Raw genomic sequence first — 68,773 nt, 5'->3', positions numbered from 1 at the left:
TATAAAAAAAGAGTTTACAAAAAATTAATTATAAGCATAAGGAAATAGGAAAGCTTAAGAAAAAAAATATATTTATAAATAACACTTCTTCCATTTCATTTCAAAAGCAATAAATGAATATTTTATATCTCACAAATATACCTTTTGTTGTATTTAAAGCGAAACGGAGGAGTATAGGTAACAAGTAACAAGTAACAAGTAACAACGGGATGGTTAAGCATTTCCATTTAAAAAAAAAAAAAAAACATGGTTGATCTTAAGCATTGGTGTCCAAATATGGCTAAAGCCAAAAACCATCTATATATCTATATAAAGCTGGGTACATAAATCCTATGTGTCATCCTCACAATTAATTCGCCAAATGTCAAATTCTCATGCCTTCTCACAATCCATATGCCACGTGTAAATTGGAGGAAATCGATCCATTGCTTATGTGTCGTTTGCATATTACTTTAAGGCGTGTGCCATAATATTTAAAGCTAGGAAAGAATATTAAGTAAATCAATTACAATCCTCTTATTAGGAAAGAGTATTATAATCATCCTTAAATCAAGCAAATAAACATATACAAGATTTATGTACAAGAATTAAGGAAATTTGGTTGGAAGATTTATTTGTTACCATCTTTAAATCATTTGCTCCATCAATACAAAAATCATAATACTACACGTGATGAGTTCATGTCCATCAGTCTCAAATGATCATAAAATATTATTATACCATTTAATTTGCTGAGTTCATTGCTCCATCAATACAAAAATCATAATACATTGATCCATTGCATCGATTAATATAACGTCACTTAAACAAAAGGGGGAAAATGGTACATTTTAAGTTATAAATGATTTATTATCTACAAAGTTATATAGTAGATGCAGGTAGAAAGACTTTAATTTTAAACAAAAAATAAGATTAACAACTTAGTTACATAAAATTAGGGTGTAATTTTTTGGACCATGTTTTTTAAAACATTTCATTAGGCAAATATATATAGAGAATTTGACCAATCCAAATTTGTATGATGACCAAGAATGAAATTATGATATCTACACTAAATTTAAGGAAAGTTTAGAAAATATTTTCTCCAAGTATTGAAACAATAAATGAAGTGTCACTATTTCAAGCAAACATTTAAAAGTATGATTAATCTATATATTTATCTAAAAGCAAAATTTATTTTAGCCACGTGAAGAGAATAGAGATTTTTTTTAAAAAATCAGTAACTTGAGCAATGAAAAATGAAACTATTTCCAAAATTAGGGCCTGTTCTCCCTAGCTTATTTTCAGTTCAGTTCAATTCAGTTCAGATCAGTTCAGTTCAGTTCAGCTCTTGAAATTACTTTTACTCTCACATATCACTATTCATTTCAGTTCAGTTCAATTCAATTCAGTTCACATCAGTTCAATTCAGTTCAGATCAGTTCAGTTCAGTTCAGTTCAGATCAGTTCAGTTTAGTTCAATTCAGTTCAGTTCAGATCAGTTCAGTCCAACTGTTTTATGCCGAAGAGAACAGGCCCTTATATTACATCTTTAATTATTAGTTATTACCATGATATATGTTGTACGATATAACAAGGATATAACACTATTATATTACCTTTGCGAGCACTAAAAAGTTTCCATATAACATTGTTAGTAAATGCTCCAGGATCGTTGACATTGTAAAATATAACTGGAATAAACATGAATGTCATAAGTCATAGTTCAACACATGGGTTGCAAGCTAATTTTCGAGTATTCTAAATACAAGATCATAAAGTTTAAATCACTAGCTAATATTTTTATTTTTAGCTGTAATTTTTACATTTTCAAATTCAAAATTGAAATAAGACTTTGAATTTTTTTTCTTTTTTTGGAAATGATCTCAGTTATCTATCTATATTTTTCAGAAAATTGTTAAAAACGAAAATCATATGTCACCATTTATTTATTTTTCACGTTTTTAATAAAACACTATTAAAAAACGCAATCAAATCACTACGATTTCTTGCAAAAATTATCAATTACATCATATTATGCATAAATCTTTTAATAACTAAAATTATATTATATGTTTATATCGGAACAACTTGCAATACTAGATAGTATATTTATATAGTTATGAAAATCGCTAGTTAATATTCATTGTATAATATAATCCATACATCTTTAAACCATGACTGTATAATGTACTGGTCAAGAGGCAATTTTAATTATTCTCAATACAAGAATATTGATTGAACACAAGCTAAGTAATCATTACAACAACAAACACTTCTCCCTAAAATTGTAACTATTCAACGTACCAGGTTTTAATTATTCTTAACACAAGATTATAAAATTTAAATCACAAGTTATTAGTTTTACAATTTAGATAGAATTGTTCTAATGTAGTTCTCAAAGTCAAAAGCACGGACAGTAGAGTCAATAACATTGATGGAAACATGTAAAAAGTATTTTATATTGCCAGTTTAAAAGTATGAGCAAAATTTTCAGATATCAAGGCCATTTTAAAAAAATCATAACTATATAACATACGGGTCATAGCCACATTTAATACTCTCGATACAAGATCATAACATTTAAAACACATGTTATTGTTTTAAAATTTATATGAATTATCTCATGAGTTCTTAAAGTCTAAAAGCATTGACTATAATCATTGAAATTGATAATAATATGTCAAAAGTATTTCATACCAATTCAAAAGTATTGAACAATTTTTTTTCTTTTATGTAAGTAAATAATCATGAATTCAACCATTGATTTCTATAGCTGACCACTCATACTTTAGAAAACCTGTATATGAGAATAGCAAATTAAAATTTACTTTTTAAACTTATATGTATGTTTCATTTTTTATATTCTTAATTTTATATTATCATTTTTATAGATTAACGGATTAAATATTTCCACCATGATTTTAGGTGAGATAATATAAAATCTTAAATTTATTAAAACAAAAACTTCCGTGCAAGTGGCACAAGTCTAAAACCGATTTTAAAATGTATTCTTAATACACGATATTATTATAAAAACTTTAAATCACGAGCTAATATTCAAACTATAATTTTACGAGACCATCCTAAAATATTAAATTTATAAAACAAAAAACTTTATGTGCATGTTGATGTGTATATATTGTTTCATAATTATTTATCACAATTATAAGATTTTCAAACTTTAAAATGCTGTAACAAATATCGTGATATATAATTTTATATTTTATAATCTTTCAACTTTAAATACTTGGATTCTAATAATTATGAATTAGATAAATTGGAATAAAAACACTACTTAATAAACAAAATTCAACACATAGATTATGTACGGGAACAAATCATATCTATATAAAACCTCCCGTGCATTTTGCACCGGTTAAAAGCTAGTTTCATGATAAGCGATGGTGAGTGAATAATTCCACTTTCTAAATAACAAATTAATCACTTCTTCCCTAAATAATCTCTACTAACAAACACACGAATTTTAACTTGGGGATTTGCAGGGATGAAGATGACGATGACGATGAATCTCAAGTTTACTCCTAAAGCTTTTGATGCCTTCTTTAATGGTGGTACTACTCTTATTACTCCTTTTCCTTCTTTTCATTTTCATTCACGCTATTATTATTCCACTGCATCTGATGTTTTTATTCAAGATCGTCAATTGTTTCTCAATTCAGTTAGAGAACACTGTAAATTAGGGTTTTCAAATCTCAATTTCCCCCTTTCTCTCTTCCATCAAATGCTCTCTTTGCGCCCTATCCCTTCTATCATCGTTTTCACTCAACTCTTCACTGCCATGTCCAAATTGAAACACCTTCAACCTCACTCCACCATTATCTCTCTCATCAGAGACCTTGAATTCTCTGGTATTCGACCCAATATGCATTCTATTGGTATTCTTGCCAATTGTTACTGCCATTTGGGCCGTGTTGATTTCGGCTTCTCTCTTCTTGCCAAAAGACTTAAGCTTGGTCACCCCTTTGATGGTGATTGTGTTATCTTTACTACCTTAATCAATGGCTTTATCCACTGTGATAAGCTTCCTCAAGCTCTTCAATTGCTAGATCAAATTGTTAAGCTAGGTTTCCAACCCAACATTGTTACTTATGGTGCTATTTTCAAAGGTCTTTGTCGGATTGGTGACAACGCTGCTGCCCTCCACTTGCTCAGGAAGATGCAATCTAGTCCTTGTGAGCCTGATCTTATCATATATAACACCGTTATTGATAGTCTTGGTAAGGATAGGCTGTTAAAAGAGGCCCTTGACCTGTTCACTGCCATGAAAAGTGAGGGCATTATACCTGACGTTATCACTTATACCTCCTTAATTAGAGGTCTCTACAACTCCGGCTCCAAGGTCGAGGCTAAAGATATGCTAGTGGAGATGTTGGAGTGTGACATAGCGCCAAATGTTACCACCTTCAACATGCTTGTTGACATGTTTTGCAAAGACGGGAATGTTGATGAAGCACAAGCTATTCTAGACTATATGATTGAGAGAGGTGAGGTGCCAGATGTCATTACTTACAATTCTTTACTCGATGGTTATTGTTTGCGTGGTCAGATGGAGGATGCGGAAAAACTACTTGATTTGATGGCCAAGAATGGTTGTGAGCCTGATATTGTAAGTTTTAGCACTATCATTAATGGATATTGCAAGGCTAGAAACATGGACAAGGCCCTCAACTTGTTTCAAGAAATACTTCAGAAAGGGGTGACACCTAATGTTGTTACCTATAACACTCTTATTGATGGACTATGCAAAGTCAATAGACTCCCACTTGCACGTAAACTGTTCAAGGATATGCAAGGCCATGGAGTTACTCCTAATGTTGTCACATATTCTTCATTGCTTGATAGCTTATGCAAAAATGCGCTACTTGATGAGGCAGTGGCGTTACTTGAAGAAATGGAGAATAATGGTGTTAAGCCTACTGTTGTCATATACGGTATCCTAATGGACAGCTTGTGTGAGGCTGGGAAACTTGAAGATGCTACAAAATTCTTCTTGGATCTTGTATTGAAAAGGCTGGAACCTAATGTTAGAATATACACAATTTTGATAAAAGGCTTGTGCAAGAAAGGCCTCATGGATGAAGCTAATCAAGTGTTGAGGAAAATGGAGGATGATGATTGCTCCCCTAATGAATTTACATATAATACAATCATTAGAGGATATATTCTCAAAAATGACTTATCAAATGCATCGTATTATTGTGATCTTATGGTTAGCAAGGGATTCAAAGGTGATGCTGACACTTTCTCATTACTTATTCACCTTTTGTCTTCAAATAACTTAAGTGACTCATCAAAGGACCAAGTGCGGAAGTTCATCAATCGAATAGATGCTAAGTTGTAACCTGTAATTCTCTTATTAATGGCCTAATTAAATCTAGTATTACATTGGAGTAGTATCTTGTTGTACCTTTTAGTTTCCTTGTTTTACTAGGATGCCTTTTGCCCTTTTCTTTATATATTACCACTTTATATGCACGTTTAACAATTGTCTCCCCATAAGAACTTCAAGGAAACTCCATCTTAAGGATTTACTTTGGACATCTTCACTCTCACTTCATTGCTTGGGTCCTATGCAAAAGTGCACAGCTTGGGGAAGCAATGACGGTGTTTTTGGAGATGGAAGTGGCTTCTGATATTGTCCTCTGCTATATGTACAAACTGTTATTAGTGGACCACTTTGTGAAGAAAGTATGGTGATTGCTGTTGATCTTTCTCCTCCAATTTTGTGGCTGGAAATCCGAAAAACTGCTTCTGATTGAATCATGAATTGGCTGCGATGTCGTTGGTTAACTGTGAAGAGATTACTTAACGTGTTTCAGGGTAGTTACTATTATTTACTTACTAGGCTCCACTGTTTGATTTCTCTAATATCCAGCAATGCTTCTGACTGATACAACAAGCATATCCCAAGATTTGTTTCAGAAAGAGAGAACACCCGATGTTGTTATCTATAGCACTCTTAATGTTAAAAATCTGCAAATCCTACAGACTCCTACTTGGAAGCAAGCTATTCTAGGAGATATGCAAGCTCATAGAATTTTTTATGAAGTCGAAATGAATATTGAACAGTGAACACTACATTTAGGTATTTTTATAGTTGATCTGTTGTTCTATATCAGTTCTAGAGAAATAAATTACCTCCTTCATAGTGTTTGATATTTTGGTTTTTCAAACAGATTGTAGTTCTTTCTGCATAATTGTTGTGTTACTATTTTTACCCGAATGCTAGTGTGTTTTTGAATTCGAATTTTCTTAGAAGAGAAACTATGTTGGTGTATTATTGAAAGTTCGTCTAATCAGGAAGGTTAATCTTTCAATCTATTCATACTAGCATTTTTTGCACGCGATGCGTGCTTGAATTCTTTTCAAGACAAAAACTCGATTTTTTTCGACTTATGTAAAAGTCAAAATTTGAACATTAGACATACAAAGTATAATTATTTTTAGTTACAAAATTTAAATGCTTTAGTCTCTGTCACTTAAGTTTCTCACCAATCTCTTTTCTTTTTTTACTTTTCAAGGTCAAAATTCTATGAATAAAATAGAAATTTTATTGAATTTATCTATGATTTCTAATATTATAATTTAGTTGATTTTTAAATTAAGTACACTACTTCATATATTGTGAAGAAAGTGGACACTTGGATTTCAAGTCAAATTTTTGTGAGTATGTATTGACGTGGTAGTGTATTGGTTGTAGTTTGTAAGTTAATTTTTTGGTTTTTGTAAAGTTTCATCATTTGAGTGATTTGTATAATGGAAATTATGCAATTCTATGATTTAAGTTGACTTGTGAGTGATTGTTATAATTTATTTCCAGTATTTTTATTTGAATCTCCCTTTAGTTTGTAAGTGGATTTGTAATTTACAAAGGAAAAGGGGTAAAATAGTCTCTTCATTCGGGGACACCATAGTCCCCCCCCCCCCTTCCCCTATATAATAAAGATATGTTGTACTTTAATTCTTGAATGTTATTTTACATAAACCTTTTTACCTTGATAATTAATCGCTATTATATAATAGAAAGAGATAGGTCCAAATATATGTAAAAGTTTCATTATATATAGGAAACACTATGAAAAAGTAAATAATTTTTTTTCCTTGTCTAACTTCTAAATTATGATTTCACAACAAATACACCTCAGGTTTTTTTCCTTGTCTAACTTCTAAATTATGTTTGCACACATTGATATTTAAAAATTTTCATCGTTTCAATTTTTGTCCTTTTCTAAATTTTAACACTTTGAACTTCAATTATATTTGAAATGAAATTTTGATTTTTTTAATACACAATTTGATATTGGAGTTTTTTTTGTAGAAAAACAAAAATCGTTACTTTTTGCAAATTAATTTAGTTTTTTTTCTGAAAATGGATTTTTGCAAAAATTGTTCGCAAAAAGCTTGATATTGTTTTGTTTTTCAAAATTTATTTCTGAACATGGACTTGATATTGTTTTGTTTTTCAAAATTTATTTCTGAACATGGACTTTTTGCAAAAGTTATGGGCAAAAATTTTTAATATTGACATTTTTTTAGAAAAAACTAAATTTGTTTTATATGAAAATGAATTAAATTTAAGTCTGATTGTATAAAAGCCCTTTTGAACTCATTGTTTTTATCTCCATTTTTTTAACTACATAACAATCAACTAATTTGCTATTGTTTATTTCAACTTATGTGAAATAATTATGAAGGTTAAAAGAATTATGTACCTTTTTCGAAGTTCGCAAATTGCCGATGGATGAATGTTTGATATCGCCGTCAAAATCTTATGCTTTTCTCAAATTTGTGTTTATAGGTAACTTTTGTGAGTATGTAATTCTGAATGGTTCTTGATAACAGTGATTTGTAAGTAAATTTTTATAGTAAATGTTTTTGTATGTATTGACATTCTAGGTTATAAGTTTTACTTTGTATGTTAATTTTAAGTTTTAATAAAGTTTCCTGATTATTTGAGTGATTTGCGTCATTTTTATAACATGATTTTCTTAATTGTGAGTGATTTGTAAAGTTTCTTTTTTTAAGTGATTTGTGAGTTAGTGTTAAATTAATTTTCGTAGTTTTTTTGAGTCCCGATTTTAATTTTGAGATTCCTTTTGTAATTTAGAAAGGGAAGGGGGGCAAAATAGTCAGCTCAAAAAAGGACACCATAGCTCATCCCTTCCCTTATATAATAGAGATAATTTTGAATGATCTTATATGTTATTCCCTTCGTTTTTATTTATAGTTATTCCGTTTTGACTTTTGCACTATTCAAATATCCCTCTGGCCTCTCCCGACCTTTTCTTTTTATTAATTTTTAATAAAAATGTTATGTTTGACATATGTGGTATTGCAAATCTCTATTATATAAGGGAAGGGGGGAGCAATGGTGTCCTCTTTTGAAATGCCTATTTTGCCCCCCCTTCCCATTCTAAATTACAGTTTCACTTACAAATCAAAGGGGGCTTCAAACAAAAATACCAAAAATATAATTATAACAATCACTCACAAGTCAACTAAAATCATAAAATTGTATAATTTACGTTATGCAAATCACTAAAATGAGAAAACTTTATAAAAAACTTAAAAATTCACTTACAAACTACAACCTATATATGAAAAAATTGACTTGAAATCAAAGTGTCCACTTTCTTTACAATTTATGAAGTACTGTACTTAATTCAAAAATCAACTAAAAAATTATAATATTAGAAATCATACACAAATTTAATAAAATTTCTATTTTGTTCTTAGAATTTAACTTTGAAAAGTAAAAAAAAAAAACAAAAAGAATGGTGAGAGACTTAAGTGACAGAAACTAAACCAATCAAATTTTGCAACTAATAAAAACAATTATTCTTTGTATGTCTAATGTTCAAATTTTGACTCTTATGCCGAAGAAAATCGAGTTTCTGTTTCGAAAAAAATTCACGCACGCATCGCGTAAAAAAAATTCTAATATATGTAGTAACTATAGATAGGTATTGTTCCAATTAGTTTGACACGTGGTAATTAGAAAGAATTGGAACACTGCCTCTCTAGTAAAACACAGGATTCTTCAACATTTCGCAGAGGTGGCAACTAATGATAGGTATTAGTGTTCTAATTACCAAGTTTAAGGAACTTAGTTTACAAGACAAATGTTCAGCTTTGTAAGTTTGTAAGTTGCAACTTTCAAGTACAATTTGATTATAGGTCTACTATGACAGATTCTCACTTAGGTGATGATAATTAGTTTTACTCTTCTTTTTGCTTGAGATCCTTTGTTACATTTGGAGATTAGTGTTTAAATTTAGACAAGTCAGTGTTTTCGAATAAGAGTGACTATCTAATCTATCTATATGAATCCAATTTGGGATGTTTTATTTTTCTTTTCTGATCTGGAATATGTTTATGCATCTTCATATTCACCCTTGTGGCTTCCTCGAATCGAAATCTCATGAAGCTATAACTTTCTTGCCAAAATTAGATGTACCATGTATGAACTTGTCCTTGTATGTTAGATAGTCGGGATTAGATTCTTAGCATTGAGTTGAGTCTTTGGGATTGGGAGGTTGCATCATAAATTCTATGGAGTATTCTTTCGTTCTATTCAAAATGATTAATAATATCATTAGTATTAGTTTGAGAAATTTCAAATTAAAATTTCAGAAAATATGAGCTTTTTGAAAAGTGAGTATTTATAAGTTTGGCCATTTATTGCATAAGTCAAAAGTGAGTTTTAAATTTATTTTATTTCTGAGTGTGAATAGTTTATGATATAGGAAGGAGGCCAAATCTTTTGTATGTTTCACATAGGGCTGCTTATCGGTCGAGCCGAGTCCGAACTGTGGTATGCTCGGCTTGTGTTCGTTTAACTTTATTCAAGGTCAAGCCGAGCTTGAAGCTTAACGAGCCGAACTTTGTTGGAGTCGAGCTTTGCCAAATGTTAAACGAGCCGAGCTCGAATTGTTCACGAATAAACATGCCTCTTGATCGCCCCTCGTTTTTTACATGTTTAATTTGTTTCTCCTTTTTAATATTTGATTTTTATAGGTTTTCTTTTAGAGAAAAGAACTATTAAATTATTATTATTGTGTGATATCTAGGATAATATATTTCCGTATATATATAAATATATTATTTTTCTATGTAAAAGTATAATCGAGCCGGTTCACGAGCTCTCAAGCCGAGCTTCCTAAGCTCAGCTCGGCTCGTTAAAGCCTCGAGCCAAGTTCGAATCTGAGCCGAGCTACCATGAGCCGAGCTTTGATCGAGTCGAGCCCGAACTGTTTGCGAACAAAACAAGCTCATTATCACCCCTAGTCACTTTCACGGTCTTCATTAAGGTTATTTATTGATGTTCGACGGACTCCGAAGAATATGCCCACGATTATGTACCATTACATTATTTACATGTGGTCAAAGATAAATGTCAATTCTACACATTGCAGCATCTAAATTCACAAGTCACATGCTCAGACATGCATAGAATGGCTTTTTGTCCACCGGCTACTGATTAGTCACTTAATTTGTTGATAAAGAATTCATTGTGAATCCATGTAAATGCTTGTCTGTAGAATGCCCACCTCAATGTGATGTTTTGAAACTTGGTACCATTGAAGAAAATGTTTGGCTGATGTTCCTATCTACTTAGTTTCAAAAATTCATATTGCCATATCTCCAAGAGTCCTGGTACTCCAAATCAATGTTGCAACCTGGGTAGTGCATAGTGCGTAGTGCTTGTATTTCTGTGAGCTTCTCAAGGGATGAGTTAACTCTAAGTATTTGGTTGCTGGCTACCTATATTTGTATCTTTCTTGATAACATGGTGCACGTCTACAGAGAGTGTGCCTTTAGGAAGAACTTGTCGCAGTGTGTGAGAAAGAGAAGTTTAGTCAGTATACATTGATGCTTATATATTTATAAGGAAGCTAAGACCTAAAAGCTCAGAGTTCGAAGCTAAAACTCTTGGGCATATGTTTCAAGAGCTATGTTTTGCAGAGTTGTGAGCACTTGAAAAAAGTTTCGAGCTACTAATTCCAAATTTTCCATGATTTCTGCCTAAAATGACTGTTAAAGACTTGAAATGTTGATGGTTTGTTACGAGTACTTGAGGTAAAATGTCTAAGCAATGTAGTTAAAAAGGTTGTCTTCTTGATTACCAATTTGCAACCTATTCTATTTTTCCCCAGGTAATATACTTATTATACCTCTGCCAAGATGATGACAAATAAATTGAATTCGAGAAAAGGCTGATGTTGTGATGCAGAGACACTGAAGAAATCTTCAAGAAGAACCTGTATCAGCAGAAAATCTCTTCAATGAAACTGCTTGTTAAAGAAAACTTCATCAATTAAAGCTGGTGCAAACAACTTGAATCGTTTTTATTTTCTTCTATGGTGTATATATATGCCTATTTGGTAGGTGGCATGGAAATTTGATGCACTAAGGGGCATTATCATTTCTCATCTAGAGTTTTTACTAAAGTTTGAAACCTGAGATCATGAATTATTGAATTCAGTATCATCCATATTTTAATTACTAAAGTTTGATCCATGAGACCCATTAGAAAACAACTAATTTTGAATTACAGACTACAAAGCCTTAGAAATATGGAGAATAGAGTATTTTTATTTGCTATTTCTATTGTTGGTGATTTGATCTTTTTCTTGAAAAAGTTAACAAAATAGTAATGATCTTGTGCATGGTTCTAAACCATCTCTCTCATTCCTCACAACCATCGGTAACTCACAACATTTAGTAACTAGTCCTATAATTTATCAATTAAAGAAATGGACAAATACCATCCATCAACCACCATGTAGTAATCACTCATAAATCGTAATAAATCATTATGATGGAGTGATGGTTGGTCCGAATAACTATGAAGACATGTGAATATGTGATGGCCTAAGATAATGTGCTCTTGCTTTAGTTTCTACTTCTATGACACAATAAGCAAAGATAAAAATTAAGACAAGATAGTCTTACTTTAATTTTTATGACACAAAAAATAAACAAAGATGAAATTCAACCATTCATATATTATATGAAAATATTATTTCCATTATTGTTTCTTCTTAAGTGTAGCACTTTGACTGTTGCACTATTCACACATTTCACTTAGACTTTTTTACTATTATATGAAAAATAAAATTGATCATATAAATTATTGTTAGATCTACATTTCAATGAATATTTTCATGATATTAACTTTTTATAACTTATATAAATACATAATTAGAGATTAAAATGATCAAAGTTGTGCGTTGACAGACAGGACAATCAAAATGTAGTGCATATTTAGAAACGGAAGTTAGTATCTTGTAATCCTATTATTTACCATTATATATTTTGTTGCTTTATAACCTTATTTTTCACAAATAAAGTAAAATATTAATATAATGGCTTCATTTTGGAGATTTTATTCAAAGATACTTCTTCCGTTCCATAATAAGTGAAACACTTCTCTCTTTTATGTGAGAGTTTTTTCAGAGAAGTGTTTCACTTATTATGAAACGGAGGAAGTAGTACTTAATGAAGTACGTAGAATAGTAGTAACACCGTTTATTGAACCAGGGACGGATTTACTATGGGTTCACTGGGTTCATGTGAACCCAATGATTTTTGGAAAAATATTGCCTGGTTTTTTTTCAAAATTAAGATATTAGATATATACTATATACGTGCGAAACAAAACATGAGAAAAGCATGTGTCCCAGTGGTTTTGTGTCTCATGGGCCGTGGGATTTGATGTTTGAGGTATGGGGTTCGAAACCTCCAAGGCTCCAACAATTTTTTTTTTAACCCTTCTCATTTCTTTTTCCCCCACCCCAGCCAACATTTTTCATTTTCCTCCCAAACCAAAACCCTAACTACTAACTCCCTAGCATCATTTAAATGTTGATTGTTGTCTTGTTGAATAATGAATACTTGAATGAATGAATGTGGATTGTAGAATGTTGAATGAATCATGAATGAATGTGGACTTTGGAGTTTGGATTGTGAAATTGTTACTTGTTAGTATTACTTATTTACTTAGTTCGCACTTCGCAGGAACTTTTCCGGCCGTTTGAAAGGTAAACCCGAACCCAGTTCTTCTGTTTTTCAATTTTATATTATGAATTTTACTATTTCAGATTTTAGTCTTTTACATATTAGATGATTAAAATTTAAAATATGTAATTGTGTTATGTAATTTTTTTAATCATTTAAATGTTGATTGTTGTCTTGTTGAATAATGAATACTTTAATGAATGAATGTGGATTGTAGAATGTTGAATGAATCATGAATGAATGTGGACTTTGGAGTTTGGATTGTGAAATTGTTACTTGTTAGTATTACTTATTTACTTAGCACTTAGCCACTTACTCAATATTCAATTACTCAATATTCAATTACTTAGCCAAAGTTCCAAATCTTCATTGTTTTTGGGTTGAAATGTTTCTAAGTGTTATTGATTTGCAACTTCAAGAGCTTAACAATAGGTTTGATGAGAAGAATATGGAGTTGCTTATATGTATGTCTTGCTTGAATCCTATCAATTCATTTGAGCATTTGATACACAAAAGTTGCTTAGGCTTGTCGATTTTATCCAAAAGAGTTCCCATGTAATGACATGACAACACTTCGACATGAACTTGAATATTTTTATGATGACATGAAGAAAGATGCAAGGTTTGGAGGAGTGAAGGATATTAATGAACTTTCTATGATGCTTGTTGAAACAAAAAAGCATCATTCTTATAAACTAGTTTACTTGCTCATAAAACTAGTACTCCCTCCATCCCATAATATAGTGCCTATTTCATTTTTGGTGGTCAAACTTTAAAATCTTTGACCGAATATTCTCATTTGTATATATAAAAAAATATATTCATGTAGGATCTTGTTAGTTTCGTCTTAATGTGTAGTTTCATAATATCAACTTTTTATATTTTTTATTAATAAGGAATTGAAGATATTAAAGGTCAAAGTTACGTTTTGGAGATCGTGAAAAAAGAAACAAGCACTATATTATAGGACGGAGGGAGTATTAATTCTTCCGGTGGCAACGACAAGTGTGGAATGAGTCTTCTCTTCAATGACTTATGTGAAGAACAAATTGCGGAATAGTATGGGTGATCAACTATTGAATGATAGCTTAGTCACATTTCTTGAGAGAGATCTTTTTGTTCAAGTTAGTGATGATGATGTATTAAAATGTTTCCAAAGTATGAAAACTCGTAGGATGCTTTTGTAATTTTATTTAGCTATTGTAGTTTGATATTTGAATTAATGTATTGAACTTTGATTGAATGAATGTATTTTTTTTTTACCGGCTCCGAACTCATAGGGTTGGAATCCTGGATACGCCACTGTATTAAACTGAAAGACGCATCAGAAACTGAGATCATGACAAGTTTTACAAAATCATACACTAATTCTATTGTATGTATTGTGTGTTGATTTTACTGAGATCAAGTAGTTGGTTGACTAATTGAATTCATCTTGCAAAAACTTTTAGGTGGGCAGTAGTCAAAACAACAAAAAAAACACACAAATTAAAGATCTATAAACACAAAATAATAAATGTGAGCAGTAAAGAACAACTGCCTCAATTGGGTGTACCACACTACACTCCATGTCTACACCCATCCCCCTCTTTCTCTCATCCTTGATACATTTTCTGAACTACCCCAACCCACTGATATTCTTTCTTCATTGCTGGTTTTCTAAATTATGTCAACTATCTTTTAGCTATTACTAAGAGTTGATCTATGGTAGTGCATGCATGCCTATTAACTTTGCATTCATACACCACTTTGTTTGAACACTACTCCCCCTAACCCATAAGGTCATAACCATTATATTGTTCTAATTCTTTGTAATTAAAATTCAAATGCCGAAAAAGGGCTTAATAGTACGGCCTTCTATCACTCCCAAATCAAATGACTAGTGGTATACTGGTATGTAACAACGACATACTATTATAAGATGCTTTTTTTCCATTAAGGTCGACATAAACTTGTGATTTAAAAGTAGTTGTCCATATATTAAACCATCACCAAGACCCCTTCCCATACAAATCGAACGAGATCCTCCAAAATCCGTTATGTCTCCTATGGCAACCTGCTCCCAAAATAGTCAAATTATCATCTTCCCTGGCCTCGGAACTCGGAAGTGTGGTGTCCCCCACCACCCCTCCTGGTTTTCTAAAATGGAATGTAGACGCTTCGTCTCATCCTATTGCTCTCTCTTTATCAATTGGTGGAGTGTTGTGAAGATTTTTATAGAAATAGGAAAGGTAAGATCATCCTACTGTTATGAACACAGCAGTGTTAATATTTGGGTTTAAGGTTGGCAGCTCAATGACGGCACAACCTGAGGTTTTGTATATATTTCTGTGTATTACAAAACCTTAGAAGCAGCATATATATACTAGGTTACAATCCCTAGGATGATTCTAGTATGTAGTGCTATGAAACAGATAACAGACTATTACAGACTACAGACAAAAATAATTAATGTCCTGCTGAATATTGCTGATATTCTAGTCATGCTGCTGATACTCTAGTCATGTGCACAGCACATGTTCATTACATTGCTGCTAATATTATGTGCTCTTACACTCCCTCTCAAGATGTGAGTGTGAAGGCATGAGCACTCCCATCTTGCCTAAGAGCCTGTGATGTTGATGAGTAGGCAAAGCCTTGGTGAGAACATCAACTAGTTGTTCTTTAGAGGGCACATAGGATGTCTGAATAGTGCCTTGCTTGATATTCTCTCTTATGAAGTGACAGTCCACTTCTATATGCTTGGTTCTCTCATGATAGACCGGATTGGCAGCTATAGAGAGAGCAGCTTGGTTATCACATTTAAGAACAGCAGTAGGGAGTTTCTTTAGACCAAGGTCCTTGAGTAGACTCATTAGCCAAGTAATTTCACATGTGGTAAGAGCCATAGCTCTGTACTCAGCTTCAGCTGATGATCTAGCCACAACACCTTGCTTTTTACTCTTCCAAGAGATGGGAGAAGAGCCTAGGAGAATACAGTAACTAGTGGTTGATCTCCTAGAAAAGGGACATGATGCCCAATCAGAGTCACAGTATGCTGTAAGCTTAGCTGAGCTACTGCTTGCTAGAAGAATTCCTTGTTCAGGTGCCTGTTTGATGTACCTAAGGACTCTTCTAGAGCCTGCATATGAATTGAAGTTGGTTATTGCATGAACTGACTCAGAAGCTGCACTGAGAAGTTGATATCAGGTCTGGAAAGTGTCAAGTAGATCAATTGACCTATTAGCCTTCTGTAAGGTTCAGGGTTAGGTAGAGGTGTCCCTTTATCAGGTTCCAACTTCACATGAGTATCAAGGGGAAGCTTCAAGGACTTTTGCTTATCTATCCCATATTCTTTTAACAAGTCAAGTGCATATTTTCTTTGAGAGATAAAAATGCCTTGAGATGTTCTAGAAAATTCCAACCCCAGAAAGTAGTTAAGATCTCCTAAGTCCTTCATGTGAAATTGAGAGCTTAGAAGGTTTTTAACTCTGGTGATTTGCTTGGCACTGTTGCCTGTGATGATTAAATCATCCACATAAATCAAAATGGCAGTGAAGGTAGCATCAGTGTCTTCAATAAACAAGGAATGATCTGCCTGAGATTGAATGAAACCAAATGAAATCAAAGCACTAGACAACTTTGCAAACCATTGTCTAGGTGCTTGTTTGAGCCCATACAAGGCCTTTTTTAACTTACAAACCAAGGTAGAGCCACACTCCCTCTGAGTTGGTGAATCTGTAGAACTAGGAAGAGGTTATGCCTTGTGGTATATGCATGTAGATATCTTCTTTTAAGTCACCATGAAGGAATGCATTTTGCACATCCATTTGACATGTGTCCCAATTGTTCAGTGTAGCTACAGCTAATAGAGCCCTGACCAGTGCTCATTTTTGCCACTGGAGCATAGGTGTGAGTGTATTCAACACCCTTTTTCTGATTACACCCTTGAATGACCAGCCTTGCCTTCTTCCTTTCTACACTACCATCTGCTTTATATTTAGTTTTGTAAACCCATCTACATCCTATAGCTTTTCTGCCAGGTGGAAGTGAAGTAATCACCCATGTATCATTATCTTGAAGAGCTTGCAACTCATTGTTCATAGCTGTCACCCAGCCAGGCTGAGCTGCAGCTTCATAGTAGGATCTTGGCTCCTCACTTTCCACAATGTGAGTGACCATGTTGGCAAAGTGAGCATTAACACTTGTACAAACAACTGAAGTGGCAACTTCAGCCTGATTAGTGTTAGTTTTAGAAGTAGTAACAAAGTCATTAAGCCAAGTGGGAGGATGAGAAGTTCTACTGGATTTTCTGAGAGTTGGTTGAGGAGAAGATGAGATGTGATCAACAGGTTCAACACGCAGTGATAGGATCAAAATCAGGAAGTGGGTTAGGTTCTGTGTTTGGTTCTGTGTTTGGTTTAAGATGAGAGAGGTCAAAAGGGAGAGGATTCATAAATGAAGTAAATTGAGTTGACTGCATAGGAAATACATGCTCATAAAACTTGACATCTCTAGACACAAATTGCTGTTTGGTTAGCAGATTTTCAAGCTTGTAACCTTTTTGAGTAGCTGGATAGCCAAGAAAGATACAAGGAACAACTTTAGTAGTGAACTTGTCCTTGTGTCTATCTCTTTCTGAATTATAAGCCATGGCTAGACACCCAAAAGCTTTTAGGTGAGTATAATTAGGCTGTTTAGTGAACATCAGCTCATATGGTGTCTTGTTTTTAACAACACTAGAAGGAAGCCTGTTGATGATATAAGCTGTAGTCATAACACAATCTCCCCAATAAGACAAAGGTTAACCAGCTCCAAATCTCAGGGCCCTACTTATCTTAAGTAGGTGCCTATGTTTTCTTTCCACCACAACATTTTGTTGTGGCCTGTCCACACAACTGGTTTGGTGAACAATACCTTTCTCAAAGAAGAAAGCAATGCAATCTTTATCCTTGAATTCTAATGCATTGTCAGATCTGATTATTCTCACTTTTTATCAAACTGAGTTTCAGCATAAGCACAAAGGTTTTGAGTGTCATGAAAGAGTCAGATTTATACTTCAACAAATACACCCATGTAGCCCTAGTGAAGTCATCTACTAAGGTAAGAAAGAATCTGTACTTTCCTTTATATGGGACTTTATAAGGCCCCATATATCTATATGAATCAGATCAAATGGTCCTGCCACAGTGGTTTTACTCAAAGGAAATGGTGTTTTTATGAGTTTGGCCATGGGACAAGACAGACAAATTTCTTTTCCAGCATTTTCTACACATCCTTGTAAGCTTGGTATGTGTTTCATTTTATCTAGAGAAGTGTGACCTAACCTAACATGCCAAAGAGAATAATCTGACATCTTTGCATTCATAGAAGAAAATTCATTGCACAAATTTCCAAAGTTTAAACCATTGACAAAAAATCACAAGTATCATTACAGTTGTTAACACTAGTAACAACATTTGATTCAAAAACATGGCTGCTATTGCTATTTGCCTTGTATTTAACAGGTTGTATTTGAAGCTTGTTTTCTGGTGTTGGGTTTGAGCAGGAGGACTCTCTTGTGTCTTGGTTGATGAAAGGTTGGTTGTGAAGGTAATAAAGACCACCTGTGGCAGTACCAGTGCCCTTAATGCTCTGTGTTGTGCAATCCTGCATAACACAATAGTTTTTATAAAACACCACACAACAGTTGTTCTGTTCATTCAGCTTTTGGACAGACAAAAGTTTTTGTTTAAACTCAGGGACATAGAGAACATCCTTAAGTAGGATTCCATTTCTCAACAACACATTACCCATGTGAGTGACATAGGCTGTACCACCATTTGGAAGATTTATTTTAGGTTTATGAAACAAGTGTTTCACATTCTGTAGTTTATCAATACTGGCAATCATATGATCTGATGCACCAGAATCAATAATCCATGCATCATCACCATGTTTCACATAGTGACAAGAAATAATACCTGCAAAGTGGGAATCTAGTTCCTTATTTGTTTCATCTCCTCTTTTTACAGAAGAGTTACTTGAGCTTCCTCCTAGCTTCAGCATTTCTTGCAGTTGGTGAGCTATAGCAATAGCAAGTTCATTGTTGCCCACACTCAGTTGAGCATTTGAGGCATTTTTCTTCCTGAATTTTGACCTCCAGCATTTCCTTGTTGTCTTCCTTTGTAACTAACTGTTCTGCCTTCTTGATTGTTCTCAAAGGTCTTAAACCCTTGCTTTGCCTTGTTGTTGTTACCAGCTGGAAATCCAATTTTAAACCAACATTTTTCAGCAACATGATTGGTTTTCTTGCACACTGTGCAGAAGGTCTTTGTTTCATTCTTTGTATAGAAGGTTGTTCCCACTTTCTCTTCTTTTTCTTTTCCCAAGACATCTTTTGTGACTCTTCCTGTTGAACCATTGACACAGCAGTTTCTACAGATGGTAATGGACTCATTAGAAGAATATGACTCCTCAAACTACCATATCCCAAGTCCAAGCCATTCAAAAACTGGAATAGTTTTTGTTCTTTTTTTGTTGATTAACAGCTTCAATGAAGGCTGTTATTTCAGCATTAACATTAGTAATAGATGGATAATCAGGTAGAGATTCAAGTTCTTCCCACAAAACTCTCAAATCAGTGTAGTACTCAGAAACTAGCCTTTCATTCATCTTAACTTCATAGGTTTCCTTGTTAAGTCTGTATTTTCTACTACCATTGCTCACAGTGAACCTGGTTTTCAGATTAAACCAGATCTCTCTAGCTGATTTGATGTACATGACAGACCTTCTCAAAGTCTCATTCATGTTGTTGAGAAGCCAGGCAGTAACCATGCTATTACAGGCTTCCCAAGCTTCCATTTTCACAGAATCTTCACTTGACTTAGTCAAGGCTCCAGTAACAAACCCAAGCTTTCTCTTTGTAGCAAGAGAAATCTCCATAGACCTCTTCCAGGGTCTATAGTCTGTAGTTCCAGTTAATCGAGGATCAACTTTCAAGGAGTTAGGTCCCTCAGATGGATGCATATACAGAGGACTACTAGGTTCAATGGTGGTTTTTGAGGTTGCTCCTCCAGCCATTTTAAAACGGACAAAAGATGAAAACTTTATCTATTTTATGAGCTTTAAAGAGAGAAACTTTATACAGTAGATTTCTACTTACCTTTCTCTAGCTCTGATACCATGAAGATTTTTATAGAAATAGGAAAGGTAAGATCATCCTACTGTTATGAACACATCAGTGTTAATATTTGGGTTTAAGGTTGGCAGCTCGATGACGGCACAACCTGAGGTTTTGTATATATTTCTGTGTATTACAAAACCTTAGCAGCAGCATATATATACTAGGTTACAATCCCTAGGATGATTCTAGTATGTAGTGCTAGGAAATAGACAACAGACTATTACAGACTACAGACAAAAATAATTAATGTCCTGCTGAATACTGCTGATATTCTAGTCATGCTGCTGATACTCTAGTCATGTGCACAACACATGTTCATTATATTGCTGCTAATATTATGTGCTCTTACATGTTGCGGGATCACAAGGGTAATTTTGTGTGCATCTTTTCAAGTCCAGTGCCGCATATGGACATTAATCAAGCTGAAGTCTTGACTATCCATCGAGCTCTAAAAATCTCCTCCCATGGAGATAGGGTAGCAAGAGTTCCCATTATTGTGGAGTCGAAAATGCAGTGGAATGGTGTTGTGGGGATGTGGAAGGGCCCTGGAATCTTATGTTCATCATCAACTTCATTAAAAACGCAACCGAGAATGAATCGCAGGCCACCATTATCTACAAAGGTAGAAGCTCCAATGTTGTTGCGGATTCTTTAGCGAAGCTGGGTTTAAGGCGCTCAGATGAGTTTGTAGCATGGATTTAAATCCTCATGTGGAGTAGGCTGCAATTTTAGATCTCCTTCTCTGGAGTATCGCCTTGTAAATTTAGATATCTCTAAGATGCTATGTAATCTCTAAAATGGGGTGTTTTTCTTCACCTCCTAATTAATAAATAAACCAAATTATCAAAAAAAAAGTACATGGGTAAAATATCATAGCTACTGTTCCTATTAATAAATAACAAGTCGTTGCCTCTTTATAATTTTGATTATAAAAGATCATATATCTAATAAAAATTCTTCGAAAATAATCCTCCTTAAAAATTATAATTCTTGTATAAGACTTTAGCCATAAAAGAAAAAGACATAAATACCATATACGTTCATAAACCTTCTTAACAGTAGTACCAGCAAAAGTAACAATGAAAAAGCATGCTAGTATAACAAATTTACCATACTGTTGTTTTAGTTCGTATATAAAAATCTTCATGCTAATATAGTGCTATTGTGCTAAAATATGAGAGTTGCCACTAAGTAACATGATCATAAATTAAATGTACAGCTAGATTCCAAAATCCAAGTAAGTGGTGTAAACTAATAGCAATAACATGTTTAACAATCTATACTAATATATTAAAAGGTGTTCCTAAACGTGGCACTGTGCCATGTGGCGCTCTCCCTAAATCATTTTACTCCATGTAATCCTCATGAAATAAAAACTAGAAATTGCATAGCATAAGGTTTGAACTCATGACCTCAAGGTCATATATTAAAGTCTTAACCACTAGACCAAGTGATATTTGCTGTTATTATTTTAAAGCATAATATTAATAAATGAAAATTCTCCTTACCCGGCCCGGAGCATAGCCCGGGCCTAATAACTAGTTAGATTCCAAAAACCGAGAAAGTGGTGTGTTAATAGCAGTATGTTAAGTATTGAGAGAAGAGATGTTGTATTATTGTGCCGCCATTAACTACAATTACATTACTTATATATAGAACATAACATAAAATTAACCTAATAAATTTAACCTAATGGGCCTTTCCCGTAGATATAAACCTACGGTCCAATATCCTCTAACACCCTCCCGCAATTGTAACGGCAGTAAAACGAACGTTACAATTGGACAAAGAGAACGTATTGTGTCGGACTCGTCCGACCATAATCTTTGGTCGGACGACTTTCAGGTGGTTCCAATTTTTTTTCAGTTAGTCTTAATTTTTTTTCAGGTAGTCTTCATTTTTTTTCAGGTAGTCTTCATTTTTTTCAGGTAGTCTTCATTTTGTTTTCAGTTGGTTTTTGTACTTCAGTTAGACTTACTTTGGGTTTCAGTTGGTCTTTATTCTTTTTCAGGTAGTCTTCATTTTTTTTTCAGGTAGTCTTAACTTTTTTCAGGTAGTCCAACTGAAAAAAAACAAAGTCCAACTGAAACAAAACAAAGTCCAACTGAAAGAAACACAAAGTCGAACTGAAAGAAAACAAAGTCCAACTGAAACAAAACAAAAGTCCAACTGAAACAAAACAAAGTCCAACTGAAACAAAACAAAGTCCAACTGAAACACAATAAAGTCCAACTGAAACAAATCTAAGCTACGAAGAAGAAGGAGAGAGAAAATGAAATGATGAAGAAGATGAAGAAAAAGAGACAAACCTGTAGATTGTATATCTCATAATCACAGACTCGTGACCACCACAACCATTTTGTTTAATGAAGAAGATGAAGAAGAGTCAGGTGTGATCTCGCAACTGGCCATGTTGTCGAACTTCATGAAGAAGATGAACTTCATGTTGTCGAACTTACCAAGTTTCAAATTCAGCAGGATTTTGTCGACTGTTAGAGTTTGATACTGATGGTGGTGAAATGGGTTGATGAGAAATTAAAGGTGAGAGTGGAATAGATGGAGAAGAGGAGAGAGATTGATGAAAACTGAAAAACTGAGAAAGGAGAGAGATTGATTACAAGGATTTTTTATCATGAAAATAAACGTTAATTTCTATGGAAACTGAAAAAGGTCAACCTCTCTCATGGTTATTTTCATGGAGTACAGTAGTTCCTCACCACCTTGGTGATCTCACAAGAGGAGATTGCATTTGCGGAGAAGATGTATTGGGCTCAGCCCGTCTGACAGTAAACAATACGTCAGACGGTCTGACCCAATACTTTCACTAAATAGCAATAAAAACACCACTAAAAATAAAATCGAACTCAAATTCTTCAATTCTTCAATTCTTCAATTCTTCAATTCTTCAATTCTTTAATTCTTTAATTCTTTAAATCTTCAAATCTTCAATTCTTCAATGAAGAAACCTCGTCTCAAGGTACAAGGAGAACCCATAAACCGTGTCTCACGACACACGGAGAGTCAAAACATGTCTCACAATCTGTTTTGAAACAGATCTGAAATTGAGACCAAAGAACCAACTTTTGTGAAAGTTGTGATGGAATGATCATCATCACAGAAACAAAAAAACAAATTTTCGATGGAATGAACATCATCGACATTTTTAAAAAGAAACTGATCTGTTTTTGAAACAGATTTAAAACTGAATATCAAACAAACACTACCAACATCAAACATTCCGTAAAAAACTTCCTGCCAACACACTACATTTTTTTTGAAAAAAATAGCAAAATCACTCATTAAAATAATGTAGGGGGCACCAATTTGTGAGACAAACCAAGCACACCATCACAAACAAAGAAAAGTATCTAATAAAATAAAAAATTTGGACGCAAGAAGGCAGAATGAGCAGGAGAGAAAAAAAAATGTATTCAAAGGCTAAAGAAAATATATATCCAGCCGGTGGGTTTTTACATTAACACCCACCGCCGTGGAGTTTGCGGAAGCGTAGGATTTTTCAATCCAATATTTTGGCTGGCTCGGATACCATGTTAAAATATAGAGTAGAAGAGATGTTGTATTATTGTTCTCTCATTGATTACAATTACATTACTTATATATAGAATATAGCATAAACTTAACCTAATAAATTTAACCTAATGGGCCTTGCCCGTAGATATAGACCTACGGTCCAATATCCTTTAACACATTATGTAACATGTTTAACAATTATCTCAAGGTTATATACAGACGCTGTAATACTCCGTATTTTTGGAATTTAGTCGTAATAATTAAGAAATACCAAGAAAATAATAAAAAGGTATTTTAATATTATTTACAGAATAATAAGAATATAATAATAATATTACGAGTCAGTTGTGTTAATTTCGGATTTATAAAAGGTAAGCCAAGTTCACCCGATCTAGGGTTACCACTTTTAGAAGGGTATAAAAAGGGAAACAAGAGGAGAAATTTCAGAAAACCCTAAGTTTTCCTTTCTCCTTCTCTACCGTCACCTCCTTCTTCCCTCTCAATTTCTCTCTCCTCTCTCGCTGCTCTTCACTTCTCTCTCGGATCTCTTGTCTCTCCCTCGCCGTTCGTCTCTTCTTCGTCCCCTCGTTGAGTCCTTCGCGGATCCTCGTCGAGGCTGCTGGGCGTGCGGAGATGAGCGCACGAGCGAAGGCTGTGCGTCGGTTAAGAGAGCGAGCGAGCGAGCTGCGACGTGAAGTGGTGCGAGCGAGCGGGTTTGTGCGAAGGGAGTTCGTAGATCGAGCGAGTCGCGACGATTGTGCGCGACGAGCAAGGCTGTGTGTGTGTGCGGTGTTCGAGACGAGCGACGAATCTCGAGGGCTGTGCGAAGAGGGCAGCGTGCTGTGCGAAGCCTCGCGTTGGAGTGTGGTGCGAGGGAGTGCGAGATGAGCGAGCGTCGAGTGCTGCGCGAGCGTGGGGTTGTGTGCCGTTGCCGGAAATCGGTCGCCGGAACTTGATTTCCGGCGAGCTTAACGGTATAAAACATTTTATATATTGAATATATTATATTAAGTTTAATTATAATTTATGTTTTCATAATTATGTTAAATTATAATTAGTTAATTAATAATTCAAGTTAATTAGTTTATTTTATTATTCTGACTAAAGTTGTGAATCTGACTTTTGGACATAATACTGGATCGGACCTAAAACTTTTGGACATAAGATTTTGGACATAAAACATGGTTGGACTTATAATTTAATTGGTTGGGTAAAGATAGTGGACTAATGACACTAACTAATATTAGTATGCTCACTAACTTTGACTCCTAAAAGACGTTAAACTCTTTATAATAAGAAAAGTAACGAAAATTCTTAAACAAGGGGTTTAGTTATCGTTTACTTCGAATTATTAAACCGTATAGTCTTAGTTACGTAGTAGTTGTTAATATTACCAACAACGTAGCAGTAAAGCTTTTATTTAACGGTTTAGGTCCCAATTTCATAAGTGGAACGTTCGATTAAGACAGCGAAAATTCTCCGTTACAAGGTACGTACGCGTACCAGTTTAATCCCAAGTATTAGTATCATGATTAGGTTGCAATCTATGTTATTGGAACCTAGAAGCATGATAGGGAACGTTTGATTGATTGAGATTGTCTGGTTAGACATTTGTAATTGAAATCGATATGTTGCATTGGAATGCATAATTCTATCGTAGTATAAACATGAGCATTTTTAATCTTATCCATAGTGTAACAAGGTTGTTACAAGAGATATGATTCGAGCATTGTAACTAAGAGGACAGGTAAATGATTCTATGTATCCATAGTGTAACAAGAGTGTTACAAGAGATACAATTTGAGCATTGTAACTAAGAGAACAGGTAAATGACTCTATGTGGTTATGAAATGAATGGTTAATATTAAAATGAATTATGGCAATAACTTGTAGTTGGACTCCCTACAAGCGATGAACAATGGGGGGAGTGTGGGACTTGTCCTACGCTCATACGCAGGCCTACTGTGACGACAGTAGTGTCCTTATATTTTTGACAACTCAAGTAGGCGGAAGGTTCCGTTCGATCTTGGGGGTATGCATACTAAGGTGATGGGTGTGAGACGGAACAAAACTGTATTTGCATTTCATCTAATAGACCTAGTGTTTATTAAGGATTCAGCAGCCCGTATGATTCTAGTAAGATGACGGTGCCCGTTCGATGCCAAATAAAGATTAAAGATATAATATGGTTCATTACGTACTCAGCATAGCTGATTGTGTGTTATTATGTGTTTGATGAACTGCGATGAACCATTGATGCTACAATGGGGAGCAGACTAGGTGTGCTGGAGCTGCTGCATGATACCGAGCATACGGGAGCTAGTCTTTGGTATTTGCATTTAAAGCATTTGAAATAAGTATTATTGGTTTTTTTAAGACTTATATAAATGGTTTGTGGTTTGAATGAAATGGGTCATTGGTGATTCTCGAGTTGTATTTATATTTTAATTCCGCTGCATTTTAGTTTTCAAGAAAATGTTTTAAGTTATTGTTAACTCTTATTATGCCTTGCGTTCCATCGCGGCGGTAACGCTCCCGAAGTCGACGCGACGTAGCAGTGGTAGACGCGTGTGGATTTTGGGGGTGTTACAGACGCAATCCAAAATTTAGTTAACATTATGCTCGTGGGATATAAATTCAACATGAAGCGCATACTAAACTCATACTTAAATACGCATGACAATTCAAGATAACAACCCTAAGAACATGATACTATATATGCAGAATAATATTTAAAGATCTACATATACATGCGCCTTGAAAATTAATAATTCTTAGGGAGGAAGAGAAAGGTAGGCTAAGAGAGGGAGAGAGTTTAAACTTGTGAAAAGAGATTTATTTCACAAATTTGGTGTGAAAAATATGATGGGTGCGTGGAGACCCTTATTTATACTAGTTGGATGAGTAGAATAGGAATAGGATTAGGAAACTAAAAGATTAATTTAGGGAAAAAGATAAACTAGTCTAGCTAAGATATAGCTAATATTTATGATTATCCAAAGATTAGGAAAAGATATAAATTATCCCACAATACATAATTATAATAAAATAACTAAAAGATAAGCAAAAAGGAAACAAATAACCAAAACTTTATCACACGCTTAACTTCTTAGCCGCATGCGCTTAATTTTTTTTCTTTTTCTTTTTTTTATTTTTCTTTTTATAAATCTTTATTTTTCTTTCATTAAATCTTTTCCTTTTTTTGTAAATCTTTTCTGATTTTCTTTTAAGAAAATATCTTCAACTACTAAACTAAGGGACTGTTCTCCCCAGCTTATTTTCAGTTCAGTTCAGTTCAGCTCCATTCTTTTATAACCATTTTGTTAAATATTATTATTATGTTGGTATAATTTATTTTACTAATTACTCTTATTATTATTATATATTATTATTATTTATTTTTATATCATTACTATTAAGTATTATTATTGTTTCTATATGTTATTTTGTTTATTATAGCTTTACTCATATTATTATCTATTATTATTAGGAGGAACATGTTTAGGTCAAAACATAAATAAACCCACGTTTTTTAGCCCATAAACCAATCAAATCGCATCAAAACGGTTTATGATGCAATTTTCGCGGTCCGATCCAATCATTATTTTTATTACTAAATATGATTATATTATTAAATCTAATTATTAAAATAGTAATATTAATTTACTTATTAGATACTACCTCCGTTTCCTAAAGATCTTCCTTGTTACTGTTACTACAGATACCAATGAGAATTAATTTGTGGGGTGTGGGGTGGGTAAAGTAGGAGAGAGAATGGGGTTAAGAACTTAAGATAAATAAAGAAATAAAAAGAGGTTAAAGTAGGAGAGAGAAATGGAGTAAAATTGAATTAATAATGTAATGGTGGACCATATGATAAGGACATGAGAGGGTAAAAAGGGAAAAAAATTCCAAATAAAGAATAAAGTAAAAGAGGGAAGATCTTTTTAGGAAACGGATGGAGTATTATTGTTACTATATAATCATCATCAAGTATTAATATATTAATACAAATAATAAAAAATAATAATTATTAATTATCATTATTATCATCAATTATTATTATTATTATTTTATGATTATTAATATTATTTATTTATAACTATCATTTAAAAATATCCAAAATACTATTATTATTATTATTATTATTATTCATTATTATTACTTATCATTATAATTATTATTTAATATTCATATTATTATTGTTATAATATTATTTATATATTTATTACATTCAATTTAATTTAATTCAATTCAGTTCAGTTCAGTTCAGCTGTTTTATGCCGAAGAGAATAGCCCCTAAGTACTTGGATTACAATTTGTAAACTTAGGCCCAATATTTAATTTGGGTTGGAGTCTATTTGATAAACCCATAATACATCATAAAAGCCTATTTAAAACCTTTATAATTAATAGTACGTAAGCCGGCCTTTTAAATAAACAAACCCTTTTTAAAAATTATAATTAATAACTTACTAAAAATACGAAGTATTACAGATAAATTAGAGTCAAAATTGATCAATAAATAGTGTCATTTCTCCCAATGTTTCACTTAAAGCAGCACGGAGGAAGTATAAGAAATTTACAGCCAAAGAATTCTAATTACAAACAAAGTTAAATCATAAAATTTCTAGAAAATGAAGAAGAGATGAATGTTTAAATAAGATTACCGCCTAAACATCAAAATGAAAACTTTGTTTCAAAGAGAGAAAAAAAGGAAAACCTGAAGACTAGAGGAAAGAGATAAGAGAGAAAAAAAAATCGGTATATGAACAAATACAAAAAGAGGCAAGAGTTAGTATAATCCACAGCCTAATAATGAAAATTCTAGTTTTTAATCCTATTATACTTCTCCTAAACAAACCTTTGAAATTTTGAAAGACCCGATTTCACGACTTCATTGATTACTATTGATTTTCCAACAATCCTTTTTTTTCATTGTATTTTTCCCTACTATTCCGGCCAAAAAGAAATTCTCCCGGCCCTCTTTTTGTATTTTTTTTCTCTTTCTATCTCAGTAAATTGTTGAGAAATATTTATAATTTTCTCTATCTTGAGTATCACAACACTATTTTTTAGGAGATAAAACACATTATTTTCTCTCTCTTTCTCAGTATTTTTCTCAACTTCTATACATCGCCCTACAATTACTTAAAATCGCCCAAAAAAATTAAAATTACATTTATCACCTTTTACATTTTTATTCTTAAATTACCACCACCATACCCTCATGCCAAATTGCCACCACCACCACTCACCTCCTGCGTGGCTGCTGCTGCCATCCACCCACCTCAACCTTATTTTTAAAGATTGATCCATACTTTAGAGTTCATATCAGAAGTTATACGCAATCATTCAACGAAAAATAGGGCAGAGATAAACAATGAGAAGGATATCAAAGAATGAAGACTTTACCTGATTCGTGGAAGTCAAAAATTCGCGGTAGAGATTAGAGAACACAACCACCACCACCTTTGCGTCACGCTTCACGTAGCCACCACCACCTTCGCGAAGCCAGCGATTTTTATATTTTTTTTTACATCCCGAACGTCCGGCCAAGACGTTAGCCCTATGGCCAGGACGTTGTGGCCATGGGGCGAACGTCCTGGCCGGACGATCGCCCCATGGTATGAACGTCCTGGCCGGACGTTCATACCATGGGGTGATCGTCCGCTGGAGATGTTCACGATCTAAAAAAAATTGCAGGCTTTTTGCGTGTGCGGTGGAGGATGTCGTGGTGGTAGTATTTCGCGGTGGTAGGTTGTCGCGGTGGCAGTGGGAAGGTAGACGGTTGTGGTGGGGTGGTGGGTGGTGGGTGGTGTGGAAAAGAGGAGAAGGTGAAAGACAATGGTGGGAAAGTGGATGGTGGGTGGTGGGTGGTTTGGAAAAGTGGAGAGGGTGAAAGGGTAGTGGGGAGGTAGGTGGTGGTGGTGGGTGTGGTCGGTGGTGGAAAAGATGAAAGGGTAAAATGGTCTATAAATATAAATTTGGGCGATTTTAAGTAATTGTGGGGGCGATGTTTAACAATCCTCGTATTTTTCCCTCTCTATCTCATTAAATTGTTGAGAAATATTTATAATTTTCTCTCTCTTGAGTAACACAACACTACTTTTTAGGATATAAAGCACATTATTTTCTCTCTCAAGTTTGATAATAACAAATATTGCTTGTGTATATACAAAAAAAAGTGTTATTCATATTTCGTACAACAAATAAGGAAAAAAAACACAAATAATATTTTTACATATACAAATAATATTTATTATGTGAAAACTTATATATAACATAGATAGATTTATACCATCCTTCCTCTTCAATACACTATCCCACTATTGTTGCATCAAAATTCTTTTTTGAGGAGGTTGAGCCACGCACCATGTATTCTCTCTTTCCTCACTTTTATTTGTTAGGGGCCACACATCATAATTCATATGTATCCGACAAAGTATAATTGCCATCTCCAAAGTCCAGAGTCCAGAGTCCAGAGTCCAGACTCCACTCTCATTCTTCAGTGTTGCTACAACACAAAGTCACAAAGCCCGCTATCTTTTCACAGCAACTTTGAACTTTTGTCCCATCAAACAAAAACCGACCCAAACCCTCCTCGACCAAGCATTGTTTGGAAATTGGAAGTCAAGAATATCACGGTAGCAGAAATAGATAGTACCAAGTTTCTTCTTCAATGAAGATGTTGTAGATTCATCACTTGTATTTTGCATTCTGTTTTGCACTTTCATGAATGCCACAGCTTTATAGCCTAAACTTAAAGTATCTGCAGTTGCTGAGAAGATGACAATGAGGCTGAGGCGTCAATTAGTTGGTACTAGCTTTTTTTCTTGTTGTCTCTCTTCTTCTTCTTTTCCCCTTTCCCCTTTCTTTTATGCTTTTCATTTTCAATTTCATTCACGCTATTATTACTCCATTGCAACTCATGAACATCGTCAGTTGTTTCTTCAATCAGTTAAAGAACACTGCAAATTAGGGTTTTCAAATCTCAATTTCCCCCTTTCTCTCTTTCATCAAATGACTTCATTGCGCCCTCTTCCTTCTGTTATATATTTCAATCAGCTCTTCACTGCCATTTCCAAATTGAAACACCTTCAACCTCACTCCACCATCATCTCTCTCCTCAGGGACCTTGAATTGTCAGGTATTCCACCCGATATGCATACATTGGGTATTCTCACTAATTGTTACTGCCATTTGGGCCGTGTTGATTTCGGCTTCTCTCTTCTCGCCAAAAGACTTAAGCTTGGTTACCCCTTTGATGGTGATTGTGTTATCTTTAACATCTTATCAATGGCTTTATCCACTGTGAAAGCTTCCTCAAGCTCTTCAATTGCTCGATCAAATTGTTAAGCTAGGTTTCCAACCCGATATTGTTACCTATGGTGCTATGTTCAAAGGCCTTTGTCAGATTGGTGACAATGCTGCAGCCCTTCACTTGCTTAAGAGGATGCATTCTGGTTGTTGCAAACCCAACCTTGTTATATATAGCACCATTATTGATAGTCTTTGTAAGGATAGGCTGTTGAGAGAGGCCCTCGACCTGTTCACTGCCATGAAAAGTGAGGGCATTATACCTAATGTTGTCACTTATACCTCCTTGATTAGAGGTCTTTACAACTCCGGCTTCAAGGTCGAGGCTAAAGATATGCTAGCTCAGATGTTGGAGTGTAACATAGCACCAAGTGTTATCACCTTCAACATGCTTGTTGACATGTTTTGCAAAGATGGGAATGTTGATGAAGCGCAAGCTATTTTAGACTACATGATTGAGAGAGGTGAGATTCCAGATGTCATAACTTACAATGCTTTACTCGATGGTTATTGTTTGCGTGGTCAGATGGAGGATGCGGAAAAACTACTTGATTTGATGGCCAAGAATGGTTGTGAGCCTGATCTTGTAAGTTTTAGCACTATCATTAATGGATATTGCAAGGCTAGAACCATTGACAAGGCACTCAATTTATTCCAAGAAATACTTGAGAAAGGGATCACACCTGATGTTGTTACCTATAACACTCTTATTGATGGACTATGCAAAGCCAATAGACTCCCACTTGCGCGTGAATTGTTCAAGGATATGCAAGGTCATGGAATTACTCCTGATGTTGTCACATATGCTTCATTGCTTCATAGCTTATGCAAAAATGCTTTACTTGATGAGGCAGTGACATTACTTGAAGAAATGGAGAATAATGGTGTTAAGCCTACTGTTGTCATATACGGTATCCTAATGGACAGCTTGTGTGAGGCTGGGAAACTTGAAGATGCTGCAAAATTCTTCTTGGATCTTGTATTGAAAAGGCTGGAACCTGATGCTAAAATATACACAATTATGATAAAAGGCTTGTGCAAGAAAGGCCTCATGGATGAAGCTAATCAACTGTTGAGGAAAATGGAGGATGATGGTTGCTCCCCTAATGAATTTACATATAATACAATCATTAGAGGATATATTCTCAAAAATGACTTATCAAATGCATCGTATTATTGTGATCTTATGGTTAGCAAGGGATTCAAAGGTGATGCTGACACTTTCTCATTACTTATTCACCTTTTGTCTTCAAATAACTTAAGTGACTCATCAAAGGACCAAGTGCGGAAGTTCATCAATCGAATAGATGCTAAGTTGTAACCTGTAATTCTCTTATTGATGGCCTAATTAAATCTAGTATTACATTGGAGTAGTATCTTGCTGTACCTTTTAGTTTCCTTGTTTTACTAGGATGCCTTTTCTTTATATATTGCCATTTTATAATACAATTATCAGAGGATATGCAAGGTCATGGAATTACTCCTAATGTTGTCACATATGCTTCATTGCTTGATAGCTTATGCAAAAATGCTTTACTTGATGAGGCAGTGGCATTACTTGAAGAAATGGAGAATAATGGTGTTAAGCCTACTGTTGTCATATACAATATCCTAATGGACAGTTTGTGTGAGGGTGGGAAACTCGTAGATGTAGCAAAATTCTTCTCAGATCTTGTATTGAAGGGCCTACAACCTAATGTGATAACATATAATATAATGATTAAAGGTTTATGCAAGAAAGGGCTCATGGATGAAGCTATCCTATTGTCGAGAAAAATGGAGGAACACAATTGCTCCCCTAATGATCGTACTTATAATACAATTATCAGAGGATATATTCTCAAGAATGACTTATCAAACGCATTTTACTATTGTGATCTTATGGTTAGCAAGGGATTCAAAGGCGACGCTGACACTTTCTCGTTACTGGCTGGCCTATTGCGTCTAATAACTTGAGTGATTCATCTAAGGATCTTCTTAGCAAGTTCTTGAAATGACTTGAGTAAGATAATTCCAAATTGCAATTATTGTTGACACTTTTTCATACTGGTTGGCCTATTGCCGTCTGCTTCAAGTATTCAAGTAAGCGTTTTGTTTGAGGAGTTAGGCATCAAAGATCAGTCTGATTTTATGTGTGTGTATCTAGCTTTATGTATGTGATTCCTAGTTGTATTACCTTTGAGCTGATTTCAGCTAGCTGGCATCTTGTGGAAAATGAGACGATATTTATGGAAACCTGACCTTCTAGTCTTCGACATTGATCTTTTTGTCAGATTAGCTCCCTTCCCTGTTCAAAACTTTTATTTCAGCCTCCCCCTTCCTTTCTCTGCGTCAGATTTCTTTCCCAAACATGGCTACTAAAATTTGTTGTTAATTGAGTTGGAAACCACAACCTTTTGGATGTAGCATATAATGGCCATTTCATAGCTGAACCTGACGACACTATTCCATCACAAGACCCTCTTTTATTGTTGAACTGTTGTTTGAGCAGTATGGATCATTTCTGAATAGTCCAATATCTACTGCTTCCTCTGTCCATAAAAGTTTCCTATACTTGTTTCCAAATGCGACAAAAGATGTTTCTTGTTACTTGAAATGGAAATTTTACCCCATCCAAGCTATGTCTTGTGAACTCTCCAACTTAATCCCATATCCTCAGACTCTGTCCCTATATTTCTTAGGATGTGGGCCTCTCATAAACATTGGTTGAATAGAAATACGGACAACTCTCCCACGCCGAGAGAGCTTCCCTTCAAAGATTATGTTTTGCCATTTTTTCTGTCTCTTGACTGTGCTGTCTTGCAGTCAGATAAAGCAAATCTTTTACCTACTTTTAGGCATTTATCTGTCCTGATTTATCACACCTTTTCTATCTGGGTCTTCTCTATTATTTGAGTGATTAGTAGCTATATTGAATTATTGATTCTTCCAGTGTTTTGGTTCAAGATGTTATAGGTGAAGCTAAACTTTCAAGTTTTTAAAAATTTGTTCCAAAGAATAGTTGGTGTTTGTTGAATATGTGATGTACCCCAACATTATCTCATGGTAGGTGTAAAGCAATTTCTGTTTCTATATCTGCAGCTTTACTGATATTTGTGATGTACCCAACACTTCAATCTGTAGCTTACTGATATCTGTATTGCTGCTATGTCTAAGAATCAGAGGGAAAGCAGAGCGATTCGACGAATGTAAGGAAGATAGAGAAAGAGGAGTTGGAGGAAAAATATGAAGGTCGAGAGAACATGGTGGGAGTGTAAGAGTAGCCTGTTGATATTGATGAAAGATTGTTTAGAGAAGAAGAGATGAGAGTTTGATGAAAGAGCAACGACAAAAGTTGCCATGTTTTTTGGGTTTCAGCCAAGTCTCTTGTGCTCGGATAGTCCCTAGCATTTGCCAAAGGTTTTCATTGTTTGTAATTGTGTTCCTGAGTTCTAAATTTACATTGAGTGACAATTGAATGGAGGTAATGCTGTGACATGAGTTTGCCACTGTTACATAAATTGTTTGTATCTAGTATGCTTTGATACCGGTAATCTATTGCTCGTTTTTACCGTGCGCGGTTCAGATTTTTATTGATAACTTGAACTTGGGTTGTCTGTTATTTTGCAAGTACTTTGCTAGATTATTGACTAATTTTCTTTTCAATATGAAGGGTATTCTAGGGGGCTTAAGATGAAATGGTTATGTAACAACTATGCAATAGGCCAATAGTCACGGTGGATGAAGGCTTCTTTCATGTTTATCTGTCTTTTGTATAGGACATATATAAGAGGTCTTGTATCGCATGGATGATCCTTTTTGTTAATTGATCTTATGTATGTGTCCTATAAATGTATTATTAGTTGCTTATATAGTTCATGTTTCCAACTCTATATCTATAGTTGTAAATGAGAGAATTGAATTCTAATCTACGATCGAAACAATAATACAAAAGTGTCTTCTAAAATCTGCAAAATAAAAAATAATTTCTAGACAAGGAATGGTGAGATAGAAAAAGAACATTAGAAGTTTTTCATTTGAGTTACTTTTAAAAAATTGATGGTGCCACAAACAAGTAGTGAGAGTCACTTACAATTCTAAAATATATGAGTGAGGGAAAGAAAGTAAGTGAGAAGGAGGGAGAGAGGGTGAGAATGACGTTGGAGTTAGAAATCAAGGAAATTTGATATTGTGGTAGAACCCCTCAGCCTTCTCATTAAAAAAGTCATATCATTGAATCTATGGGAAGGGCTAGAAGTTTGCAAAAAATGGCATGAAAATCTCCCACTTACAATATGCTGATGATACTATCTTATTTTGCCCGCCGAAGCTTGAGTTTCTCATAAATATCAAAAGTACCTTGATCTTATTCCAACTTGCATCGGGGTTACAAGTCAACTTTCACAAAAGCTCGATTATTGGCCTAAATGTTGAAAAACCATGGCTTCAAATTGCGGCTAGCAATCTCTTTTGCAAGGGAAATTAATTGTGTGAGAGGTTCTGCCACTATATGTGTTTGTATGAAATTCCTTTTATGCATAATTAGCTCACACATTTATTAATATCAGATAAAGCAAAAAGCGAGAAGTAAGCGAGAATTAAACTTACATTACAAGCTTGGAAAGCTAATGACCATTATATATAGAGAGCGTATTGTGTCGGACTCGTCCGACACAACACTCTCATCGGACGAGCAACAACGCAACGCGCGCGCGACTTATTAAAGACCGAAAAAATAAAAATAAAAACAAAAAAAAACAAGAAAAACACTTTCATCCCCTACATCCGCTTCATCCGCCATTGTTCAAGAACAAAAACATATCCAACACTTCTACTTTCTCACTACAAATCTAGTTCCACTACTGAAATCTAGTTCGTTACAAATTGAACAAGAATGTCAGCCGAAGATTCGAATTCAGAAATCGCAAGTTCGTTACAAATTGATCTGGGCAATGAGAATACTCAAGAGATCTCACATTACAAATTGAACTAAACAATGAAAACCGTAACACAGATATCACATCAGAAAAAAAAAGAAAGAAATTACATGAAGAATCAGCTGGAATACAAGACAAAGAACAGGTGTATGTCTAAATTTAATTTTCAATTGCATTTACTCATTTTCAGTTTATTTTGATTGTATCAGTTAGTATGCATAAAATTACCTTTTACATTGCAACAAAAGTCTATTTTCACTCATTAACTTCTTTTTCAGTTAGACTTAATTAGTTTTTTCAGTTAGACTTATTAAGTGTTCAGTTAGAGTACTTTAGTTTTCAGTTAATATAGTTTTCAGTTAGACTTAATTAGTTTTCAGTTGGACTTATTAACTCTTCAGTTAAACTTATTTACGCTTCAGTTAGACTTATATACTCTTCGTTAGACTTATTTACTCTTCAGTTAGACTGATTCAGATAGACTTATTAAGTGTTCAGTTAGAGTAATTTAGTTTTCAGTTAGACTTATTTACTCTTCAGTTAGACTGATTCAGTTAGACTTATTAAGTGTTCAGTTAGAGTAACTTAGTTTTCAGTTAGACTTATTAACTCTTCAGTTAGACTTATTTACATTTCAGTTAGACTGATTCAGTTAGCTGATTCATTAGACTAATTTAGTTTTCAGTTAGACTTATTAGTTTTCAGTTAGACTTATTAACTCTTCAGTTAGACTTATTTACTTTCAGTTAGATTCTTCAGTTAGACTGATTCAGTTAGACTATTTAGTTTCAGTTAGACATTTAGTTTTCAGTTAGACTTATTAACTCTTCAGTTAGCTTATTTTCTTTCAGTTAGCTTATTTGCTCTTCAGTTAGACTATTATAGCTTTCATTAGACTATTTAGTTTCAGTTAGACTTTTTAGTTTCAGTTAGACTTTTAACTTTCAGTTAGACTTATTAGTTTTCAGTTAGACTTATTTGTTTCAGTTAGACTTAGTTAGTTATTTCAGTTAGACTTATTTTCTTTTCAGTTGGTCCTTAATTTATTTCATTTAGTATAATTATTCTTTCATTTGATACTATTACAATCATTCTCAGCTACACTTGTTTAGTTTTCAGTTAGTGCTTTTGTTCTTTAAGTTAGTGTCCTAATTTTTTGACAATGAACTCAACAGCTGAACATGAATATCTCAAGTACATCAATGACGAAAATATCAGTAGCAGTTTAATAGGGAGACATGTTACAGATCACAAAGATGGTTACAACTTGTATCAAGCACACTCAAGAGCATTAGGATTTAGTATTAGGAAACAAACTCTAAGGAGGAGGAGAATTGATAATTCAATATACGAATTCTACTTGGTTTGCTCAAAGGAAGGAGGCTCAAAATCAACAAACAAAATAACAGAACCAAAAGAAAAAGACACACAACAAGAAAAACCTGTTCAGATACCAGATGTTGAGCAGCCAACCAACAAAAGAAAGGAAAGAGTAGTCAATGAAACAAGAACAGCATGCAAAGCCATGGTCAGATTTAAGCAAGAAAAACCTGGTGAAGACTTTGTTGTAGTAGCTCATGAGTTGCAGCACAACCATGAGTTGGTAATACAACAAGAAATACATCATCTGAAATCAGAAAGGAAGATAACTGAACAAAAAGGACAACTAATACAAACAATGGTTGAATCTGGCATAAAGCCAATGCATGCATACAACTTTTTGTGTCATGAGGCTGGATCAGAAGAAGTAGTGGGCCACACAAAAAGGGACCATCTAAACTATATCACACAGTACAGAACAAGATTGGTTGAAGGAAAGGATATGCAGAGTGTGTTGGACTTACTTCAGCAAAGAGCGGATGATGATCCTGCATTCTTCTACAGGCTGAAATTTGGGGAACATAACAACATCGTCAGCTACTTTTGGCGAGATTCAATGATGTTGGAGGACTTCAAAGCATATGGAGATGTTATGATATTTGACACAACATATAGGACAAACAAATATGGACTGATATGTGCACCATTTGTTGGCATAAATTGCCATTGGAAAACAACAATGTTTGCATGTGCTTTCATAACTAATGAAAAGGAAGAGAGCTTTGAATGGCTACTAGAAACATTCAAGAGAGCAATGTGCCAACAAGAGCCAAAGACAATTTTCACTGATCAAGATAAGGCAATGGGCAATGCAATTGAAAAGGTATTTTTCAGTTAGAATTATTTAGTTTTCAGTTAGAATTATTTAGTCTTCAGTTTGAGTTAATTATTTATAATTCAGTTAGACTTATTTATAATCAGTTAGACTATTTAGTTTTCATTTAGACTCATTAATTTTTCAGATAGCCTTATTTACTTTTTAGTTACACTAATTTACTTCTCAGTTAGACTAATTTACTTTTCAGTTAGACTCATTGAGTTTTCAGTTAGACGTATTTAGTTTTAAGTTAGACTCATTGAGTTTTCAGTTAGACTTATTTAGTTTTCAGTTAGACTAATTTAGTTGTCAGTTAGACTCATTGAGTTTTAAGTTAGACTCATTTAGTTGTCAGTTAGACTCATTTAGTTGTCAGTTAGACTCATTGAGTTTTCAGTTAGACTCATTTATTTCCACTATTTCAGTTAGACTTCTTTCTTTTTCAGTTAGACGTCTTGATTATTCAGGTAGACTTAGTTAATTTTCAGTTAGACTTATTTAGTTGTCAGTTACACTTATTTACTTTTCAGTTAGACAAATTTACTTTTTTTTCAGTTAGACTTATTTAGTTTTCAGTTAGACTCATTTAGTTTTCATTTGGGCTTCATATTACTTCTTTTTGTCTAATGAAATTTTCAGTTAGCATTTACACTGTTTTCAGTTAGACTTCTTAATTTTCAGTTGGTCTTCATATTATTTCTTTACCTTTTAAATTAGATTCACAAGCATTCAAATGAAAGTGATTTCTAGCATAATATGTACTATCTTAAATCAGGTTTTCCCAAATACAAGACATAGGCTTTGCCTTTGGCATATAGAGAAGAACTTTGTAAGCCACTTCGGATCCCTCAAGACCAATGAAGACTTCAAGAACATGTTCAAGAACTGTTTGATGGGGTGTCAAAATGAATCAGGCTTTGAAGAATTGTGGGCGAAAATGATGGAATTGTATGGACACGAGAAAAAAGAATGGTTCGAGCAAGTATATGATCAGAGACACAAGTGGTGCACCGCATTAAACAGGGATATGTTTTCAGCTGGAATCTTATCATCACAAAGAAGTGAAGTCACAAATAAGGCAATATCATTCAATGCAAAAGCAACAACAAACCTGTTTGAATTCTATCATATATTTGAGCAAACAGTGAAAAGATGGAGAAGCAATGAAACTAGTGACAACTTCCGGAACAGAACTGAACGTCCCAAAGCCGTCAAATCCAAATCAAAGCTTCTGAAACATGCAGCTGATGTATACACACTAGCACTATATAATGACTTTGAAACAGAGTATGAGTGGGCAATGGCATCATTTTTACGAGCATTTGCAACAGAAAACTCACAGCTGAAGTTGTTTGAAGTCTCACCAGAAGAAGATTTCAGCAATTCACATACAGTAGCATACGATGAGGCGACAACAGAATTAGTGTGCTCATGTCAATGCTTCACAGAGACGGGGATGCTTTGCTTTCACATAATAAGGGTCATGCACATGTTCAGCATATTTCAAATACCACAACAATATATCCTTAAGAGATGGACAAGACTTGCAAAGTCAGCAGTATGGGAGAATGTTCAAGGTTAGTGAAATAAATCAATATGACTAACTGACAAATGAAAGCAACTAACTGAAAAACTGAAGACTCCAACTGAAACAATTAACTGATCACCTGAAAGATTTAATTAGTGAACTGAAAAAAAAAGGCTCCAGCTGAAACATTACTATAACTAACTGATAAATTAATGTTACTACCAGAACATTAATTGGGGGTTTTCTTTGTGTGTGGGAGGGGGAATATTAGTAGTGGGGGGTTTTGGGGGGTGTGGGGTTTAACACTTAACTAACTGAAACAATTAACACACCACCTGAAAGAATTTATAAGCTATCTGAAAATTTTAGTTAGTCAAATGAACTAATTGACTAAGAAACATTTATTAAAGCAGACAAGGACCAAAGCCAAAATGCACAGTTGTGGACACCATGGAGACATGCAATAACCAAGAATTTCTACAACCTAGTGTCAATATGTCAATCAAATGAGGATGCAAGAACATTATGTGACAAGTCGTTGAAGGAATTATACAAATCAGTGAAAGAAGTTTTCAAGACTGATCAACAAAAACAACAAGAAATCGAAGATGAAGAACTACGAAGACAAACAGTTGAAAATCCTGAGTGATAAAGACAAAAGGAAGACCACCAAAGGGAAACAAGAGAGTAAAAGGACATTTTGAGAAGCGTAAAATGAAGACAAGGCATCCGAACGAATATGGAACAAAAACCCCAAATGTACCTCAAGTTGAATAGTGTTCAAATAATATTAGTTTTCAATTGTATTCCACTCAGTAATTGTATTGAAATTTACACTTGTTTATTCCTAAGCTACTCGAAATTCAGTAATATTAGTATTTATTGACCTTCAGTTAGACTTGTTTATTTTTCAGCTAGTCTTTCTAGTGCTTCACTTAGACGTGTTTACTTTTAAGCTTATATTAATTCAGTTTCAGTTAGACTTGTGTTTTTTCAGCTAGTTTAATATGCTTCAGTTAGACTTATTTATTTCTCAGCTTATCTTTATACTGCTTCAGTTAGACTTGTGTCTTTTTCAGCTAGTCTTAATGATGCTTCAGTTAGACGTATTTATTTTTCAGCTTGTATTAATTGTACTTCAATTAGACTTGTGTATATTTCTGCTTCAGTTAGACTTATTTGATTTTCAGCCTCTATTAATTACGCTTCAGTTAGACTTGTGTAGTTTTCAGCTAGTGTTAAATTTCCTTCAGTCAGACTTATTTATTTTTCAGCTAGTATTAATTGTGCTTCAGCTAGACTTCTTTATTTTTCAGCTAGTGTTTATAGAGCTTCAGTTAGACTTGTTTATTTTTCAGTTAGACTTGTTTGTTTTTCAGCTACTATTTACAGTGTATAAGTTAGACTTAAAATTTATATTTACAAATATATGTCATACACTTATTATTATGAGTTAGATTTTTCATTTTTCAGTTGGTATTTGTATTTTTCCAATTAATTTTCAAACAACTACATTTTTACACAAATGTATTCCATTCAAAGTAAGTGTAAATGTACAATTCATTAAAGAACACAGATATAAAATGTAAAATGAGTTCTGTGCTATTTGTACTGTACATTGCAAAATTCAATGGTTTCTATTTCTACTGTACATTATAATAATAATAATAAAAAAAAGTTTGGCACCTAAATAATGAAATTTCAACAGTTGCTCTATTTTCACTTTGTCTCCAAAATTATTATTCAACACATCTTCTACTTTCGCCTCATGATCCCTCCTTCGCCGTAAAATGTGTGCTTCTTTTCTATTCGTCTTCTTTGATCGATTAAATGCTAATTTATCTAGAACAGCCTCTTTATCCTTCCTTATCTTCTGTCTTGCCATCAGTTCAGGTTTCTTTGCAGACCAAACATAACAGTCATGCTTCACTTTCTCTCTCAGTTTGTTTAAAGGATGGTCCACAAGACGAAGAGCAAGCCTACACCGCTCAAGGTTTTTGGTGGCTGCCTAAAAAATAAAAAAATCAAAACTATTAAAAAAGGTTCAAAAATGTAACAATTACAAAATAAAACTAACTGAAAATAAACAACAACTCAACTAGTCTTTATAGTGCTTCATTGTTTTTCAGGTAGTCCTTATAATGCTTTCAGCTAGTAATGATTGTGTTTCAGTTAGACTTGATTGTTTTTCAGCTAGTATTTATTATGTTTCAGTTAGACTTGTTTATTTCTAAGCTAGTCTTTACAGTGCTTCAGTTAGACTTCATTATTTCTCAGCTAGTCTTTATAATGCTTCAGTTAGACATCTTTGTTTTTCAGCTAGTCTTTCAAGTCCTTCACTAACTGGCTATCATACCTTTTTCTATTAAAAAACTTTCAAAAACAGAAATGTAACAAGCAAAATAAAGTAATCATACCCTTTTAGGTCAACAAGTGCAGCATGGTTAGTATTTTGACCGTCATACAGCTCCATGGTTTTGATTGCATAGACACCACAATCAAAATTGTTGTCCTTGCTTCTCCAAGGGAAGTAAAGAGTTGATGTTTGCCAATGGTGGAGACGATCAAAATCACGACATCTCATAGTCTCTTTCATAAAAGAATCAAAAGCACGACACTGCATTTGAAGATCAAAAAAAAACAACACAATTAAAAAACAAGTAATAAAATGGAACAAAAAAAAAATACAAATGCTCATAAAAAGGTACTTACAAAGTATGTAAGACCGTTAAATTCCTCATGCTTATATCTATCAATGTCCTTCATGTCTGTACGATTGTCAATATTTTCAATCCTTTTTGCTTTCTTGTTCAGCACCAAGACAGTATAATGATCATCCTTGTGAACAGGAACAAAAATCTGGAAGATAAACATAAGATGCAAAAGCAATAAGTCTACCTGACAGAGAACAAAAAACAAAATGAAATACTAAAAACACTAGCTGAACTAAAAACATACACTAACTGAAAACATAAACTAGGACTAACTGACAAGTAACATACACTAACTGAAAGAGAAAATTACACTAACTGAACAAATAAAAAAATAGTTAACAATAATACAACTAACCAGTTCAGCTTCTCGAATATCATTGCGTGGAAATGATTTCACCCATGAAGAAATAGCTTCCTTACATTTCTTGTAGAATAAATCATCATCTTTTGTAATAAGCTTTTTCTTGTTTTCTTCCCATTCCTTAAACTTCTGATCATACTGCCTAGTGCCCTCCAGGTTCTTCAAAATAATCTCATTTTCAGCAATCTCACTCTCAAACTGAACCTTTTTTACCTTCTCAGCACACAACCAATTGATATAGTTCTACAACAAAAGAAAATAGATATTATGACAAACTGAAACATTAAGTTTAGTTTTCAGTTAGACTTTTTAAAATGTCAGTTAGATTTATTTACTTTTCAGTTAGACTTATTTAGTTTTCAGTTAGACTCATTAAGTTTTCAGTTAGACTCATTAAGTTCTCAGTGAGACTCATTAAGTTTTCAGTGAGACTTATTTACTTCTCAGTTAGACAAATTTACTTTTCAGTTAGACTCATTTAGTTTTCAGTTAGACTTATTAAGTTTTCAGTAAGACTCATTAAGTGTTCAGTTAGACTCATTAAGTTTTCAGTTAGACTCATTAAGCTTTCAGTTACACTTATTTACTTCTCAGTTAGAGTAATTTACTTTTCAGTTAGACTCATTTAGTTTTCAGTTAGACTTCTTTATTTTTCAGTTACACTTATTTATTATTCAGCTAGACTTATTAAGTTTTCAGTTACACTTATTTACTTTTTATTAGACTGAAAACATAATATGACCAACTGAAAAACATAACATGACAAACTGAAAAACAGAAGATGACAACTGACAAAATAATATGACCAAATGAAAACAAACATATAAAACTAAGCAATAACAACACTTACAAAAGGCATAATATTAAACCAAAATCTCCTTGTTGCAGAAGGTGATTCCTCTTCTTGCCTATTGAACATGAAGACGCATCCTCAATAACTCCACTTGTCAGCCAACCTTGACGAGGCATGCTAATTAAGTCGAATTTGTACAGCTGAACCGCATAGTTGCTATGAGGATTATCAAAATCCACAATGAGATCACTTGTAAGTTCACTTTGCATAATGTCATTTTTCATCTTCACTTCCTCAGAATCTGTATCCAATGACATATATGCAACATCTTCATACTCATTGTAAAATAGATAATCAACCAGCAACCTCTGGTCAGGAGACAGATCACTCAAATATCTATTATAATGCTGCAAACTTCGACATAATATTATGCCATGGTTGTTGACAGGAACAGCATGCAAACCAGGCGTAGAAGATGAAACAACACCAGCTTCATTCTCATCTCTTCTTTTTTAGCCTTGTGAGATGATGATTCAACTCCATGATCAGCAATCCTATCAATCAGGTCCTCCAAACCTTCATCGTCATAATCATCACCTGGTTCCTTAACTCTCACAACTTTCCCAACTTTCTCTGAAGAAGGGTCATAGTCCCCCCTTCAATAATTCAGGTGTTAAGGGATTTCTGACTTTATTGTTTCTGAGGTTTGTAGGATTTGTAGATGATTGATCAGAATAAGAGCCATCACCCTGCATTCAATTAAAATATTAAAAAAGGATGACAGATATACTAACTGAAAGATAAACATACACTAACTGAAAATAAAACAGATACTAAATGACAAGAAACATAAACCAAATGAAAATTAAACAATTACTAACTGACAAGAATGATACACTAACTGAAACATAACATAATACTAACTGACAAAAAAGAAACACTAACTGACATGAAACTTACACTAACTCAAACATAAACTGATACTAACTGACAACAAACAAACATACACTAACTGAAATAAAAGATATACTAAATGACAAGAAACATACACTAACTGAAACACAAAAATAAAAAAACAGAAACTAAAACTATACTTACTCGAGGATATTTTACATTTACTGGAGTGATGATTGGAATTGAACTTCCAACACCCTCACCACTCTCTTCACTGTATGGAAGATCCTCAACAACAGGACTAGGAGTTAATAGTTGGAATGAAGGGGCATCGAAATCAGCAATGTTTTTCCTTTTAGCAGAAGAATCAACTCTCCAAGACTTTCTGCTATATACATTCTCAACTGCTTCAACAACAGGAGGAGGAGGAGGAGGAGTTGGAGTACGAAGATCAACAATATCAATACCAGCAGCGGTGCGAGTAGGGACGTGTGTAGAAATTTTACACTTATCCTTATCCTTAGCCCCTTTGACTTGATCATCATCAGCATTCCTCCTCTTCCTATCAGCTTCCTTTGGTTGTTCTTTTTCAACATCTTAATTCAAAAACAAAAACAAAAAAAAAAAATATAAAAAGTTCAATTTGATATTTATATGATATTCAGTTGGTATTAAGACTATTTCTGTTAGTATATCAAAATTTTCAGTTGGTCTGAATATTCTTTCAGTTTGACTTGTTTATTGTTCAGGTAGTCTTTATAGTCCTTCAGTTAGACTTGTTTATTTTTTCAGCTAGTCTTTATAATATTTCAGTTAGACTTATTTAATCTTCCATTAGACTTATTTGCTCTTCAGTTACACTGATTAAGTTAGACTTATTAAGTGTTCAGATAGAGTAATTTAGTTTTCAGTTAGACTTGTTAACTCTTCAGTTAGGCTTATTTACACTTCAGTTAGACTTATTTTCTCTTCAGTTAGACTTACTTACTCTTCAGTTAGACTAACTTAGTTTTCAGTTAGACTTATTTAGTTTTCAGTTAGACTTATTACTTCTTCAGTTAGACGTATTTACTCTTCAGTTAGACTTATTTGCTCTTCAGTTAGACTGATTCAGTTAGACTAATTTAGTTTTCAGTTGATATACTTTTCAGTTAGACTTATTTAGTTTTCAGTTAGACTTATTTTCTTTTCAGTTGGTCCTGAATTTATTTCATTTAGTATAATTATTCTTTTATTTGATACTATTACAATCATTTTCAGCTACACTTTATAATACTTCATCAATTATTGTTCAAGTAATCTTTATAGTGCTTACTTCCTATTTATTTTTCAGTTCGTTTTCATATTGTTACAAACTAAAACAGTATTTCAGTTGCTATTTATAAAATATTTCCTTTAGAGCATCACATTTTTCAGTTGGTCTTTGAATTCTTTCAATTAGGAATAACATAAAAGAAACTTACTTCCTCCTTTCTCTCCTTCTGTATGAACCCCAGCATCCAAATCCTTATTTCCTCCTTCCTCTTTATCTCCTTGAAGACCACAATCATCATCAGCATTGCCAGTCTTCTTATTATCATCTTCCTTCGGTTCTTTCTCATTGTCTTCATTCAAAAACAAAAACAATAAAAAAAAATGTGAACTTTTCAGTTGGTCTTTTTATTCTTTCAGTTAGCTATTTAACTTTTTCATTTAAGCAAACTAAAACAATACAATAAGAAGAACTTACTTCCACCTTCCTCTCCATCTCCATGAAGACCAGCATCCTTATCTCCTACTTTGTCTTCATCTCCTTGAAGACCAGGATCACCATTATCTCCTCCTTTGTCTTCATCTCCATGAAGACCAGCATCCTTATCTCCTCCTTTGTCTTCATCTCCTTGAAGACCAGGATCACCATTATCATCAGCATCATCATCCTTTGTCTCATTATAATTCTGGTGATCCTTATCATCACCATCATCATCATCATCATCATCATCATCTTCTTTATGCTGATCATCATCAGCATTCATCTTCTTCTCATCCTCCTCTCCTTCTTTTTCATCATCTTCATTCAAAACATAAAAAAACAACTAAATACACATAAACTGAAAAAATCCAGCAATCAAATGAAAACTTAAGTGAATTGAAAAAATTCATTTAGTATTCATCTCATTTTCAGCTGGTGCTCATATTATTTCAGTTAGACTGTCAAAGTTTTCAGTTGGTCATTTTATTCTTTCAGTTAGAGTATCAAAGTTAGCTATTTCACTTCTTCAGTTAAACATTTCTTTCACTTAGAGTCTAAAATTTTTATTCCAACCAGATTACAAAACTACAACATGAAAATAATATAATGAAAGGAACTTACTTCCTTCTTTCAAATCAACTCCATGAACACCAGAATCCAAATCAGGAACATTTTCAATTCTTCCAAACTCCAATTCAACAGGCCGCTTCACCAATAGTGAAATTGTAGGATCAACTTTGTTTGCACTGTCTTTCGCTTCCAAATGACGCTTGCATATGTCGTCAATTTGACTCAGAAAATCTGGGTTAAATACTTCACTATCATCCAGAGAAATACTGTCTTGAGACAGCTTCTCGCCTTCCTCCCGAATATTCTGGGCAATCTCCAAATTCACTTGACAGAATGCAAGCGCATTCCTCTTCAACTTGTGCATGTTCTTCACATATTCCTTCAATTAAAAGAGCAAAATAGAATAAACAAACAAATCAATATGATGATGACACAGAAACAACATAAACAGAAAAATAAGGACCATCTGAAAGAATCAAACTATCAAATGAAAACTTAAATGAAATATAAATAAACTTATTTAGTTTTCAGTTACACTAATTTAGTTTCCAGATAGACTTATTTAGTTTTCAGTTAGACTTATTTACTTTTCAGTTAGACTTATGTACTCTTCAGTTAGACTTATGTACTCTTCAGTTAGACTTTTTTAGTTTTCAGTTAGACTTATGTACTCTTCAGTTAGACTTCTTTAATTTTCAGTTAGACTTATTTACTTCTCAGCTAGACTTATTTACTTCCAAAGACTTATTAATTTTCAGTTAGACTAATATAATTTTCAGTTAGACTTATTAACTCTTCAGTTACATAGTTTCAGTTAGACTTCTTTATTTCTAAGTTACACTTCTTTACTTTTAAGTTAGTCTTATTTGCTCTTCAGCTAGAACTGACATTATTTCAGTTAGAGGTCAACAGTCTTCACTTAGAGTTCAAGAGTAAAAAAAATAAAAACATAAATAAATGAAACTCACAGGAACATCAAGAGCATCTATTTCTTCATCAGTCATCAAACTATGAGGAAGATCCATGATAAGCTGCCTAGTTGAAGGTGATGGACCCTCAACCACCTTAATTATAGGAGAACCAGACTTCCTACTAGCAACACTAACACTGGGAGTTTTAAACTCAACCTTCTGTTTTTCACGCTTCACCGGCAGAATAAAATCCATGTTGATCTCAAACTGCTTCACAACATCAGTCAAATCCTTCTCATCCTGCCAATAACTGATAAATGGCTTACTGACATTTGAATAATCCAGATTACGACACTTGAAGTTGTGAATAACAGCAAGAGTCAAAGCGCTGACGCATCCCGAAGCTTGAATGATACTTTCTTCTGTCCAAGCTCAATCTTCTTAATCATAATAGACTGATGACAGTCCAAAACAGCAGCACAAAGACTTCTCAATATATATCCACACCAGTCATAACTTGAAATTGCAGATACATCTTCTAAACTCTTGGCACATTTCAGCACAGGCCCTAAATCAGCTATAGGACATAGAAGCTTGGACAACGAAAAGATAACAAATAACTTCTTGAAATCATCCCCGGATTCATATTTCTTAAACAAATCATCCCAATTTTTTCTACCAATATATACCTTCTTGGGATCAGAAATACCAAGAAACCTATGCCAATCCTTCCTGGCACTTCCAGCCTCTATCTGACTACCTTTCCTCCTAAAGGCGATCATCTATAACCTCTACTGTCTATCTGACACAGGTAACCCCAAAACATCACTAATGGTAAACTTATTAAAAATCAGTTTACCATTCTTTGTTGAAAACATCATTCCAGATGCATTGTAATTTAACAACACCTCCAAATTCAGATTAGGACAAAACTTCTTTATCCTAATATCTAAGAGACTCCCAAACCCAATATCCCTAATGTCTCTTTTTTGCTCATCACTCAAATTACTAACCACTTCATTTAAATGGGAATAGTCTGACAATACTTGTAGATTAATTGACTTTATTTCTTGCTCAGTGAAATTCCTAACAAAAGTGAACAAAAATAACTTTAAAACATAAAAAAAAAACACAATCATATAATATAAAAGGAGAATAATGAAAAAAACATACGATCTATCAAATGTGTCTTTCTGTTGATCGGGATTAGATCTTGAAAATGAAAACTTGATTGGTGATAAATCAGATTTGCTTTCTTCTTAGACAAGGATTTATCACATCTGAAAGAAAGAAAGTTTAATCAAACAATAAAACTAACTGAAAAAAAAAAGCATCAACTGAAAAAATACAAAGATCAACTGAAAGAATACCAACATCAACTAAAAGCAGACCACCATCAACTGAAACAATAGCCTAGATTATTTTTAAGGTAGTCTATATAGTTCTTCAGTTAGACTTCTTTGTGTTTCAGATAGTCTATATAGTGCTTCAGTTAGACTTGTTTGCATTTCAGCTTATATAGATTGTGCTTCAGTTAGACTAGTTTATTTTTCAGTTACTCTTTACAGTCCTTCAAAGTAACTTCTTTATTTTTCAGCTAGTATTTGTTGTGCTTCAAGTAGCCTTGTTATTTTTCAGCTAGTCTACATAGTGCTTCAGTTAGACTTATTTGTTTTTCAGATAGTCTATATAGTGCTTCAGTTAGACTTGTTTATTTTTCAGCTAGTCATATAGTGCTTCAGTTAGACTTGTTAATTTTTCAGATAGTCTATATAGTGCTTCAGTTAGACTTGTTTGTTTCTCAGATAGTCTCTACAGTCATTCAAAGTAACTTCATTATTGTGCTTCACTTAAACTTGTTGCTTTATCAGCTAGTCCTTATTATTTCATTTAGTATAATTATTCTTTCATTTCATTCTATTCCAATTACACTTAAAATTTTCATTGAAAATTTACATTACTTCAGTTAGACTTGTTTCTTTTATCAGTTAGTCAATATAGTGCTTCAGATACACTTGTTCGGTTTTCAGCTAGTATATAAAGTGCTTCAGATAGACTTGTTCGTTTTTCAGCTAGTATATAAAGTGCTTCAGATAGACTTGTTCGTTTTTCAGCTAGTGTATAAAGTGCTTCAGATAGACTTGTTCGGTTTTCAGCTAGTATAGAAAGTGCTTCAGATAGACTTGTTCGTTTTTCAGCTAGTATATAAAGTGCTTCAGATAGACTTGTTCGTTTTTCAGCTAGTCTATATAGTGCTTCAGATAGACTTGTTTGTTTTTCAGATAGACTTATTTAGTTTTCAGTTAGGCTTATTTAGTTTTCAGTTAGACTTATTTAGATTTTAGTTAGACTTATTTAGTTTTCAGTTGGACTTATTAACTCTTCAGTTAGACTAATTTACGCTTCAGTTAGACTTATTTACTCTTCCGTTAGACTTATTTACTCTTCAGTTAGACTGATTCAGTTAGACTGATTCAGTTAGACTTATTAAGTGTTCAGTTAGACTTATTTACATTTCAGTTAGACTTATTTTCTCTTCAGTTAGACTTATTTACTCTTCAGTTAGACTGATTCACTTAGACTTATTTAATTTTCAGTTAAACTTATTTAGTTTTTCAGTTAGACTTATTAACTCTTCACTTAGACTTATTTGCTCTTCAGTTAGACTTATTTGCTAAACAAAATCAACTGAAAGAATATAAGAATCAACTGAAACAATACAAGAATCAACTGAAGGAATATAAATATCAACTGAAAACAACATCAACTAAAAGAATACAAGTAGCAACTGAAAGAATATTATAATCAACTGAAAGAATATATAAATATCAACTGAAAAACAACAACAACTGAAAACATGTGTATAAAACAACAAAAACTGAAACACAAACCCTAAAAACATGAAATAAATACTCTGATAAACTGAAAACATTCAAAAATAGAAAAAAAAAATATCTAAACTACTCTAAGAACTTGAAATCTACCTTGGATCATAATCACCATCTTTCTCTTTCTTCTTCCCAGCAGTAGACACTGCCAAAATTTTTCCTGAAGATCCAAGACTCTTCACCTTCTTCGACTTCGGGCTACATTACAATTACAACAACAAAAACGCTCAAATTTTGAAAACAAAAAAAAATTTGCAGCAAAAACAAACGAAATTATACCTAGAATCATCATTCCTAATCCTCTTCACCATATTTGCGATGCAAACGTAATGGATTACGAACAAAAAAACAACTAAGTTTCAAGCAAAGAAGCAGAGAAGCAGAGAAGCAGAGGAGCAGAAAAATTCTAGAAATAATCAGTAAATAATATATCGGTTTCTTTGAAATGAAGAAGAATCAGTTTTAAAACTAGCGAGAATCAAGTAGAAATCCAAAAAACAGTTTCAAAATCGAAAAAAGATAATGACCTAATAACCGTTATATGTTTTTTCTAAAAATAAACAAAACTGCTGATCAACAAAAAAAAGGAAAGCCCGCGCGTTTTTGATGGCCAGGCCCGTCTGACGGAAGCTATTGGGTCAGACGGTCTGACCCAATACTTTCACTTATATATAATGGTGTTTTTTCCTTATACGTGATCAAAAAAGGAACGTAAAAGTCCAGTTGCATTCAATTCTCCAGCAAATTATATAAAATTAAAAAAAATACTTAGCTATCTTAATTAATTGACATTTAACTAAATCCAAATGAGAAGCTAATACAAATAAAGTTAAACGTAAAATTTGATGAAACTATCCACACAAAACATAATTACCCAAAATGCGGGTGATGTTTAGGAATGACAACTGATCATACTTGGATTGGATTATGCATAATCCGACTCCGACTATACAAGAAGTCGGATTTCAAATATGGGTCCGAGTTTGACTCCGACATCCGAATCCGAAAATTCGACTCTGGCCCGACTTCAAATCTGAACACCCGACTCTGAATCGGACCTAACTTAAAATCCGAACGTCCGACTCCAAACATGATCCGACTTTATTTTCCACTAACTTTTATAATAGAAAAATCTTCTATAATACAATAATCTAGTCAGTGCAATTTTTTTTGAGAATTTTATGAAAATCTTATATAGTATAAATAATCTAAATATTACTAAATACAATTTCCTGAAAGTCCGAATCAGATTATACATACATAATACATTAATATAAATAAGAAAAAAAATTGACTTAAAGTCGAAATCGGATTCAAATATCAGATACTTTTGTGAGATCCGACTCCGACTTTCCTCTGACTCGGAGTCTTGACTTTTTAAACGGAGTCGGATTCGAATTAATTTTTTGTTGTAGTTAGCTTTGATTTTTTCCTTCGGATCGAAACGTACTAAGATCGGATCCGAACTAGATTGCTATCCCGGGTAGTTTTACGTTATAAGAACTAAGTTAACGGAATACTCATTACTATTACCTAAATTATTAAATTCAGCAATACCTTACTAGCTTGCCGGAAACAAATTATCCAACTTTTGCCACCTTAGGGCGATGTGTGTTTTAACACGCATTGCAATATGCAATGTACTAGAAGTATTTAATTTCGCTTTTTGAATGCTGCAATTCTGAGACGATACAATTCATCAAAGAGGGGAAGATATAACTGAGTCTTATAATCGAAGTTAGCTTATTGGATAATATGCCATGCTATGTATTGCTAGAGGTAGTGTCTTCATTTTGACATGAACGCCAGGGAGCTGGGGTTGAGAGAAGGGCGGCACTTCTATGTCGCCTTCCTGTTAGTAAAATTGACATGAATATTGGCAAAACAGTGCAGCGTGGGAGTTTGACATGAATTCTGGTTATAAAAAGGGGGTGAAAAGGGAAAATTTAAAATCTCTTCGATTTACAAATTCTTCTTTTTTTTTCTTTTTCTTTTTTTTTCCTTGCCCTGTATCCTAAAAACAATGGGGCTCGAAAGAATGACGCCCACAATAACAATCAAGGACTAATGCAACTAATGAAGCCATCTGTCACATGTGAAGGCACGGCAGAGTAACGGGTGTTTACATTATGGATGAATTGCTCCAAAGTTTCTAGCCAAGAACATGTGAGCTGAACGCTAGCCAAGCAAGAATCTGAATACATCGCTCAATGTAATAATGCCTTCTACACGCTTGCTTCCGGCTTCCACAATCACAAGTCTCCTGACGCCTGAAAACAATGGTCAATAACAACAGCATCACTTCATATTAGAGCACGAAGTCACAGACAATAAGGACGTGACAATGTTATGAGGTGACCCATCAAGTAGCCATACCTGGATTTGCTAGCCGCTCCATGACCTTTTGTAAGGGGTCCGAGGATAAGCACATCTGACATCTTTGTCCATTAAATACTCCACAAGGAGAATTAGCATCTTGTCCTAGTTGAAGGGCCTACATAGCAGTGACAAATAGGTGTAAGAGAGAAGTGCAGTCTAGCTATCTCAAAGTTTATTCAGTAAATTTAACATTTATGAGCTGAACTTAAATGAACCATGCGTCTTAAGACTCTCATGAGCTGACCTTGTACATTTATCATATATCTACAAATAAACAAGTAGGGTGGAGAAAGTAGCTAAATATAGCGGAAGACACTTGGAACTCGTTGAACATTTACCTGATGAATACTCATTTCATCAAGACGAATTTGTGCATATGCCCTGTCCTTTGCTAGAGAAGTAATATCACTAACACAAAGATGAAGGATATGTAAGATCAAAATGTATTCATAGCAATATCACTTTATCAAAAAAAAAAAAAAAAAGAAAGAAACAAAATACCTCCGAGAATATAAATCCAGTAAGGAGTCATTTTCATCAACTATAGGCACTGAACTCACATCCGCTGCCAAATTAGCACAAAAACTAGCATAAGATCAAGATAGCAAAATTGAGTATCCAAAAGAATAAAGAGTAACAAGGCAAATCTTAAAGAAGACCATGATGGCTAAATGAGGATTTTCAACTGATCGCTGTTTTCTATCAGAAGAAAAGATAATTAGATGCTAAAAGTTCTTATCCGTCTGAATCAAAAAAGGTCAAAAGGAATCAATCACCTTCAACAAGCAAAGTCAAGGCAACCCCAAGAGAGGCATTCGGTCTCAACATAGCCAATGGCGGTCGACTTGATTCCCCAATCTTGGGAACCCAAGTACCCAAAGGAATCGAACTAATGGGTTGCTGAAGAATAGGCAGAGAGCTGCTTGAATGTTTAAAATGTCTGCAAATGCCTGGAAAATGGGACAGTAAGCAGCAATTATTAACATCAAGCTGAGATGCAGCGAGTAGCTAAAATGGTGAGTTGGTGGTTAGAAACTTGCACTTTAGAATTCCAGACAAGGAAGCAAGATGTAGCAGCTGAGGGAAAGAACCATCTGGTGATGAGGAATGTATAATTGGAATAGTGGATACTTTGTTTTGCAAAATTTTCAAAGCCACGTCTTTCAATGAATCATAAGGCCCAGCCTGCACGGGTGAAAATGTAAGAATGTCATCACTTTAACCAATAACCATATTGAGAATGCTAGACCACCCTATTTCAGCGTTTGGAGAGGAAATAGCAGAAAACAGAAATACGACAATATGAAGTAATAAAATTTGTCGTTCATTAGCTACCATGTGGATATTGCTATAAAAGGAAAATAAAAAAAGATCAAATAACATGATATCTATTATAGAAGGAAGGTGGGACACATCTAGGGGCAATAGAAAAATCAAGTGCATGCTCAGTATCTCAACTCCAGAACCAAGCTTAAAAGGCAAATTTTATTAACTAGGATAAAATTAGGGTATTTTTTAATTGATAACTTCAAAGTCCTAAGCAGAAGTTCCTAATAGTCTCATACTCCGGAGAAGACGACCACTGAATCATGTGGCACAAAGAAAACAGGAAAAATGCACAGGACAGAACAATTATAGCATTAACCCGCTTGGCAACTGACCAGCATGCTTTTGATGCTTGATACACAAGCCACATGATTTCAACATGAACTTGCATTATCACTATCAGACACCTTTCTTTAGTAGTGAAAGACTAATACTGTCACTACCACCAGCAATAGGAAAGAAGCAATCACCCATCCCTCCTGCAGCTGACGAATAGCAAGGTAGTGATTACAAATAATGCAAGCAGAACAAGATTAAAACATTAGACATGTGAAACGCCACTTCCACCCCAGAAAACACATACTTCAAATATTCTCTTGGAAGACTTCTCCATGGGGATCCTTAGAGGAATTAATAACTAACTTTGTATATGGAACACTAGCTTTAAACATAGTAGGTCCTGTAGAATTGCAAGCCTCATTTATGCTAAACATTTCAACCAAAAGCTGTTATAAACAAGTGAAGCCATAGAGCAGGACATCTTCATATAAGCTACAAGCTGAAGCACTTACATTAATAAGCTGTCTAGCATATGGTCTCCCACTACCCTCAATTTGTCTGTTCTGACGAATTTTGCCATCTTTCCATGCTAATATCGTATGAGTCTCCAGCTCTTCTTCCGTCAAATTTGATCCATGATTCCCAAGCTAAATATACCATATAAATCAACAGAGTGAATAAACAGAGATATAGCAAACCCAAGACAAATTCTGCTTTTATGAGCAACAAAGAGTAAAATGTTTCATGAAGGATGTTAACAGCAAATATCATCACATGCAAGCAGATGTCAGAAAGCCTAATATTTAGAACAGAAAGAAGTATTTGATACAAGAAACACAATATCATATCAATCCATATCTCATTACACAATAGAGTTCCAGCCTCAGGAGATAAAAGAAGATAAAAGATATCCAACAATTTCGAGCACAAGTGAAATCAGAACCAGACATCTCATCACGCAGTAAAATTCAGGCCAAGTAAGAATGAATACTCAGTTCATCCAGCTATTTTGACCTAAGTAAAAAATAGTCCTCTTAATGAATTTCCAACCGAAATCCTAATTCTGAAGAGCCTATATGGCAAACTTGCATCACATGCTATCAAAGAGCCATTTTACTTCTTAGCTCATAATTTTGAGCCCATTACTTCTGTTTTATTATTCTCTACAGCAATTACGCACCAAAATCATCACATAATGCTGAAACACATTGACATTTTTAAGAATTCAAGGTTTGTCTATCAAAATTACTACAATCAGAAAATTCCACAATGAGCCGCCAATACATACTGTGCTCGATCATCTCAAGAACAACCAAAAAACAAGTATCACCACAAAAAGTGTTCATTTTGCTACAGATTTATCAGCCTTTTGAAGAAATCACATACACAACCAATAACAGTAATACTATGCGAGCAACTCACAAGTATTGCAGCAAAAATTTAATTATGTTCTCATGGGGCAGCGACCAAAGACGTGGACCTGATAGCACTAATTTTTTATGTAGCCACGATAAAAGTAACCGTGTACCTCTCTCAAGATCAAGATGAAATCAATTGCACTAAGAACTCCAACAAAATGACCCTTTCCAAAATCCCACAAAGGAGCAACAGGAACTCCCTGAAAATAGAGTAAACCAGAATTAGAAAATCCAAACACAAAATCAACAAGGAGATATTTGTCTAGGAAGAATGCACCAGCTAACACAAAAACATAAAAGAGGGAAGAGGAACAGAGGAGAATAACAACTATGAATTAGCACAACATATAAGGTGTGGTCTTTCCAAGAGTGCTGACTTAACGTAGTACAAAAAGATGAGGATACACAAGTGATCACTTATCAAGGTGAAAAAATGGAGAGGGAGAATGAGGAAGGTGAAAAAACGGAGTGTTATTTCCACAAAGTACACATTTAGCAGATAAAAAGTCATCCCATTAACATTGCATCTATTATCTCCATAAATTTGGAAAATGTGGTGTCAGTTAAATTTTTTAACTGTTTCCTCTGTCCCAAAAAGAGTGTCAAGTTAATCTGATACAGAACTTTTGAAAATATTATTCTCTTAGCTTTCTAAACGAAATATTTGGTGGCCTTTAAAAAAAAAATTGTTTCCTATGGACTTGACTAAATCACTGGTGACTGTCAAAAATCATTTTCTTCGATGTATACACCGAACTTGAGAAATTAAAGAGACCAAGTCATTGCTAGTAAGTAGACATTACTTGAGGACATAGGAAGAGCAAAACTGTCATTCCGTTGTTTCCTTTTTTGAGGTGAGGGGGGAATACATTAACTATGTAAATACTACAAATAATAAGAATCATTTACTGCAATTCACTGGAATCTACTGACTTGAAGATTAAGCATCAGAGAAAGCAATCACAGAGATGCTAGATCTGATAGCAATTAAACAATAGCACTACTCAGATATTATTGGGCTGGAAATAATATTGTCTAGAAATTAAAAATTATTCTGACCTACATTTTCATATTAGTAGTGATGGGATTACACAAGAGGTTTGCGCAACCGATAAGCACATTACAAATTAGAAAACCTCCTTACTGTAGCAGAATATGTGCATTTCTATATTTCATTACAGAAGGTCACATACACTGCACATCCCAACGAAAAAATGCCTGGAAACACCATTCCTTAAGCAGCAACAGACACAACTTAATCCCGATAGAAATTCAACTTTTTTCAAGATTACTTGGATTCGACACTTCCATATGAACACCAGGTATGAGTTTCAACACAAAACTCCAGCTCATGAAAAGGACACACCTGGCAGACACCCAAAAGGGATACAAAGCTGGTGCTTCGTTGGACAGAGTTAAATAAAGGAGAGAGGAGGAGGAAACCAAATTGGCATACAAAGATTGAGTGTCCTAATATGTCCTTCTGTCCATAAAGAAAGACATTATTGGGCAAAAGACATCATAGTACAACATATCTCCACATTGTTGTTTCCAAAAAGGAAATGGAACCTATCAAGCCAATATATTAAATATAAGGCTTCTGGTGGACAGTAAGCAGCCAAAAAGATGGTCACTTGTAATTTTTAATGGCACTGTTGTGGTTTTCTACTCCAACAATAGCTGGCAGCATGTATTGGTCTTCACTGGAAAAGTATTACACTAGTAATAATATGTGTTCCTTTTGGGAGAGGAGGTCTGAGATTTCTGAACAAGTTGTAAGATCTTTACTTTTCTTGTTACTCTTGTCTCTTCATGACTTTTCTCTGCAACATTTAAGCTTTTTGCTTTCCTAAACCACTTGGATCAAGGAGTGAAAAGACACCTGCAAAGTCCCATAAAACAAGGAAGGAGCTAGAACGTCTACAACCTTCCTTTCCCATTTCTTTAAATGTTGTTTATTTTATGGGGAAATTGAGCTATTTATTTTACAGATATTTTCTAACTTTTAGGGGAATAGATGAATTTACCTAAACTCCTTATCTAATTCGTTTTCATAACATATTTTGTGGAATTTTCACCATGTACAACTTTGATATAATTATGTAATCCAAAATTTTGACAAAATTTACAATGTACCCGAAAAGTGAGATGGCATACCCTTGAAGTTCATCATTAATTCGTAATGCAGTTCTATTGAAGTAAGCCTATGCCACTATTTAGTTACATTGAGAACATTATCAAGCTAAAACAACAAGGCACAGGATAACATATGAAAGTACAAGGTTCACTGCATTAATGCAGGTATATAATGAACAACCCCTTAATTTCAGAAAATCCAGGTACAGACAACTTGTTCTAATGTCTAGTAAGTAGAACAAGAGCTTCGTTTGTGTTCTGTTATCCCAAAAGCACAACAATTCTGAATTCAAGCTTCAGATCCTCCCATTCTCTCGAATCCAAGACTCTTTAGTTTAAAGAGTCTGAGTAACAGTAATCCCTCAATCCTTACAGAAATTTTCTCTAACAGAAAATGCTAGAGTATAATGAAAGAAGCCTCTATGCAGTGGATCTTCCACACTCAAAACCTTTACATAGATAATTCACCTTAAAATGAACCAAAATGTTGCAACTGCATTTTTTTATAAATTCAATCCATAAATAGATAGCTGCTTGACTGCTTCAAATTTGCGCACTATTCTAAGATTCTGCAGACCTAACAGCCAACGCCTGTGTTTCTTGTACATAAAAACAAGTACATGTACCAGCATTAGATGTAGCCATAAGATGTAACCTAGTACCAAACCCAACTACTTTTATGAAGACACAGTCTTTCTTTTTCTCGGCTCCAATCATCTACTAAAAATTATTAAGAAGGGTGGGAGCCACATGTCGCCCCCTTTCAAAATGTTGACATGCTGCCACTTCATCTCTCACACAACATATATCTAGAAAGTAGAAAATGATCAAAAGGTCTATAAGAGATCTCGAAACTCCTGACCACTAACTCTAAGTATGATAATTCTACCACCAAGCTAAAACAATAGTTTATAACAAGGTTCCATAGCTGAAATGTTATCCTTTTGCTCAAACCTTTTTTAAAACAAAGCAAAGACGTCTAGACGATGATGCGCCTATTTGTAACAAAATTCCAACAATTCTATAACCTCTTGCCTTCATACAATATTTGTTTTCCAAAGAACCAGCAATAAGTTGATTTAGTAACATCCAAGGCACAGTACGTCTAGATGATGATGCGCCTATTTGTAACAAAATTCCAACAATTCTATAACCTTTTGCCTTCATACTATAGTTGTTTTCCAAAAAACCAGCAATAAGTTGATTTTGGCACAGACGATGCATTTGCGGTTAGCCATCTTTCACTTCAAAGTCTTCATTTCCAATATTTGGTAGTAATTTTATAATTTGCACACAAGTTAAGATACTAGGAATTATTCTGGCAGAAGTTTTCAATGTCATAACATCTCCATTGACTTTAAAGTTAAGGAGACATTTAGGAGCCAGTTCTCTCAAACGAACTTTTTAGATGTCCCGTGTCCGCATGTCATTTTATTTTACACTATAACATATAACAATCTTTAAACAGTAAGATGTACCACAATCAAGGCCAAACCAACTGGTCTAATAGAGAAAAAGGATATTAACGGTCTTGAACTAGGGAAATGTAACACAGAAATATAACCCAGACATCACAACGCGGAAAAATATGACATATTATAGCATGATCTCCATATGACCTAGGCCATTTAATATGAAAATAATCAGTGCAATTAGTATTTCCTAAACAGAACAACAAGCCACAACCAAGACCGAAATAAAGTGCCTAATGGAAACAAATGACATTGGCTACCTTAAACTAGAGAAACATAATGCACCAAGATAACTGGTGCATCACCCAAGTACAGACACTAGTTACTTCCTAAAAACAAGTGATCAAGTTCCATCATCAATGAGCTTAGTTCACTGATTCCCAATAAAATCTAACTTGGTTAGCGGACTTTAATGAGGCGTCCTCTGGTAAATTTATCAACAAACTCCTAGACTATCCCAAACCTACAGCCTTTATCTCTCTCCATGTTTCCTTGGATAAGGGAAGCAAGTAAAAGCCTTCCCCAAGGAGCTTTGTTGGAGAAACTTAAGATTTATGATAAATTGCAAGTGCAGAGATCCAATGATGCATTGTCACCAAATGTTAAAATGTTAAGTTTCTTGATTTTGCTATCAGTGAGACAGCCTTACACTTTCTAATCGAGATAGCCTTCTAGTCAATACAGCTCTTTCAAGTAGCTTGAGATACGTGAGTAAGCCACTTTCTGGAGCTACAGAAAATGATCTCTATCCAGATCGTATTTTTGCATTTACAACAACACCTGCGTGCTAAACTTGTACCTACATATTTTTTCACATAATAGTCTTCCTTGGTATTTTCTTGTTACTTCAATGATAAAGGCCTATTTATCTAGAAATAAAGTGATCGAGTTCCAAGTTACAACATACATCTAAGAGAAAAATTATACTTTCATAGAGGAGAAAAGGTCAGAGAGAAAGAGTCATTTATTTTCTAATCTGTAATGAACAGCTAAAAGTATACCACCCTATTTTTCCTTGGCAAAAGCTTGCCATTTACCTAAAATAACCTTATGAATGTTAAAATCTAACTAGTTTAACTTAGGGCTAATGATGAATAGCAGCCAAAATAGAAGATAAATATGAACAACATCTAAGGGAGAGAAAAAATAGGTGATAATCTATCATGGATATGAAGGATCTGTATAATTTACCCATAGAAGCTGTACAAAGAAAAACCTTCATCTTATCAGGAACTCCTGATCTCTAATTAAAATCTTAAATTGAATATGGTTCGTATGCACATGGTTCGTCTATCAAAACAGAATGATCTACAAAGACACTGAAGATCTTCCATCAAACGACTTTCATGTATCACACAAAAGCACCAAGAACAAAGATGCCTAAAAATATTAGCAAATTCATCCAAAAAGATATGATGAGAGGGATTTTATTCAAAGGGGGATCCAAAAGAAAACAGACTGATTCTCCCTCCTACAAAACATCACAAACAGGATCTCTAACCTGGACATAGAAATTAAAAAGTTTTACACAACCAAAAAAGTCCATCACGCCCAAACTAAATTTACTATCACATTTAAAATTACAATCGAACAGTAAGCTTGTAGGGGCTTATAAATGAAACCCCATAATATATGTGCCAGAACGTGAAACTATACTTCCTGCAATTTTTTTAATTTTACAAATTTGACTTCTGACACTGTTGACTATTCACAAATTCTACTTTGACCATCTTGTATTATTCACATATAAGGAAAAACATATTCTAATGGGATCTTGTTGGATTCGTCTCTATATATATTTTCAAAATATCAACTTTCTATAATTTTTACTTTACTAATTAAAGTTATGATTGGTCAAAATTGTGTGTTGCCAAACGTTCAAAGAGCAAATGGTAGAAAAAAAACGGTGGAAGTAGTTTTGAAGATACTCCATCAAAAGTTGTTTCAATATATCTAGAACCGGGAACCATTTTCTTCCAAACTCAGGGATTAACGTATTCAGATTATTTGTTAAGAAAATTCGAAAACAACCCAGAGTTCTAAGATACAACATATCTATTAACATAAAAATGTACTTTATCTGTAATGAAGAATCAATGTGAAAGACATAAGGGAATGTTTAATATAAAATATTATAAAGTAAATTTGGGGGACTTGTTGGAACATTTTTCATACATTATTTTCCAGGGCTGAAATCAACCAGTAAAATTATTACTAGGAGATGAAAGTAAATTTATTAATTCCCTCTCATGAAAGCCCCACATGGTATGAGACCCCAACTTCATGTTTATTAACCATCTAAGTTAGGCTATAAAAGGTTTGCTATTAGTGTCATATATTTTCGCCAACAAACTAACATAGATGTAAAAAATAGGAAGGCTATATAAGATTGATGGCTGAAAGAGAAATTCAGATAAATGGCTTGCTTATGCTAATTCATATCCTCTTTGGAAAAGTAATCCAATTCCCATGTTAGAAAAAGGTCAGATTGGCAGAAGGCGCGTAGAATTACCTTTTAATTTTTATTCTTCAAGATCCATTGTGCACATATAGATGATGCTTATTCAATGGAACAGGCATGGAATGATGGATCAACAGAACAACAAATAAACACATATCTTAGCAAGCACATTAAAAGGGATAGTGCAAACCTGTTCATAAAGGATATGAAAAGCTTGTTTAACCGGTAAAGTAACATCCAAGGCAACAACCTACATTCGCAACGCATACAAGTTTCAAAGACAGCCTTGCATAAAAGCAGAGTGTAGAATTTAAGGACAGAAAAAAAAGAAAGAGGGTAACAAGAAGGGAAAATATCCAAACCTTGCCTGACTCTGGAAGCAACTCATATGCTGTATGTTGGGACAGAAACCGAGATATACGATGACGAGAATCCTGTACATCAGCTTCTGAAATTTGCTCCCGCAACATTCCATCAGCCGCTGTACTCTGTTGCCACATGGATAAAAGAGGCAACTGAGGCAGATCTTAATTGTTCAAGAAGTCAAAAAAGAAAAGGACGAGAGGTTGATGATTTTCTTGATATCATAAGTACAAAAAGGAGGCCTTGACCAACATTTCAGATAGATATTCTAAAGAACAACAGGATGCATGTTTGTCAGGCCCCAGCTTCAATACAGATATCAATGAAACAAAAGAACTATATCCTCCATCAAAAAGAAAAAACAAGCAAAACAAACAAGTTATAGCGTCAAAAGATTCTAAGGAAAGGGTACAATAAACAATCCCCATCCCCACATGAAAGAAGAAAAGGTAAGGTGAACACTACGAAATGCAAACACGTGCTGCCAACATTCTCCTCTATAACCAGCATTGTAATACTACACAAAATGAACCGAACATATTAGAGAGCAGTACTTACTGGACGAACAAACATGTTTTCATCCACCTCCATGTTAGATCTACCCGGAGTATCAGAACTAAATACAACCGGACCCATATCAGATTCCCTTGCTAAAAGCACAGTGTTGACAACTCCATAAGTTCCACTCACAAAAGGTTGATGTTCATCATAACGCCATTCTCCATCAACATTGAACTTGTACTGCATGAAAACAGATGAATTTCAAGAAACTTCAAGCGGCACAATACATTTCCCAAAAAGAATCTTCTAGAACTTTGTTATGCAACTTAAAAGGAGTAAGCAAATTCATAAGAAAAAACTGCCATTGAAACTATCCTATTACAATACATTTATCTTGATTTATTTACCACAGTCCTTAACAGGGTAGTATCAACAAAAGTCTCAATACAATCAAGTATCACGACAATTATCAGGTCAAGCTGTCACAAAATAGCATATCCCAAGCTCAAGAGAGAGGTGACATACACAGGATAACATTGAACCAATGGGGATACAAATACGCTTTGTCATGGCTATAAAAGTGAAAAAGTATATAGGACTGCTGAAGGAACTAGGAAACTTGCAGCAGTTCAGCTATGTTCACGACGTACCTCTTCGATCTAATATTAAGCCCTCAAAGTTACCTCAAAAATTAATATATGTAAAAACATTTATGCTTCACTTAAAACACATGCTAGAGACAGTAACAACCGAGATATCACAAAGCAAAGCACAACTAACAGGGAAAGAGTCAGGGTGGAAAGAAAAGGATAACAATGTTAAACGGATTAACCAAAACTAATAATTTATCCTCTCCATAACATGCAACATAATGGGGAGGAGATCATGGTATTACGCCGACTTATCATTTCTCCCCATTTCCTCTGTCACTAGACCAACAAGAAAAACAACAAAAACAGCCGAAGTATTGGAGTTGACTAACATAGATTGTTTCATACAACATCTCGTTTCCGTTGACGAGTGAAACAATAAAGTGATCTTCGTGACTCTAGTCTAGAGTACTTGATATATTTAAACACGAAGTCTTTTCACGCCTTAGTATAAAAACCCGAAAACGAGTAGGTCTCGGCCTGCATCACACAGGTGGTTCCGAGCTAGAATGTTTTTTCTGAAAGAATCCAGCATAAGCTTCCGAAAGAAGTAATGCAATTGGTTGACCCAAGTTTCACTCTTTTCTTCACCGGAATTGGAATCTACTTCACTAGATGAAAGAAAGATAAACGCTTGCAGCGCCTAAACTTGCCATGGAAGGATTATCACTCTTCATTGCTGATGATGTGATAATGGAGAGGGGGAAAAATCACCAATTACATTTTATAGAGTTTCAATCTAATTTTCCATCCATCAACTGTACAAATTACAAACTAAAAAAAAAATTATCTGCAAGAAGGCATTAATCTACTTTGCTGCCATGCATATTCTATGACACAAATGTCTTTAATCCCGATCCCTAAAGAACAAAGACACCTATATATGCACACAACAAAACTCAACAAATTTATGTCATCACACACACACCATGTGCACAGTGCTATATTTTAATGGTGCATATGGAATCCTAAGATGGAACAACGCCAAACATTGTCCTCTAAAACCTGAACCAGTCCCGAACCAAAATTCACGAATACCCAACACAACATATGTTGGTCGTTGGCCCAACGATCCACACTATTACCCAGCAACTCAAAAGACTACTAACACAATTTGCACAACTGAAACAACTTCAACAAGAATCCTCAATCATAGACAGTAAAGTACAACTATAACCTGATGATATCCTGGGGTTAAGTTACAAATAACTTGAAACGCAGTAGGGCACCCCTCCATAGGGGACATGAGTATATGCTCCGACCACCTGCATCAAAATTAGATAAAAAAAATAAGAATCCACCCACTCCAAACTTCATCAATCATAGACACAATTAAGATGTTCAAAAACCATAACCAATTCACCATTAAGTACAAAGATTAGGTCGAAAGCGAACCCCATACCCGGTAAACGAACCACTGAGGAAAACCCTCCTTCCTCCATAAGGCCATACGAAGCGAAAAGGAATTAATAAATTTCCAGGAAGTCCACTGTTACTATGTGCAGCAGAATCCGGATTTGATCCAAACATTGCCCTCAACAAAATAAATTAATCTAATAACTTTAAAATAAAGATAATCTCAGCAACAACAGCAGCAACAGTAGCAGTAGCAGAAGTGGATAAAATTACTAAATTGCAAATTTCTTCAACTTAACCTAACACCCAAACACAATGTCTTAGTCTTCAACTCTTTTGTCGGTCGATTTATCGAACATCGACCCATGCCAAAAATCCCTAATTCAAAAGTTCTTTTTTCAGTAATTGAGCTATGTTTCTCGCATTCAAACGGAATAACCTGAAGAAATTTCACAGGATCAGGTAAATTAGAACCCTAATTTGAAGTACTAAATGCAGAATAAAAAAATGGATGAAAATTTAAAAAAAAAGAAGAGAAATTTCTCACCGATTGCGAAGAAAATTGACATCGAACGAAATCGGAAATCCCTAATTGAGAAAATGAGGAGAGAGAAAATGCGATATAAACACCAGATCGACGGCTGAAGAAAGTTGAAGACGACGACGGTGAAGGTAATACGGAAAAAAATTTATTATGAGAGGGTTGAAAAATAAAATTATTTTTACATATAAGATAGAAGAACAAAGAAACAAAGAAAGAAAATACTCTAAAAGAGAGAGAATATGAGAAAGATAAAATTGCGGCCGGCGGCGAAAGAAACCAACAACTAACAGAACAATGAGATGAAGGAAAAATAAACCACCTCTAATATTGTGAAATGATAAATTGTGAAACTTTTTATTATTATTATTGAGAAAAATATAAATATAAATATAAATTATAGTTTATGTTTAGTTGTTTCACTTTGATTTTTACGTTATTGGAATATATTCGTGTATGTTGTTTTGATTGTGGTTGTGAAAATTGGGATAGTATGAGATGTGTGTGTCCTTTTGTTGCATGGTTTCGAGGTGATCGTAATAGTTCTTATTGTTGTCGAAGTGGTTAGGTGCGACTCATAATATGTTTGATGAGAGAATAGATAGTGATGGTTGAGAAAAGGGAAAAGGAGAGATGAAGCAAAATTATTTAGAAAACATAAACTTTTTTTTTTACTTAAAAGTCCTTTTTTCAAAATTTTATGTGTAATGATGACAATGAATTTGAATAGTCGCGTTTATTGAGGACTTACACATAAGGACAATGAACTTGATTAAACAGTTGTTCTAAATAGTTGTGTGAAACACGTTACACATGAACGAGAAATGCTCTAAGAAAATAATTTCTGAAATTATATTGTAAAACAAGTACAAAGAAAAAGTATAGTTTTCAAAACAAATGACACTTAAATGAGAAGATTATGTGTGCATTGTTGTACGTTCTAGAAACAATGTGACTCATAACGTTAGGCGCCTACCTTCTATATGAGACGTCTCACATGTGTGGCACTTGCCAAGATACGAATGATGCGTTTGTCATGCACTATACATACTAAAGTATTCCCCATCTGTTTTCTTTGAGTCCAACCAAAGTTCTCTATACGAATTATCTGGCTACTTTCATAGTTTTCCTCTAGGTAAAGAAATATCTTCCTCATACTTTCAAAACCTATGAATTCACAATCCCTCACATGTGTACAATATCCAAAAGTTTTCTCTACTTCTGAATGATTTTTTAAGATGGTAACTTTTCATCATATATGTCGAAGGGTGTCAAAAAAAAGGTGATTCTTTAATACAGGATGGTCAATTCTTGAGAACTAAAATCATGTATTACCTTCTTTAGTTCTTTATCTCAATCCTTGTGTACTTGTATGCACATTTGATTGCTTTTTGTGGTACTTTTGTTTCATCACTAATTGTTTAAGGCATAAAAATTTTGTTAAATCGCCAAAAAATATCTAAAAACCAGTTACAATACTTAAAGCTCCCTGAATCAATCGTTTTTTTGGGCCTAATTAAAATCGTTAATGTCATTCATTTAACAACTTAAAATTGTTATAGTAGTAATCTTATTGTGTACTTTTTCAACAATATGTGCATTTTCAGAGAAAACCTTTAGTAGAGATCGTCTAATATCATGCACTCCACATATTGGTACCTCGTCCTTTAATCTAATGAGACGAAACCATTTATATCATTCGACTCTATGGGGAATAATAATGGTTTTTCCATCCACCATTATCAGTTTTATTGTATATAAATTATGGTTATAAGTCTGACTCTTCAAAACTTATCGTTCACATGTACTTATATTTCTTTTTAGAGAGTAATTTCTCACCATAAGTTACTATATAACCCTTATCCACCATCTTCGCAGATCAAGAGTAGGACTACAACGGAAGCTTAAGATAACAAACTACTATTGCATACACAAAGTTGATAAATGGTTATCTGGAATTTCAAGATTCACTTAAAAAGAGAAATATAGGAAAAAGTAAGTAGAAATTTAAATGGAAGAAAAAATAGGACGGGAAAAGATAAATTAAAAGTCTATAAATAATAAGGAATAAAATAAAATGAGTTTTCTATGTTATATCCTTGTTTTATTCAGCTTTATGTTGTGTCCTTGCCTTTTTAATATTTTACACAGTCTCCCTAAATTTACCTTTTCTAATACACAAATTGTTACGTAGCCCTCGACTAGTAAATAAATTGTTAATCCTCAACAGGTTCTTAGATGGAGACTTGTGCAGCGATATCCTGGTCAGATAATTCCAAACCTCAACTTCGTTCTCGAACCTTGGAGAGTTGGGTGGTAGCTCCCTTTCCGAGCTTAAGTAAGATATCAGGAGTCATAAGGGAAAGTTTTAAAGAGAGGAAGTAGAGAGAGAGAATTGTGACAGAGTAATAGTACACTGCTCTGAGAAAAGGTATCTTTCTCCTGATTTCAAGGACTATTTATACTGTTTGGAATGACCGATATACATTGAGTTCACCCTAATTTAAGAGCACCTAATTAGCTAAGCAATGGGAGCATGACACGTGACAGACAATGATTGGGAGATACACATCATCCAATCATAAGCAAATGCCTTTTGGGCCCTGAGTGTATACCAGGCAAAATAGATGGGCTAGTACTTTTGCTGAGTAGAGATTTGTACTTCAACCATCCCCTTTTTGCAGGTAGGAGACACGTGGACGCTCTGATTCTGTGTCCCTTGGAGAGTTGTTAAGGCTACAACATTTGCCCCTAAAAGGGATTTTACTGTTTGGCGCCAAGACGGTTAAAAACCCTTTTACCTCAAGAAAACCACCTTGCTTTTCAAAAAATGGCAAAAGGCGCCATTTTGTCTGTTTTAACCGGTCACTTGCTAATGATTTTTCGATTCCAACGATTATTTTTACCGGGACAACAGGTTTTTTCACCTCTCTATATATATGGACTTTTGTCATTTCTTAGGCCATTTCACACTTTGAGAGAATTTTTCTAGATAGGGAGACTCTGCCTTTTTTTCGAATTTCTAGAGAGAAAGTGCGTTCGTCCAGATTTCGTTAACTTCACCTCAGGTACTTTGATACTTTGAGCACAAAGTCAAAGTTCAAAGGTATTTGAGAAATTCTCAAATGTGAGGGGTAATTTGAGATCTACGTCAAACCTCAAAGGTACCTGAGGAAATTTCCCACGAATTTTTTTTGTTTAAGGTCTAAAGTTGCCTAAAAAAATTTAAAAGGTTATTCTTCACAAAAAGTGATATATGAAAAATTGTGATTTTTCTCTAATTGAAAAATCTAAGTTTAATATAAAAGTAAACCTAGTCACTAAATAGATTAAACTAGTCACCAAAAGAAATTAACCTAGTAACTATTG

The 68,773-nt window shown here is 34.0% G+C and overlaps 6 protein-coding genes, 1 long non-coding RNA gene and 1 pseudogene across 8 annotated transcripts; 3 read left to right on the top strand and 5 right to left on the bottom strand.

Moving 5' to 3' along the window:
* The first annotated feature begins 3,405 nt into the window (after nt 1-3,405).
* Nucleotides 3,406-6,159, top strand: LOC125496280 (putative pentatricopeptide repeat-containing protein At1g12700, mitochondrial). Its single transcript, XM_048641747.2, has one exon. The coding sequence runs from the start codon at nt 3,488-3,490 to the stop codon at nt 5,342-5,344; it is 1,857 nt and encodes a 618-aa protein (XP_048497704.1). The 5' UTR covers nt 3,406-3,487; the 3' UTR covers nt 5,345-6,159.
* Nucleotides 6,160-19,100: 12,941 nt separating this feature from the next.
* On the bottom strand, nt 19,101-20,064 carry LOC130591197 (uncharacterized). The gene is made up of 2 exons (XM_057394134.1): nt 19,531-20,064; nt 19,101-19,463 (listed from the first exon to the last, which is right to left on the bottom strand). The coding sequence occupies exons 1-2, from the start codon at nt 20,062-20,064 to the stop codon at nt 19,101-19,103; spliced, it is 897 nt and encodes a 298-aa protein (XP_057250117.1).
* Nucleotides 20,065-30,136: 10,072 nt separating this feature from the next.
* LOC125496281 (putative pentatricopeptide repeat-containing protein At1g12700, mitochondrial) lies at nt 30,137-34,597 on the top strand (annotated as a pseudogene).
* Nucleotides 34,598-37,020: 2,423 nt separating this feature from the next.
* LOC130591289 (protein FAR1-RELATED SEQUENCE 5-like) lies at nt 37,021-40,541 on the top strand. Of its 2 annotated transcripts, none has more exons than XM_057394362.1 (3): nt 37,021-38,137; nt 38,907-39,708; nt 40,070-40,541. In XM_057394362.1, the coding sequence occupies exons 1-3, from the start codon at nt 37,097-37,099 to the stop codon at nt 40,306-40,308; spliced, it is 2,082 nt and encodes a 693-aa protein (XP_057250345.1). In that variant the 5' UTR covers nt 37,021-37,096; the 3' UTR covers nt 40,309-40,541. The 2 variants fall into 2 exon arrangements, with proteins under 2 accessions (XP_057250345.1, XP_057250346.1); XM_057394363.1 differs by having other exon boundaries at nt 37,034-38,137; nt 40,073-40,540.
* A 1,222-nt stretch (nt 40,542-41,763) lies between these two features.
* On the bottom strand, nt 41,764-43,659 carry LOC130591288 (uncharacterized). Its single transcript, XM_057394361.1, has 4 exons — nt 43,585-43,659; nt 42,729-42,977; nt 42,372-42,518; nt 41,764-42,276 (listed from the first exon to the last, which is right to left on the bottom strand). The coding sequence occupies exons 1-4, from the start codon at nt 43,651-43,653 to the stop codon at nt 42,025-42,027; spliced, it is 717 nt and encodes a 238-aa protein (XP_057250344.1). The 5' UTR covers nt 43,654-43,659; the 3' UTR covers nt 41,764-42,024.
* A 2,177-nt stretch (nt 43,660-45,836) lies between these two features.
* On the bottom strand, nt 45,837-48,169 carry LOC130591196 (uncharacterized). Its single transcript, XM_057394133.1, has 5 exons — nt 48,142-48,169; nt 47,692-48,056; nt 46,775-47,102; nt 46,151-46,471; nt 45,837-46,025 (listed from the first exon to the last, which is right to left on the bottom strand). Exons 1-5 carry the CDS (start codon nt 48,167-48,169, stop codon nt 45,859-45,861), a joined length of 1,209 nt encoding a protein of 402 aa, XP_057250116.1. The 3' UTR covers nt 45,837-45,858.
* A 313-nt stretch (nt 48,170-48,482) lies between these two features.
* On the bottom strand, nt 48,483-48,886 carry LOC130591287 (uncharacterized). The gene is made up of 2 exons (XR_008969102.1): nt 48,808-48,886; nt 48,483-48,720 (listed from the first exon to the last, which is right to left on the bottom strand). It is a non-coding gene; the product is annotated as an uncharacterized LOC130591287 (long non-coding RNA).
* Nucleotides 48,887-52,423: 3,537 nt separating this feature from the next.
* On the bottom strand, nt 52,424-65,704 carry LOC104890804 (sucrose nonfermenting 4-like protein). The gene is made up of 14 exons (XM_010676398.4): nt 65,411-65,704; nt 64,910-65,302; nt 64,685-64,772; nt 62,915-63,097; nt 62,356-62,481; nt 62,184-62,243; nt 56,035-56,124; nt 55,019-55,153; nt 53,942-54,086; nt 53,678-53,851; nt 53,403-53,466; nt 53,240-53,309; nt 52,899-53,016; nt 52,424-52,792 (listed from the first exon to the last, which is right to left on the bottom strand). The coding sequence occupies exons 2-14, from the start codon at nt 65,035-65,037 to the stop codon at nt 52,701-52,703; spliced, it is 1,473 nt and encodes a 490-aa protein (XP_010674700.2). The 5' UTR covers nt 65,038-65,302; nt 65,411-65,704; the 3' UTR covers nt 52,424-52,700.
* Between the last annotated feature and the right edge of the window lie 3,069 nt (nt 65,705-68,773).

The sequence above is a fragment of the Beta vulgaris genome, chromosome 4 (assembly GCF_026745355.1).
Source record: "Beta vulgaris subsp. vulgaris cultivar EL10 chromosome 4, EL10.2, whole genome shotgun sequence".
Lineage (NCBI taxonomy): Eukaryota > Viridiplantae > Streptophyta > Magnoliopsida > Caryophyllales > Amaranthaceae > Beta > Beta vulgaris.
Note: the sequence above shows the minus strand (reverse complement) of the source record. Positions and strands in the feature narration are given on the sequence as shown.

What these genes read in the sequence shown, in the direction of transcription:
- LOC130591197 (XM_057394134.1), bottom strand. Translation starts at nt 20,064, where the DNA reads ATGGCTGGAGGAGCAACCTCAAAAACCACCATTGAACCTAGTAGTCCT. An exon ending in TAACAGCCTTCATTGAAGCT is followed by an intron (nt 19,464 to 19,530) that starts GTTAATCAACAA and finishes GGGATATGGTAG; the next exon opens with TTTGAGGAGTCATATTCTTC.
- LOC130591196 (XM_057394133.1), bottom strand. Translation starts at nt 48,169, where the DNA reads ATGTATCTGCAATTTCAAGTTATGACTG. An exon ending in TAGATGCTCTTGATGTTCCT is followed by an intron (nt 47,103 to 47,691) that starts GTGAGTTTCATT and finishes TTTTAATTGAAG; the next exon opens with GAATATGTGAAGAACATGCA. An exon ending in AGTTGATTTGAAAGAAGGAA is followed by an intron (nt 46,472 to 46,774) that starts GTAAGTTCCTTT and finishes TTTTGAATGAAG; the next exon opens with ATGATGAAAAAGAAGGAGAG.
- LOC130591288 (XM_057394361.1), bottom strand. Translation starts at nt 43,653, where the DNA reads ATGTTCAATAGGCAAGAAGAGGAATCACCTTCTGCAACAAGGAGATTT. An exon ending in ATATTCGAGAAGCTGAACTG is followed by an intron (nt 42,519 to 42,728) that starts GTTAGTTGTATT and finishes TTTATCTTCCAG; the next exon opens with ATTTTTGTTCCTGTTCACAA. An exon ending in TTAACGGTCTTACATACTTT is followed by an intron (nt 42,277 to 42,371) that starts GTAAGTACCTTT and finishes CTTCAAATGCAG; the next exon opens with TGTCGTGCTTTTGATTCTTT.
- LOC104890804 (XM_010676398.4), bottom strand. Translation starts at nt 65,037, where the DNA reads ATGTTTGGATCAAATCCGGATTCTGCTGCACATAGTAACAGTGGACTT. An exon ending in CTGGATTTATATTCTCGGAG is followed by an intron (nt 53,310 to 53,402) that starts GTATTTTGTTTC and finishes TCTTTGTGTTAG; the next exon opens with TGATATTACTTCTCTAGCAA. An exon ending in ATGAAATGAGTATTCATCAG is followed by an intron (nt 53,017 to 53,239) that starts GTAAATGTTCAA and finishes ACTGCTATGTAG; the next exon opens with GCCCTTCAACTAGGACAAGA.
- LOC125496280 (XM_048641747.2), top strand. Translation starts at nt 3,488, where the DNA reads ATGAAGATGACGATGACGATGAATCTCAAGTTTACTCCTAAAGCTTTT.
- LOC130591289 (XM_057394362.1), top strand. Translation starts at nt 37,097, where the DNA reads ATGAACTCAACAGCTGAACATGAATATCTCAAGTACATCAATGACGAA. An exon ending in TGGGCAATGCAATTGAAAAG is followed by an intron (nt 38,138 to 38,906) that starts GTATTTTTCAGT and finishes ATCTTAAATCAG; the next exon opens with GTTTTCCCAAATACAAGACA. An exon ending in AGTATGGGAGAATGTTCAAG is followed by an intron (nt 39,709 to 40,069) that starts GTTAGTGAAATA and finishes CATTTATTAAAG; the next exon opens with CAGACAAGGACCAAAGCCAA.